Source organism: Homo sapiens, chromosome 16, assembly GCF_000001405.40.
Source record: "Homo sapiens chromosome 16, GRCh38.p14 Primary Assembly".
In the NCBI taxonomy this organism is placed as follows: domain Eukaryota; kingdom Metazoa; phylum Chordata; class Mammalia; order Primates; family Hominidae; genus Homo; species Homo sapiens.
In genome coordinates this window covers 24,371,599-24,424,533 of record NC_000016.10, presented here as the reverse complement: position 1 = coordinate 24,424,533, position 52,935 = coordinate 24,371,599, and the positions used below count along the sequence as shown (strand labels likewise).

Below are 52,935 nucleotides of genomic sequence, written 5' to 3'. Positions count from 1 at the left end.
TTCATCAACTCAGGGAAGTTAACCCACACTTCAACACTCTTCTGTGTTGCTCATGCTGGACCTTTGGTTTTCCCTTCAGTCCCCTTCTCTGCCTGCCAAAATTTGACAACTGTTTCTCAGTCTAAATTTTAGAAATCACCTATTTTTGTAAAGCTTTTCCCTGTTTTCAGAATTCCTTCTCATCTGCATCTCAGTTAGCATCATGTACACATCTTTTATTCTTATTCAATAAATATGTATTCTTCAGTTACTGTGTGCTGGTCTTTTGTCAGGCGATGGAGATACAGTGGTGAGACTATACGTAAGGCTTTGTCAAAGAACAGAATCATGAATTGGGCAGCGTCCCATCAATGAAATAGAAAGATGCTTTGCCAGGCATGACAGGGCGGTTGGCTTTTGTAAAGTAGCTTGAGCAGGAACAGGAAATCAGTATAGTGCAAAAAGTGGATTGGTTAACATCAGGTTACTTGAAGTTACTTCCCTTGTAGGGTTAAAGCAGTGGGGACTTCCTTAGAATGTAGGCTCAGGTTTACTGGGCCCCTTTGGACTGGTTGCAGTGAACGTCCTGTTTTTGCAGAAGACTGGCCCCTTTGTAAGTTCATCTTGATTATGTGGCGCCTAGCATGACTGACTCCATTCTGGTTTGGTCTGGTCTGTTGGAACTCAGTCCAAAACAATGGCCTGCCGTGAATTTTATTTAACAGCTTTAACTTTCATAGGGCTTATTTTTTGTTTTGTAGCACAGACAAAAAGAACTCAGATGGAGTTACTCTATCTGAGATCAATACTCATCACAGTATTTATCTCCATCAAGTAGTCTCCCTTATCTGAGATTTCACTTTCTGTGATCTCAGTTACCTATGGTCAGTCAACTGTGGTCTGAAAATATTAAATGGAAAATTCTAGAAGGAAACAATTTATAAGTTTAAAATTGCATGCTGTTCTAGGTAGCTTGATGAAATCTCTTGTTGTCCTATTCCATCTTACTTGGAACATGAGTCATCCCTTTGTCCAGCGTATCCACACTCTGTATGCTATCCACCCACTAGTCATCGACACGGTCTGCTCCAGACACTCAACCATAGACATCATCATGGCTCAATGATTCAGGATCTCCTGAAGCAGATGACCCTCCTTCTGACATATCTCCAGAAAGCCAATAGAAGCTAAAGCTACTTCACAATACTTAACGTCATTCACATCACTTCATCTCATCAAGTAGGCATTGTATTTATCTTATATTATTACAAGAAGGGTAAGTACAGTACAATAAGTTATTTTGAGGCTGGGAATGGTGGTTTATGCCTGTAATCCCAGCACTTGGGAGGCTGAGGTGGGAGGATCACTTGAGCTCAGGAGTTCGAAACCAGCCTGGGCAACATGGTGACCTTGTCTCTGCTAAAAATAGTAAAACAATTTAGCTAGGCATAGTGACACGTGCCTGTAGTCTCAGCTACTTGAGAGGCTGAGGTGGGAGGATCTCTTGAGCCAGGGAGTTCAAGGCTACAGTGAGCTATGGCTGTGATTGAATCACTGCGCTCCAGCCTGGGCAACAGAGCGAGATCCTGTCTCAAAATATAAACAAACAAACAAAAAGATATTTAGAGAGAGAGAGATGACATATTTACATAACTTTTTTTATAATATATTGTTATAATTGTTCTCTTGTATTATTATCATTATTGAGACAGGGTCTCTCTCTGTCACCCAGGCTGGAGTACAGTGGCGCTATCTCAGTTCACCACAACCTCCACCTCCTGGGTTCAAGAGATTCTCCTGCCTCAGCCTCCCAGGTAGCTGAGATTATAGGCGCCCACCACCATACCTGGCTAATTTTTGTGTTTCACCATGCTGGCCAAGCTGGTCTCCAACTCCTGACCTCAGGTGCTCCACCCGCCTCAGCCTCCCAAAGTGCTGGGATTACAGGCGTGAGCCACTGTGCCCGGCCCATGTTTATTTTAAAGAATTAAAAAAGTGATTTAAAAAGAATGGAAAGGTAATAATTCCTGTCTTCTCCTATCCTGGAGGTAACCAGAGCTAGTAGTGAGGAGTAACACCTTTCTTTTATGCAGGGTTGATTGGTTTGCTTATTTGATCTGGCGTGGATTACAAAAATGGCATTATATACTTATTGCTCTGCAACTTGCCCTTTTCCCTCTAAACGAATTAGATTAACTCTTTTGTTTATTCAACCATTCTCCCATTGGTGGACTTCAGATTGCTTTTTGTTTTTGACAATAATACAATTACTATAGTAAGGCTCCTTGAGAATATTCCTGGGTATATCGAGACTTTCACTAAAACAGATTTAGAAAGGTAGAAACTCTGGGTCAATGGATGTTTGCAGTTCTAGTTTTAATAGGTGTTTTTCAGTTACGTTTCTAACAGATTGTAGCAATTCCTATTTCTCAACACTGTCAGCCAGAGCTGGACATTATTGATCTTTTGTTTGTAAAATTTGGCAAATATAATGGGTGAAAAAAAGGCTGATTTAATTTACCTTTCCTTGACTACTACCTATGTTGAGTATCTTATTCTGTCTAGTGACAATTTGCAGATACCCTTATGTGAATTGCCTGCTATTCAGTTGTCTTTTTCTTTTCAACTAGTAAAAGTTCTTTGAATATTAGTAATTGTTAATATTTATGCATCCATTTTGCAGAAGTTCTCTCGTCTCACCAGATTATCATGTCTTTTATAAAACCCTTTTTATTTAGAAATAATTAGAGGTTAATAGAATAGGAAGTTGTGAAACTGGTACAGAGAGACCCAGGTGCCCTTAACCCAGCTTCCCTCAAGGGTAATGTATTAGTATGTGCTTGCTTTGCTGTAAAGAAATACCTGAGCCTGGGTAATTTATAAAGAAAAGAGGGCCAGTTGTGGTGCTTCACGCCTGTAATCCCAGCACTTTGGGAGGCCGACGTGGGCAGATCATGAGGTCAGGAGTTCGAGACAAGCCTGACCAGCATGGTGAAACCCCATCTCTACTAAAAATACAAAAATTAGCTGGGCGTGCTGGTGTGTGCCTGTAATCCCAGCTACTCAGGAGGCTGAGGCAGGAGAATCACTTGAACCCGGGAGGCGGAGGTTGCAGTGAGCCAAGATTGTACCACTGTACTCCAGCCTAGGTGACAGATGGAGGCTCTGTCTCAAAAAAAAAAAAAAAAAAAAAAAAGAAAAAAAGAAAAGAGGTTTAATTAGCTCATGGCTCTGCAGTCTATACAGGAAGCATGGTGCTGGCATTTACTCAGCTTCTGAGGTGGCCTCAGGAAACTTATAATCATGGTGAAATGCAAAGGGGACACAGGCACATCACATGGCCAGGACAGAAGCAAGAGAGCGAGGCTGGAGTTGCCACACACTTTTAAATGACCAGTCTCATGAGTACTCACTCACTATCACAAGGACAGAACCAAGGCAGATGGTGTTAAACCATTGATGAGACACCTGCACCATAAGCCTGTCACCACCCCAGGCCCCACCTCCAACACTGGGGATTACATTTCAATATGAGATTTGGGTGAGGACACATATCCAAACTATACCAGGTAACATCTTACATAGCTCTAGGTCAGTATCAGAACGTTGTTTGTCTTTTTATTTTTATTTCTTTTTTGAGACAGAGCCTTGCTATGTTCAGGATGGAGAGCAGTGGCGATTCACAGGTGCAATCATAGTGCACTACAGCCACAAACTTTTGAACTCCTGGGTTCAAGCAGATTTTCCTGCCTCAGCCTCCTGTGTAGCTGGGACTATAGGCATGTACCACTGCACTTCACATTCATTTGTCTTTTGATGTAGTTTATGGTATTGTTTTGATTACAATATGTTATTGCAAATTTTTTTTTTTGAGATGGAGTCTCCCTCTGTCACCCAGGCTGGAGTGCAGTGGCGCAATCTCGGCTCACTATAACCTCTGTCTCTTGGGCTAAAGTGATTCTCCTGCCTCAGCCTCCCAAGTAGCTGGGATTACAAGTGTGTACCACCCTGTTTGTCTAATTTTTGTATTTTCAGTAGAGACGGGGTTTCACCATGTTGGCCAGGCTGATCTTGAACTCCTGACCTAAAGTGATCCACCCATCTCGGCCTCCCAAAATGCTGGGATTACAGGTGTGAGCCACCTTGCCCAGCCTGTTATTGTAAATTTTAATATCTGGTAAGGCAAGTCTCACCACTCCATACTTTTTCTTTTTTTTTTTCTTTTCCTTTCTTTTTTTTTTTTTTTTTTTGAGACAGAGTCTTGCTCTGTCATCCAGGCTGGAGTGCAGTCTCATGATCATGGCTCATGGCAGCCTTGACTCCCATGATTCCAGTGATCCTCCCACCTCAGCTTCCCGAGTAGCTGGGACCACCACACCCAGCTAATTTTTGTATACCTTATTTTCTTGACTGTTTTCAGCTACTTACTTTTGTTTTCACTTGAAATTTAAAAGCCATGGACATGTCAGCCTGAGCAGAGTGAGAGAAAATTCACCCTTCTTCTGCCTTTTTTTTCTATTTGGGCCTTCAACAGATTGGATGATGCCCATCCACATGGAAGAGGGTGGATCTTTTTTAGTCTACTGATTCAAATGTTAATTTCTTCCGGAAATACCCTCACAGACACACCCAGAGGGGATTACACAAGGCTGTAAATACCAGAAAACAGGAAGCAGGACTCATCTTAGAGGGTGCCTGTCACACCAGAGAATACTATCTAGCAGCCCAAATTAGGTGGTTCTCTATATACTGACACGGAAAATCTTCAAGACGTATTGTAGAGAAAAAAAAGAGACAAAATCATTTATGGGACCATTTATGTTAAAAAAAATTCATCCAAAAACAATTTCTGTATAGATATGCATAGAAAATATCTGGAACACTCCCAGCTGATTACCATGGTTAACTATTGAATTTTTGATTATCTATATTGTTTGAATGTTTAAAAAATGATAATATATTCATATTTTCTGCAATTAAAAATAATTTTCAAAGAATAAATAAAACAGACTATTGTGACTGCATAAGAGAGATGATGGTAGCCATAAATAAGGTGTCAGCAAAGGAGATGTAGGAAAATGAGATAGAAGGGCAAGGTATTTAGGAGGTAAAAACCAAGAGATTTTCAAGTATCTGATAGACGGGGAGGAGTCTAAGAGGACTTTAGGGCTTTGAGCTTAGGTGACTGGGTGGAATTCTCATTCCATTAGTGTCGGGGCCAAGAGAAAGCTTCCCTCTTATTAGAGCAGCAAGTCTGGGTGGGGTCCATGGTCCTTGGTTCTTGTCTTCTTGGAGGAAAGAATTTTCCAAGAGACAGAAAAAAATTTAAGATAGAAATGAGAGATTATTGAAGCAACGAAAAGTACACTTGGAAGGGAGCAAGTGGGCAACTTGAAAGATTGAGTGCCCCACCTGATCTTTGGTTTAGGGCTTTTATAGACTTACTATTTCCTGTTTTTAGTTTGTTTGTTTGTTTTGTTTGTTTGTTTTTTCCAGTAGCTTCCCCTTGGGCAGGCTGTTGGCTAATCACTGCATGCACAGTGTCTTGTCAGTATCTAGGAGGAATGCATATGCCATTTGGTGGTTGAAATTATGTGCATGCTCTCTTAGGGCAATTCTCCCTTAGCAGTCTAGCACTCCCAGAGGAAGGTCAGATACTGGTCAAACTCCACCGTTTTGTTCTCTGCTGTGCATACCTGGATGTGTCTGCTCATTTCCTAAGATCGTATTGGGAAGTTGTTACCTACAAGCTCAAGATGTTTCCTGTTTGTTAGGAAATTTTCCCCTCCCTGATGCCTCCTGAAGAGGTACACGACAGTCACCTGACTTCACCTGACATTCCTTGGGGCTCTATCCTGCCTTGCTCATGTCTGTCTACCAACTCTAACACTTTCACCCTCTGAAGGTTCACTGAAAAACCAACTCACAAAAGGCAGATTAATTGGAGAAAAGACATATAAAATGTATTAATGTGTACACTGGGGAGAGCCACAGGTGATTACCTATCCCCAAAGGAGTTCAGAATCTTCGATTCCATCTTAAGGTTACAGAAAGAGTGGGGCTTGGATCCTGGAAAATCAGGTTATGAGAGAAAGAAGAGGAATTCTGTTGGGGAGCAATAAAGGATTACTAGGGAGAATGAATGGATCCAGGAACAGAGATTAACTTGTAAATAGTTCTCTTGGACAGACATTATTTTGTGAAAGGTCTGTTCTGGTATGCTTACGTTTTTGATCTTACAGGGAGGGGAAGAAAAAAATAATTATTCTCCTCAGTAAACCCAGATTTTAGGTAGATAAGGGAATTTCAACTTCCTCCTGTGTTTTGGAAGAGACGATGGGGTTGGGGGTCAGGGAAGGTCAGAAAAACCTTGAGACTTATTCAGTTCAGCATGTCAAAGTGCTGTGTTTTGGGGTATTGGTTTCTGGACCCCAACATTAGAGAACACAGAAGGGAAAACAAATTTTGGGGGAGCTAAAAGGGAGAAGGGTAAATGTCCAAACTCTTAGCTCTTGTTTTTTTTGGGGGGTTGGGGGATGGAGTTTCAGTCTGTCCCAGGCTGGAGGGCAGTGGCGCGATCTTGGCTCACTGCATTGTCCACCCTGTGGGTTCAAGTGATTCTCCTGCCTCAGCCTCCTGAGTAGCTGGGATTATAGGCACCCACCCCCACGACCGGCTAATTTTTGTATTTTTAGTGGAGATGGGGGTTTCACCATGTTGGCCAGGGTGGTCTCGAACTCCTGGCTTGAGGTGATCCTCCTGCCTCAGCCTCCCAAAGTGCAGGGATTACAGGCATGAGCCACTACGCACAGCCCAAACTCTTAGCTCTTAACAACTCCGTCTGTTACTGAGTAATGGGCTTGCTGCCGGATGCACATAAAAGCCAATAAGATGGCACTGACTTTTGAGAAAAGTCAGGAAGGAGGCAGGAGGTGTGACTCAAATCTGTCTCCCCAGTTTGGAGTCTGGGCAAGTTTTAAAGGGGTGGGAGAGCAAGGGAAAGGATTGTAACTGAACTTAGTTTTGCGCCACTCACTGCTTGAAAGCTGAAATTGAAGAGACAAGCTTTTGGTGAGAAAGAAAATTAGCTTTATCTGAGAAGCCAGCAATGAGGTTGAGGTTGGGGGGAGGCTAATGAACTCATGTTCAAAGACCACCTCTCCCTAAGTTGTGTCTCTGGATCAAGGATTTTTTTAATTAGATGGAGTCTCACTGTGTCACCCAGGCTGGAGTCCAATGGTGCCATCTCAGCTCACTGCAACCTCCGCCTCCTGGGTTCAAGTGATTCTCGTGCCTCAGCCTCCCAAGTAGCTGGGATTACAGGCACCCATCACCACGCCCAGCTAATTTTTGTATTTTTGGAATAGATGGGATTTCGCCATGTTGGCCAGGCTGGTCTTAAACTCCTGACCTCAAGTCATCTGCCTGCCTCGTCCTCCCAAAGTGCTGGGATTACAGGTGTGAGCCACCAGGCCTGTCCTGGATCAGGGGTTTTTAAGGGAAATTAGGAGAGTGCAAATGGTGATTAAAACATTCTTGTGAAATGTGTACAGTCTCAGGTGTGCAGCTGATCACTGCTTTCTTGGTCAATGTCTTGTGGCCTTCTGCTGGTGTTCTTATCAGGCCGTTCTTATCAGGCCGATCAGCCAGTTCCCAGAGTTGTTGGTCAGCATATTATCTTTTATCTCTGTTTCTTTTTTATCTCAGATCCTGTTTTCCTGAGGCTGTTTTTAATGAACAATCTACAAACTCAGGCAAAATAATAATTATATTCACTTAAACAAGCTTTGCTCTAACATGGAGTCAGTACTGTTATAGTGTCGGGAATGTTGGCTTGGCAGAGTCTGATTGGAGGTCTTCAAATTTGACCATTTACAGTAAGGTATGTTCAAGCAAATTTCAGCACTGGATTTTCCTGGCCAACAGACCCCTTCTGAGAAGGGCTCAGAGGAACCTTTTCTTCTGAAAGGGTTCCAGCATTCAGGTTCTTCTCCTGGGCTCTGGACATGTCTATCTTCTTGGTTCTGCAGGGAGGAAACATTGGTTTTGGGTATTGTTAGAGGTCAATACATTTTCTATTGCATGCCTGGGCTACATGACTTGAATTTTGGTTCTCTTAGACATAAAAGGTAACCTGACAGTGAATGTTCTGTTATCAACAGAGTAGGGCCAGTTTGGGATGCTTCTGTGGTTACATCTCCATGCTAAAGGCATATAAGGCCACTGATACCTGTTGAGATGAAGCAGGGGTCCCTCTTGGATGCCTGCAGACACACCCACCCTGCTCCCTGCCAAGCATGGAAATAAAGGAAAATCTTGAGTTCCATCAGCGGAAATTCTAAGAGCCCAGCTTGCCCTGAGAACGAAATAAACAACTTGATAGGCCAGGTGCGGTGGCTCATGCCTGTAATCCTAGCACTTTGAGAGGCTGAGGTGGGCAGATCACCTGAGGTTGGGAGTTCAAGACCAGCCTGACCAACATGGAGAAACCCCCTCCCTACTAAAAATACAAATTAGCAGGGTGTGGTGGCGCATGCCTGTAATCCCAGCTACTTGGGAGGCTGAGGCAGGAGAATCGCTTGAACCCAGGAGTCAGAGGTTGTGGTGAGCTGAGATCACGCCATTGCACTCCAGCCTGGGCAACAAGAGCAAAACTCTGTCTCAAAACAAAAGCAAAAACAAAAAAAAGCAACCAACTTGAGAAGCAAGAAGGTAATAGTGAAGCCGTTTTTGCCAACATTATAACAGTGAGAAAATTATGACAGTGAAAGAGATATGACCTATTAATTCTATCTTGCCTTTCACCTCCAAACTGCCCTTGATCATTCCTGGGCATGGGTTAAGTTAACTTTGGAGGAAATTTAGTTTATAGTTTAACCTTCAAGCAAGGATGGTAATGGCCCTTCCCCAAACTAAACCACCAAACTAATGAAAGCCCACAAGGTTAGGATTATGAGAGGGGCCTAAATTCTGCTAAGATGTAGGCATAGTTAAATAGTAACCAGCCATTCTGGAGGTCACAAGATTTGTAACTTCCCAGTTACTCTTGTAAATGACATTACTATTGTATTAGGTTGGTGCAAAAGTAATTGCAGTTTTTTGCCATGACTTTTAGTGAAACTTAGAACCTAAGATTGGCCTTTTGAGACATCTTTTCAGAGTTTTGCATTTCTGACTACTGGCTGACTCCATCCAGACCCGCTATTCATGATTCAACCGGTCCTGTGGCCCCAGCCCAGAAGCAGACTCTGCATAAGAGAACTGTTTTCCACAGGCGTATGATTGCATCCCCAACCAATCAGTAGCACCCATTCCCTAGCCCCCACCTGCCAAACTGTCTTTAAAAAACCCTAGCCTCTGAATTTTTGGTGAGACTGGTTTGAGTGATAACTCCAGCTCTCCTGTGTGGGCCAGCTGTGTGTCAATTAAACTCCTTTTTTATTTTTTATTTTTATTTTTGTCTGTAATGTCATGGTCTCAGTGAATTGGTTTTGTCTGTGCAGCAGGCAGGAAGAACTCATCAGGCAATTGCAATAGTAGCTTAAAACAATAGCCAAGGAATTTAGAATCACAGGATGTTTGGTTTCACTAAATATAACATCAAGTCCTGAATTCCTGGATTGTTTTTCAAAAACCCAGACCCCCACTGAATGGATCTGCTGGCACATAGACCTCAGAGAAGGGAGAAGCAAGGACTGAACTCTGATCATCATTCTTTATTCTAAAGTTCTTCCTGAGGGGCCTGGAGGAGGTCATGCCTATGAGCCAGAGCCAACATTCTCTTTCGCTGACTTCAGAATTTAAACCAAGCCTCTCTTCCTTAACCAATTACTAATCAGAAAATCTTTGAATCTGCCTATGACGTGTAAGCCAAGATATCCCACCCTTTTAGGCCAAACCTATGCGTAACCTTCATATGTTAATTTATGATTTGCCTACAATTTCTGCTTTCCTGAAATGTACCCCTGCCTTTAAAAACCCTTACTTGGCTGGGCACAGTGGCTCACACCTATAATCCCAGCACTTTGGGAGGCCAAGGCGGGCAGATCACCTAAGGTCAGGAGTTCGAGATCAGCCTGGCCAACATGGTGAAACTTCATCTCTACTAAAAATACAAAAATTAGCCACGTATGGTGGTGCACACCTGTAATCCCAGCTACTCAGGAGGCTGAGGCAGGAGAATCACTTGAACCCAGGAGGCAGATGCTGCAGTGAGCCGAGGGCACGCCACTGCACTCTAACCTGGGTGACAGAGCAAGACTCTGTCTCAAAAACAAAAACAAAAACAGAAACGAAACCCTTACTTGCAAGCCAGTAGGGAGGTCAGGACTTTGAGAGCTGCTTGATTCTTCTTGCTTGGGGCCCTGCAAATAAACATCCTCCTTTCTCCTGCTGCAAACCTGGGTGTGGATGTGACTGCACCAGGCGAGCGGACCCCAGTTCAATTCCATAACTCTGTTGGTCTTATATATAGGGAGGAGATTAAGAAAAAGCTGAGCAATGAACCTCCACCTAAATTCTTGAATATCCTGCTTGATTAGCCTCACTCAGTCCCTCTAGGTTCAGAGGAAAATGAAAATGCCAGAGGAATTCTTTTTTTTTTTTTTAGACAGATTCTTGCTCTGTCACGCAGGCTGGAGTGCATGGCACAATCTTAGCTGACTGCAACCTCTTCCTCCCGGGTTCAAGCGATTCTCCTGCCTTAGCCTCCTGAGTAGCTGGGATTACAGGTGCATGCCCAGCTAATTATTTTGTATTTTTAGTAGAGATGGAGTTTCACCATGTTGCCCAGGCTGGTCTCAAACTCCTGAGCTCAGATGATCCGCCTGCCTCGGCCTCCCGAAGTGTTGGGATCACAGGCGTGAGCCACTGCACCCGGCCACCAGGGGAATCCTTTATTGCTGACAGCAGACTCCAATGTCACCCCCTTGTTGAGTCAGCTGATGTTCATGTGAATGCAGAGCACGTCACTTGCCTCAAGTTGGTAAAACCTACATAACCCACCTCAGGCCTCCTTCTTGTATATCCTACTCTGGATCCCCCTTGGTCCTCTACTTAGGAGAAGGCTTGGACCCGTTCCTACCCTGCCAGTGGTCTGGGATCAGAGAGAACTAAACCAAGATTGGGCTCCATAAATAAGAATCCTAAGAGAAAAGACAAATACCAAGAGAATGCTGCGGGAACTTCTTGCCTTTTTCTTCTTCATGCAAAAACACCACCCCACAACACGCAAGAGCTGTACTACCCTGATGCACCTTGTGTACTACCTTGGTGCACAAAACTGTTCCTCTTAGGCTGTGTGTGTCTGTGTGCATGTGTATGTCTGTGCCCTGGAGATGGGACTGGGTGAGGGTGTTGGTTGGTGGCACTTACAATACAAACATCCCCTCCATAGTTTGTTCTCCTTTAAACTGAATTTGGTTTCACAAATGTGATGTGGCCAACTAATGACAGTGGTGTTGTAGTCACCATCAGGAAAGAAAATCCTACCTGTGGCTTTAGTCATTACAGTTTAGTCCCACTATTTTCATTGTCTATGGACAATGAAAAGTGATCACTGGTTTTAACGTGGAGCCTTTGATTTTCATTTTCTAAATTAAAAAATATTTTTTGATTCAGCAGATGAACTGTGACACACTCCTTAGCAGATTTCAACTTCTATGGCCATGGCCATCATCCTGAACATGGAGGCTTTAAAAATGTCTTGGCTGGATGCGGTGGCTCATGCTTATAATCCCAGCACTTTGGGAGGCCATGGTTGGAGGATTGCTTGAGCCTAGGAGTTCAAGATCAACCTGGGCAACATGGTGAGATCCCAGCTCTACAAAAAATTTAAAAATTAGCTGGGCATGATGGCAAGCGCCTGTGGTCCCAGCTACTGGAGAGGCTGAGGTGGAAGGATCACTGGAACCCAGGAGTTCAAGGCTGCAGTGAGCTATGATTGTACCACTGCACTCCAGCCTGAGTGACACAGCGAGACTCTGTCTTTTTTTTTTTTTTTTTTTTTTTGAGACAGAGTTTCCCTCTTGTTGCCCAGGCTGGAGTGCAATGGTGCGATCTCAGCTCACCGCAACCTCTGCCTCCTGGGTTCAAGCGATTCTCCTGCCTCAGCCTCCCGAGTAGCTGGGATTATAGGCATGCACCACCATGCCTGGCTAATTTTGTATTTTCAGTAGAGATGGGGTTTCTCCATGTTGGTCAGGCTGGTCTCAAACTCTCGACCTCAGGTGATCCACCTGCCTCGGCCTCCCAAAGTGCTGGGATTACGGGCATGAGCCACGGAGCCCGGGCCGAGACTCTGTCTTTAAAAAAAAAAAAAAGAATGTTTCCTTGACACTAGCCCCAAAAGCTGCTGAAAAAGTCAAAAGGATGTGTATAAATTAACTCCAAGGCCACAGTCTTCCTGGACCCAGGATCCTCCCTGAATTCATAACCATCTCAATGGTGCTCAGTTACAGTGTCCACTTAGGCCCTACAGAGAGGGTTTAATATAATAATGGAGGTTCAAACCACACAACACTTGAGACATAAAATTCCTTAGACATGGCACTACTCACTTTTACACTATGAATTTCTTTTATCAGTTTAATCCTTTGTTCCTCCAGAGCAATTAAAGCTCTCTTTTTACTTTTGTATTTTAAATACAATGGGAGGTGGGGGTGAGGTGGGGCAACCCTCCAGGTGTATTCACTGGCTGGAACTTGGGTTCTTTCTTCCATCCTCAGAGCAGAGATTCTCAGCCCAGACTGCACATTAAAACCACCTAGAAGGCTGGGCGCCGTGGCTCCCGCCTGTAATCCCAGCTCTCTGGGAGGCCGAGGAGGGTGATCACCTAAGCTTGGGAGTTTGAGACCAACCTGACCAACATGGAGAAGCCCCATCTCTACTAAAAACACAAAATTAGCTGGGCGTGGTGGCGCATGCCTGTAATCTCAGCTACTCGGGAGGCTGAGGCAGGAGAATTACTTGAACCCGGGAGGCAGAGGTTGCGGTGAGCCGAGATCGCACCATTGCACTCCAGCCTGGGCAACAAGAGCGAAACTCCATTTCAAAAAACAAACAAACAAAAACAAACAAACAAACAAACAAAAAAACCCAAAAAAGCCACCTGGGGGCTTGGAAAAAAAAAATCACCAGGCTCTATCCCTAAAGATTCAGGTTTCATTGGCCTGGGGTCTCTTGGGTATGGAATAATTTTAGTGAGTGTTCCTTCCACGTCACCTGGAGATTTTACTCTATATCGCTTGTAGAGTAAAATCCCCCTCCTTTGCCTGTTTATTGATGTTAAACACACTCTTGGGGTCCCTAACTTCATGGCCATCACCTAGGCTTTAGAAACATCCCAATCTGGGTGAGAAGTGGCATGTAAGGAGGAGCATGGGTATTGAAGACTAATACCATTTGCCCACCCCCAGACCCGCACCCTGGCTCCTCATCTGCTTCCGGGTGAGCCTGCCTCAGTCCTACAGTTAAGCGAAACTTGAAGCCTCCCAGTGTGTGACTGAGTTCCTTCCCAGTGCTGGGATCTGTCCAGTGGTGTGCTGGGGCTGGCTTATAGGGATGATTGTTAAATTTCCAGGGTTTTTGAAAGCTGGCTATTAAACACAGCCATTATTAAAAATCAAATTTTATAAACTTATAATTAACTAAATTATATTTTGAAAGGTAATAAATAATTGAATTGCTTCCTAATAATTTTGTTGTACTATTATCTATACTTTTTTTTTTTTTGAGATGGAGTTTTGTTCCTATTGCCCAGACTGGAGTGCAGTGGCACTATCTCAGCTCACCTCAACCTCTGCCTCCCGGGTTCAAGCGATTCTCTTGCCTCAGCCTCCTGAGTAGCTGGGATTACAGGCATGCACCATCACTCCCAGCTAACTTTGTGTTTTTAGTAGAGAAAGGGTTTATCCATGTTGGTCAGGCTGGTCTTGAACTCTCAACCTCAGGTGATCCACCTGCTCAGCCTCCCAAAATGCTGGGATTACAGGTGTAAGCCACCACACCCAGCCTATTAACTATACTCTTGAAGTCCATAAATACATACATATAAAGATGTCTATGTATCTCTCTCTATAACATATATGATATATTTAGTATATATCTACATAAATTTTGTGGCAATACTATATAATGGGGTGCTACTGAGCATCTGTTCCCAACTTGCAGGTCACCATTCAGTGACAACATATTGGTGTAGCTTAAAATCAGCCACAGTTGAATATTTACACCATGGTAATCAGATAACACTTTGAGTCTCAATCAAAGCAAGAACTGATTGACCATTTCTCTCTTTTTTTATTAGATGTCTAGACTTTAGAAAGTGATAGAGAAAACTTTAATAATGCAGAAGAAATGTCAATGTGTGTTTTGTCTGTAGTGGTTATGTTGTGAATGGCAGAAAGCATTGTCAAATCATGACTGAATTGTAATCATATTAACTACATATACAAGAGTTCAGCAAAATTCAACAAAAGCATTCTGTAAGAATTCAGCGGCTATGCGTAATTTAAGATGAAGAGCATTTTCATGCTTTATAGTTATTTTTAAAGTGTGTGATACACATTCTTTTCTTTTTTTTTTTTTTTGAGACAGGGTCTTGCTCTGTTGCCCAGGCTGGCATGCGGTGGCACCATTACGGCTCACTGAAGACTCCAACCCCTGGCTCAAGGGATCCTCCCACCTCAGCCTCCCAAGTAGCTGGGAGTACAGGCATGCAACATGACACTTGGCCAATTTTTAAATTTTTGGTGGGGATGGGTTCTCCCTATGTTGCCGAGGCTTGTCTTAAACTCCTGGCCTCAAGTAATCTTCCTGCTTCAGCCTCCCAAAGTTCTGTGATTACAGGCATGAGCCACTGTGCCTGCCTTGCTACACATTCTTGATATCAATACAGTTCGTAATAAACATACATATGTAACTACATGCGTGCCTTTTTCCCCCTCAGAGACACCTGTTAAACATTTTCTAGCACCACTGACTCTGGCTGCCCAAGAAGGCTTTGGCCAAAAGGAGTGCTGCGCAGTAATGCCACCTCAACTTCCTGTCAAGCTGAGATTCCCACTTTGCGAAGGTCCTCTCCTATGGCGGGAACTGTGCTTCTTCCACCTGGGACTTTGCCCCAAAGTGCAGTTATTAATAGTTTGTTATAGAGAGACATCCTCCCAGGAGCTGGCCACCCAGAATTCCTGCCTCCTGTGCACACTCATTTCTCTGTGCCAAATCACCCAATGTGAGATGCATCTTGGTGCAGGAAAGAAACAGGTAATGATGACTGGCATCCTGCGCCCCTGAGTCCTCAGCCTCCTGCTCTCTGCTGGATGTCAAGAGAATTGCATTAGAGAGATGTTCACTCCAAGCAAAGCATTCTCTAAGAAATGTTTCATTACGTCGGGCCTCCAACGATCTCCTTTAGAACCACCCAGGCAACATGTACATTACTGGACCTTACCCAGGGAGAGTCTGCAATTTTAACTGCCCCATTCATTCACTTATTGAGTGCCTGCTGTTTGTCAGGCACTGTTCTAGGCTCTGGATGTGCCAGGGAACAAAACAGACAATGATCCCTGATATGGTTTGGATCTGTGTCCCTGCCCAAATCTCATGTCAAATTGTAATCCCCAATGTTGGAATTGGGGCCTGGTGGAAAGTGATGGATCATCGTTGCCACCCTGCTTTGGCATTGTTGTGGCAAATAGTGAGTGATTAAGTTATCACGAGATCTGGTTGTTTAAAAGTGTGTAGCACCTCCCTCCTCTCTCCTCTTTCTCCTGCTCCAGTCATATGAGACATGCCTGCTTCCCCTTTGCCTTCTGCCATGATTGAAAGTTTCCTGCCAGGCGCGGTGGCTCATGCCTGTAATCTCAGCACTTTGGGAGGCCGAGGCGGGCGGATCACGAGGTCAGGAGATTGAGACCATCCTGGCTAACACGGTGAAACCCCATCTCTACTAAAAATACAAAAAATTAGCCAGGTGTGCTCGTGGGCGCCTGTAGTCCCAGCTACTTGGGAGGCTGAGGCAGAAGAATGGCGTGAACTCAGGAGGCAGGGCTTGCAGTGAGCCGAGATTGTGCCACTGCACTCCAGTCTGGGCGACAGAGCGAGACTCTGTCTCAAAAAAAAAAAAAAAAAGGAAAGTTTCCTGAGGCCTCCCCAGAAGCCGCTATGCTTCCTGTACAGCCTGCAGAACTGTGAGCCACTGAAATCTCTTTCCTTTTTAAGTTACCCACTCTCAGGTAGTTCTTCATAGCAGTGCGAGAATGATCTAATACAATCTCTGTTTGCACGGAGATTATAGTTAATGATGGCCAGGCGCGGTGGCTCATGCCTGTAATCCCAGCACTTTGGGAGGCCGAGGTGGGTGGATCATCTGAGGTCAGGAGTTTGAGACCAGCCTGGCCAACATGGTGAAACTCCATCTCTGCTAAAAATAGCCATGCCTAGGCCAGGCGCGGTGGTTTACGCCTGTAATCCCAGCACTTTGGGAGGCCAAAGCGGGCGGATCATGAGGTCAGGAGATTGAGACCATTCTGGCTAACATGGTGAAACCCTGTCTCTACTACAAAAAAAAATAATAAAATAAAAATTAGCCAGGCTTGGTGGTGGGCGCCTGTAGTCCCAGCTACTTGGGAGGGTGAGGCAGGAGAATGGCGTGAACCTGCGAGGTGGAGCTTGCAGTGAGCCAAGATTGCGCCACTGCACTCCAGCCTGGGTGACACAGCGAGACTCTGTCTCAAAAAAAAAAAAAAAATAGCCATGCCTGGTGGCATGCAGCTGTAATCCTAGCTACTCAGGAGACTGAGGCACAAGAATCTCTTAAACTTGGGAGGCTGAGGTTGCAGGGAGCCAAGATTATAGCCAGTAAGGAAACCCCTAATAGACAAAATATTTAAGTAAAAATATATAGTATATTAGCTAGTAATAAGCACTAGGCAGAAAAATAAAGCCAAAAATGGGGGAAAGAGGTATGAATATGACATTTGAGCATACATGTAAAGACCTAAAGGAAGTCTTTAGAGTGAGGTGACTTAGAGTCAGCCTTGCTGAATATTGTGGGGAAAAGTGCTCCTGGCAGATGGAACAGCAAATACAGCAGCCCTGACCTGGGAAGAGAAGGAAGCCAGTATGGCTGAAGAATCCTCAGAAGATTCTTTTGCACACAAAAATCGAGAACCCAGGCCAGGCACAGTGGCTTACGCCTGTAATCCCAGCAGTTTGGGAGGCCAAGGTGGGCGGATCATGAGGTCAGGAGTTCGAGACCAGCCTGGCCAAGAGACCAACCTGGCCAATATGGTGAAATCTTGTCTCTACTAAAAATACAAAAATTAGCTGGGTATGGTGGTGGGCACCTGTAATCCCAGCTACTCAGGAGGAGGAGGTGGGAGAATTGCTTGAACCTGGGAGGCGGAGGTTGCAGTGAGCTGAAGATCGCACCACTGCACTCCAGCCTGGGCCACAGAGCGAGGTTCTGACTCAAAAAAAAAAAAAAAATTGAGACCTCCAGGTGAGCAAATGCCACTAACTTTTTCATGTAGTCTATTATCCTCTGCACGCTGATGCTTTCAGGCCCTTCTGGATCCTGGAACCAGGTTCATCCATGTCTTTCGGTAAGTGTTTATTGAGCTCTTATGAAGCGTCTGTGATACTGAGACGGGATTGTTCCCTTGACCTTGACCCCCTTGTGGGCAGAAACTGGAGGGGCTCGTTTCACTCAGCCTGCAGTCCATGGATGGCTAAGTGTTAACGGCTCAGTGAAGGGTCAGGGTGACAGCCTCCTGCACCTGCTCTTCTTGGCACCCAAGTTGTTCAGTGTCCAGGAAGAATCAGGTCACATGATCTATTTGAAGGGTAGTGTATGCAGAGGATTTTATTGGGCAATTAAAATGGCTCTCAGTAGGATGGGGAATTAGAAAGGGGATGGTGTGGGAAGAAAATCTTTCCCTGGAACTGCACTGGCTGAAGTTAGCTGAGTCTATCCGTAGCCGCCGACACTCAGCTGCATGTATCCCTGACATTCAGTGGCTTGCATCCCTGACCGCTTGCATTGGTTGCTTCTGTTGCTCTGCCAACTGAAGCCTTTTTATGGGCACAGGATAGGGGCATGGTAGGCCAAAAAGGCAATCATTTGAGCAAAAAAATGGAGTGGGCTGTTTTCACTTAGGGCCAAGTTTCCAGGCTCGAGGGTGGGGTTTAGCCAAGAGCCGTTCTGTGTCAATGTGATGAGGCTGAAAATTTTTGACTTGAGACCATGTTCCTGCTTCTTTGCCTGTCAGCCCAAGATCCTCTGACTCCTACTGGGTTTCATTCTTTGGTTCTTTGAATCTTGAGTTATGAGTCCACCACCACCTCCAAAACTTACTTTAGCTATCCCTTGTTCTCTGCTTATGGCCACAGGATAGCTTTATGTTTCACGGTGAGTAGGTCTGTACAAACCTACCCATAAAAGCTGAGGAAGCTGAAAGGCCAAAGAAAGAGGATGACAAATCTAGTTTTTGAGAAAGAAACATTTAATAGGGACTTTTAATAAACAGGAGCCATGTCTTGGATGGCTGTGAGATGAGTTGGTGGATCCTGTACCATTACACTCAGACCCAGAGCTTATATACCACAGGAAATTTGCCAAAAGGCAGGATTTATGGCAAGCATATGTTTATCATAACATTAAGGTTGTTTTGACCTAAGGGCAGGGTTTGCTGTAAGTACATGCTAACAGTAGATAAAGTAGAGATCTTAGGGGCTGATATGGTTTGGATATGTGTCCCCTCCAAATCTCATGTTGAAATGTGACCTCCAGTGTTGGAGATGGTCCTGGTGGGAGGTGTTTAGGTTATGGAGGTGGATTCCTCATAAATGATTTGGTGTTGGCCTTGGTAATGAGTGAGTTTTTGCTCTATTAGTTCATGTAAGAGCTGTTTGTTTAAAGAAGCCTCTTTAAGAAGGCTCTCCTCTTTCTCTTAATTCCTCTCTCACCACGTTACAAGCCTGCTTCCCCTTTACCTTCCGCCATAATTGTAAGCTTCCTGAGACCCTTGCCAGAAGCAGATGTTAATACCATGCTTCCTACACAGCCTGCAGAAATGTGAGCCAAAATAAATCTCTTTTCTTTATAAGTTACCCAGTCTCAAGTATTCCTTTATAGCAATGCAAAGCAGACTAATACAGAGGCATTCCCAGAAGTGGGGCTAATCACAAGTCAACCTGGCAAATTAGCATCCAAGATGGAGTTGCTTTAGACTGCATACTTTAGTTTCAAAACAGGGGTCCAGCTCCTGGAACCTCTGTCCCATTGGGAGGCCCAAATCCCTCCTTGGCCTGCCAGGGCCTTACGGAGATTGAGTTTAACCTTAGATATATTGAGTTTGAGACCTCTTGGGGGGTCTCCTAACACATAGAAGGATGTGTACAGCAGGTCATTAAGTTGATAGGTCTGTGACTCAGAAGGGAGAGCGGGGATGGAAAGACTGATTGAAATCACCACTAGCATTTGTTGAAATGCCTTCTGTCGGCTAGGCTGGTGATTGTCAACCCTGGCTGCATATTAATACTGCCTAGAGAGCTTTCAAAAATATCAATTTAAGGGCCCCACTGCAGACCAATTGATGCAAATCTCCAGGGGTGAGGCCCAGGCATTAGTATGTTTTAAAATCTCCCCACGATTCTAATAAGCAGGTAAGGTGGAGAACCACTGTGATCAGCAATGGTTTATATTGGTGATTCTCAACCTTGGCTGCAACTTTGGGTTGCCAACTGGGTTTCCAATCCTGTTGGAATCACCTAGGGAACTTTAAGAAGTATTGCCACCTAGTTCCCATCCACAGAGATTTGGACATATTTGTTCTGGGTGGAGCTGGGTCAGGGGATGTAACCAAGGTAGAGAACCTCCAAGCTAGGTGCTGAACACCTAGGAGAAGATTACAAAGCAGTACTAGAAATCATCCTCCCCACTCAAGGATCTCACTACATCATGGAAGGCACCATTAAAAATGTTAGCTATGGCCATCTTCTCTCTTGTGCCTTGTCCTAGCTCTGAAAGCTCAAACTCTAATGGCCTATTTTGATGACATCCTCCGTCCTGCTGACTCTTCTACCAAACTCATCCCAATAGTGCTGTTTGACCTGTTTGCCTTTCCTGTCCATCAGTCTTTCCCAAGTGACTTCCTTCCTAACTGGATTCCATAGCCTATCCCTCCCATGACACCCTCACTAGTCCCCCAAATCTTTTGTCTCCTTGGCTTTCTGTCCCTCTAGCCCACACTCCCCTTATTATCCTTATTCAGTTACCAAATCCTATGGATCCCCCTCGTTCTAAATATTGCTTGGATGAGTCCATTTCTCTCCATTCCTACTGCCACTTTTCTATTTCAGTACACCACCATGAACTTAGATGCCTACTGCAATCTCCCAAATGGCTTCTCTCAGTCTGGCCATGACCCTCTCTAGTCTGTTTGCTGCAACTAGAGTGACCCGCTCAATATGCAATTATTAAAATTTCACTTTTTGAAAATGACATGCAACAGGCCGGGCGCGGTGGCTCATGCCTGTAATCCTAGCACTTTGGGAGGCTGAGGCGGGTGGATCACAAGGTCAGGAGATCGAGACCATCCTGGCTAACACGATGAAACCCCATCTCTCCTAAAAATACAAAAAACTAGCCAGGCGTGGTGGCGGGCGCCTGTGGTCCCAGCTACTCAGGAGGCTGAGGCAGGAGAATGGCGTGAACCTGGGAGGCAGAGCTTGCAGTGAGCCGAGATCACGCCACTGCACTGCAGACTGGGCGACAGAGCAAGACTCCGTCTCAAAAACAAAAAAGAAAAAGGAAAATGACATGCAACAATATTTACTCTTCTGGTTGTACAGGTCTATGAATTTTGACAAATGCATCTAGTCATGAAACCATGACCAAAATCAGGATACAGAGCCATTCATCACCCCCTCACCCCAACCAAATTCAATCATGCCATCAGGTTTTCATCAACTTCTATTCCCACTCATAATTCCTGGCAACCACTGATGTATTTTCTGTCCCTATTGGTTTGCCTTTTCCAGATTGTCCTATAAATGGAATCATATACAGTATGTAGACTCTCTGGCTTCTTGCACTTAGCATATTGCATTTGGTATTCATTCAAGTTATTTTGTGTATCAGTCATTTGGTCCTTCTTGCTGCTGATTAGTATTCCATTGTGTGGATAATCCACAGCTCATTTAGCCATTTTTGCCAGTTGAAGGACATTTGGGTCATTTCTAGTTTTTGGTTATTATAAACAGATCTACTACAAATATTTGTGTACAGGTTTTTGTGTGAACACACATTTTCATTCCCTTTGGTAAATATATAGCAGTGGGATTGCTGGGTCATGTGATAAGTGTATGTTTAACTTTATAAAGAACTGCCAAATTGTTTTGCAAAATGGCGCTGCTATTTTGCATCTCTACCAGCAGCGTATGAGAGAGAGTTCCAGTTGCTCCACATCCTTGCCAAAACTCACTATCGTCTGTGTTTATAATTCTAGGTATTCCAATGGGTGTACAGTAGTATCCCATTTGCATAAATTGCACATTTGGTCATGCTCCTTCCCTGCATACAACTGTCTGCAACTCCCTGTTGCTTTTAGGGTTGACCCCTAATTGTTTAGCATGACTTGAAAGAGCCACTTGCTGGGTGAATTACCACTTGTCTCCCAAGCCCAGGTGTTGCCATCCTGTGCCCCTTTTGCATTCCATGCAATGGCCACATTAAAGTACTTTTAGCTCCTGAGTCCCCTCTGCTTCCCTCAATTTTACATTGCTCTGTATGCTGTTACCTCTGCCTAGAACATTCTCCTCTCTTCTTTCATCTGGTCAATTCCTATTCATTCTCCCATGCACCTTAGAGGTCAGTTACTCCAGATCTCCCTGGTCACCTCTTCCCACTCCCAGTCTCAGCCCTAACTCTCATGGAATACTCTTCTTTGCCCTCCTACGCAGTTTGTCCACCAATAACCTGATGCACACCCTTCTGGCTGTTTCTGACTATGGTAGATTTCAAAATCAGCCATGATACTTTGCAGCTCTTTCTATCAAGAGATGGAGATTTTTCTCTACTCCCTTGAATGATTATGCCCATTTTATAGACAAAGAAACTGAGCCCAAGATCACGTTGCTTGCTGATATAGATGTGTCCAAACCTGGGAGTTCTGGGTCCAGATCCTAAGCTTTTCCCACCAGGCTGCAGAAATTTGGCTCCCATGGATATGACCATCTGCACCCTTGCTTGCCCTGGCCTCCCTTCTGACTGGAAACATCAACTCCCTTCATTAGGGGCACTACTGCTCCCATTCCAATAATATTATTTTAATGGGGATTGCCAACCACAACATGCCCTGTTTCTTTGGCTACAGGGCATATGACCTGAGCTAAGAAAATCAGAGCTTTCCTGGGGACTTTCTGGATTAGAACTATGGGAGGAGATGTGAGCTTGGCCACCATTTGTTGCCATGCTTGCAGCTTCATGGAGAAAACAGGTCTGAGAAAAAGAAAAGTATCACCCAACAGGGAGTGGCATGTGTTGAGGAGAAGGGGGAGGGATGGAGGTGTCTTTTACTAAGCAAGAGCACCTTGGTTCCTCGTTTTATTGTCCCTAAAAGCAGCTGCATCCTAGGCTTCCCAAATTTTAGTTACCTTGGTCAATAAATTCCCCACTTTGCCTCTGTTAGTTGAAACTAGGCCACCTGCAACACTTGAAGGAACTTTCATAATACACAAGACTTGGGGGAATTAATCGAGGGGTAATGATGAAAGCATTAGGTAAAGCTAGCCCCTTTGAACAGCTCAGGGGTTGAGCTGGAGAATGGGTCTGTCGATGACTCAGGTGAAGGTGTGGCCTGGGACCCTGGCTCTACTTATAAAGTGAAGGCTGTCAGCCAAAAATTCAACTTCGATTGCAAAGGCATTTAGGACTTAGGGGAGAAATGAGAATGCATGCTTCTGTAGCAGAGGGAAAAAAAGTGTCTAACAGGTTGTGAATAATTCAGATTTAATTACTAGGAAAAATGCCTTCCTTTTCTTTTTTCTTTTTATTCTTTCCCCTGCCTGACGCTTAGGCAGCAGGTTTAGTAGATATTTTTGTTCCAGAAATTCTACTTGAGAAATAGTGAGCCAAGTCTTCAGTTTTCTTCTGGTTGGGCGTGAAGACCAGGGTGTTTTGGATGTGGGCAGGAAGGAGAAGCAGGTATTCCTCAGCTCTTTCTGTTAAAGACTGCCAGGTATGGTACCCATGATGGGGGGGGTCCTTCTCTAATGCCTGGGATCTCTGAGCTTGTGACCTATAAACTGGAAGGCACAGGTGTGAAATGCTCCCAACCATGCAGATGGGTGCCATTATAATTTTGTGGTACTATATCTCAGACAGGGACTCATCACCACTTAGCAATCCTATTACACACCCACTGCCATCGATTTTAAACCTCATTACTCATTTCAAGCCCTTTAGTACTTAGTTTAGTACCCCACTCTCTCTCCTTTCCAGGAGATGAATTTTTTTTTTTAAATAACAGCTTTATTGAGATAGAATTCATATACCATAAACCTACCCCCTTTAAAGTGTACCATTAAATGATTAAGTGATTTTTACTACATAGGCAAAGCTGTACAACCATCACCATGATCTAATTTTAGAACATTTTTATCACTCCCCAAAGAAGCTCCATACTCGTTAGCAATTACTGCTCATTTCCTCCTCTCCACATCTCCTGGCAACCACAAATCTACTTTTTCTACTTACTGTCTCAAAATGGGATTTGCCTATCCTGGACTTTTCCTATAAATAGAATCATACAACCTGTGGTCTTTGGGTGTGGCTTCCCTCACTTAGCATGGTATTTTCAAGGTTCATTCGTGTTGTAGCAGATACCAGTACTTTATTCCTTTTTATGGCAGAATAATATTCCATTGTATGGATATGTCTTTGATTTTTCCATTCATCAGCTGATGGACAATTGGGTTGTTTTCAATTCTGGGCTATTATGAATAATGGTGCTACGCACATTTTGTACAAGTTTGGGTGTGGACATACTTTCCAATCCTGTTGGGTATATCTGTAAGAGTGCAACTGCTAGGTCATGTGGTAACTCAAAATGATAACTGAGTTACCATTAAATTGCTAGGTCATATGGTAACTTTGGAGAAACACCATTTTATGCTCCTCCTGGCAATGTATAGGGGTTCCAATTTCTTCACATTTTTGCTAATACTTGTAATTGTCTGTCTTTCATATTTTTGTCATTCTCGTGAGTGTGAAGTGGTATCTCATTGTGGTTTTGATTTGCATTTCCCTAATGACTAATGGTGTTGAATATCTTTTCATATGCTTATAAGCCATTTATATGTCTTTGGAGAAATTCTTTTCAAATCTCTTGCTCATTTTAAAATTAGGTTGTCATTTTATTACGGAGTTGCATTAGTGTTACAGCTCTTTTAGAATTTGTCTAGCAGGTTTTCTGATTTTTACCCGGAACCCCTCCCCAGCCAAAAGTAAAAGAAAAAAAAAGCTGCAATAGTTCTTTATATAGTTTAGATACAAGGCCCTTATCAGATATTTGATTTTCAAATATTGTCTCCCATTCTGTGAGTTGTTTTTTCACTCTCTTGATGGTGTCATATGAAGCACAAATTTTTTTTTTTATTTTGATAATGTCCCATTTATCTATGTATTTTTTCTTTTCATTTGTGCTTTTGGTGTCGTACCTAAGAAACTGCTGCTTAACTCAAGGTCATAAAGATTTACTCCTGAATTTCCTTCTAGCTGTTTTATAGTTTTAACTCTTACATTTAGATATGATTCATTTTGATATTATTTTTGTTTATGATGTGAGGTAGGGATCTGACTTTATTCTTTTACATAGGAATATCCAGTTGTCCCAGCACCATTTGTTGAAAGACTATTTTTTCCTAATTGAATTGTCTTGGCATTCTTGTTGAAAATCAGTTCACTATAAATATCTGACCTCTCAATACTATTCCACTGATCTATGTGTTTATCCTTATGCCAGTTCCACACTATCTTCATACTGTTACTCTGTGTTTGAAACTCTAGGTTAGAAATGGGGAATGGTGAACTCTAGGTTAGAAATGGGGAATTATTCAGCTCTGTTCTTTTTCAGTATTGTTTTGGCTGTTCTGGATTTCTTGGATTTCTGTATGAATTTCAGAGCCAGTTTATCAATTTCTGCAAAAAATGCTGTGGGGATTTTGATAGGGATTGTGCTGAATCTATAGACCAGTTTAAGGAATACTGCCATCTTAACAATATGAAGCTTTCTGATCTATGAATACAGGATGCCTTTCCATTTATTTAAGTCTTAAGTCTTTCAATATTTTGCAGTAGTCAGTGAACAAGTCTTGCACTTCTCATTGATTTTATTCCTAAATACTTGATTATTTTTTATCTTATTGTAAGTGTAATTGTTTTCTTAATTTTCGTTTTTGGATTGGTCATTGCTACTGTATAAAATATTTTTGTATATTGCTCTTATATTTTGCAAGCTTGGTGAATTTGTTTATTAGGTCTACTAGTTTTTTGTGTGTGTGTATTCCTTAGAATTTTCTATATACCACTGGGCATGGTGGCTCACACCTGTAATCCCAGCACTTTGGGAGGCTGAGGTGGGTGGACTATTTGAGGTCAGGAATTTGAGACCAGCCTGACCAACATGGTGAAATCTTGCCTCTACTAATTACAAAAAAAATTAGCTGGGTGTGGTGGTGCATCCCTGTAATCCCAGCTACTTGGGAGGCTTAGGCAAGAGAATCACTTGAACCCGAGAGACAGAGGTTGCAGTGAGCTGAGATTGCACCATGGCACTCCAACCTGGGCGACTGAGCAAAACTCCGTCTCAAAAAAAACAACAAAAAAAAAAAAAAAGAAAAAAACAAGAATTTTCTATAAATGAGATTATGTCATCTGCAAATAGAGATCGTTTTACTTCTTCCTTTCCAATCTGAATGCCGTTTTTTTTTCTTGCCTAATTTTCCTAGCAGAGGAACTTTTGAATGTTTTAATATAGTGGTCATAAGATATAGCATGGGCTTTGGAATCAGTCAAAGCTGGTCATAAATTCTGGCTCCACCACTTCACTCACTTTGAACTTTGATATTCACCTGTAAAAATGAAAAACACAACTTGCAGAATTTTTTAAAACATTTTAAAAAATCAATGTATAATTTACATGGAATAAAATGTACAGACCTTAAATGTTCAGTTCGATGAGTTTTGACTATTGTACACATCTGTGTAGTAACCATTCTAAAGTAAGATATGAAGCATCTCCATCATCCCATGCCCCTTTCTGTTCAATCTAATTCTTCTATCGCCATAGATTCAATTAGCCTAGGCTAAGCCTAGACTGTATAAGTGCCGTCATACAGTATGTTCCCTTTTGTGACCAACTTCTTTTGTCAAACATAATGTTTTGGAGGTTCATTCATCGTGTTGTAGGTGTCAGTGGTTTATTACTTTGTATTGTTGAGTAGAACAGGTTGAGCATCTCTAATCCAAATATCCAAAATCTGAAATACTCTAAGATACAAAACTGTTTGAGTGCCGACATGATAATCAAAGGAATTACTCATTGAAACATTTTGGATTGGGGGTTTTTGAATTAGGAATGCTGAGCTGGTAAGTATAATGTGAGTCTGAAAAAATCCAAAATCCAAAATGCTTCTGGCCTGAAGCATTTTGGATAAGGAATATTGAACTTGTATGGACATACTACAATTTGTTTATCCATCTTCCTCTTGATGGACATTTGGATTATTTCCAGTTTGGGACTATTGTGAATAAGGTTGCTATGAACATTTGTGCACAGGTCTTTTTGCAGATGTATATTTTCATTTGATGTAGATAAAATACCTAGGCATGAAATTGCTGAGCCATATAGGAGATATGCACCTGGTGCATATATCAGTGCCCTGGCTTGAATATTTGTTCCACCAAAGCTCATGTTGACATTTGATCCTCAGTGTGGCAGCATTGGGATGTAGGGGGTCCAGTGGGAGGTGTTTGGATCATGAAGGCAGATTCTTCATGAAGAGATTAATGCACTCCCTTGGGAGTGAGTGAGTTCTCACTCTGTTAGCTCCTGTGAGAGCTTGCTTTGTTTTTGTTTCTGTTTTTGTTTAGTTTTGTTTTGTTTTAGACAAGTTCTGGCTCTGTTGCCCAGGCTGGAGCGCAGTGGCACAATCTTGGCTCACTGCAGCCTCGGTCTCATGGCCTCAGATGATTGTCCCACCTCAGTCTCCCAAGTAGCTGGGACTGAAGGTGAGAGCACCACCATGACAGGCTAATTTTGTTTATTTCTTTTATAGAGATAAGAGTATCACTAAGTTGCCCAAAAAGGTCTCAAACTCCTGGGCTCAAGCGATCCTGCCATCTTGGCCTCCCAGAGTGCTGAGATTACAAGCCCTGCACCTGGCCAAGCGCAGTTGTTAAAAATAGCCTGGCACCTCCCCTCTCTCTCTTGCTTCCTCTCTCACCATGTGATCGGCATACACCAGCTCCCTTTCACCTTCCACTAGGAGTAGAAACAGCCTGAAGACCTCATCAGATGCAGATGCCCAATCATGAACTTTTTCCAGACATCAGAATTGTGTGCCAACTAGACCTTTAAAAAAAAAAAAATTACCCAGCCTCAAGTATTCCCATCTAGCAGCACAAAATGAACTAACACAATCAGTAAGGATTAAATTTGTTTTAAATTACAACAAACTATTTCAGATCCAAAACCATTTTCGAGGCATGTGATCTATGTGACTTACACTCTTCCCAGCTGTCCTCCCTTCCCCAGAATCTGTTTCCTCATTCACCTGCACCTTCCTACACTTTGCACTCCCACCAGCACCCCCTCAGCTTCTCTGTTCAAGTCTCTGCCTCCCAAGCAACCCAGCAACTTGCCACACAGTCTTCCCTTTAATGGGCCTTAATAAAAACCCTTAACCAAGCCTGTCATCACTGTCAGTAGGAGGTGAGTAAGCAATTAGCATTCCTTACTTAATGGACCAGTATTTCTCTTGGGACGTCAGTACCAATTAAGAGATGGAAATAAAATTTTAATCTTGTTTCCTCCTGAACATAGTACATGTGTGGTTGAACGCTCTCTTTCCAGGGCACCACACAGGTGAATTTGAAAACATCTTTATCTAGAGGGGCACTGCACAGTGACATAGAGGCAATCCTAAGTCAGGCTTTAGAAATTAAAAAAAAAAAAAAAAAAAAAAAGGCCGGGCGTGGTGGCTCATGCCTGTAATCCCAGCACTTTGGGAGGCCAAAACGGGTGGATCACTTGAGGCCAGGAGTTAGAGACCAGCCTGGCCAACATGGTAAAACCCATCTCTATCAAAAATATAAAAATTAGCCAGGTGAAGTGGCATATGCCTATAATTGCAGCTACTTGAGAGGCTGAGGCAGGAGAATCACTTGAATCTGGGAGGTGGAGGTTGCAGTCAGCCAAGATCATGCCACTGCACTCCATCCTGGGTGACAGAGTGAGATCCTGTCTCAAAGAAAAAAAAAAATAGAGAGACAGAGTCTCACTATTTTGCCTGGGCTGGTCTTGAACTCCTGGCCTCAAGCAACTCTCCCGCCTTGGGCCCCCAGAGCATTGGGATTACAGGCATGAGCTAGTGGCCCTGGCCAGGCTTTAGAAATGTAAATGCATCTTGTGCTCTAAGAAGGGACAAATTGACCTATCCAGCCTATGAAGTTGTGGAGTATGTTTCTATAGAAAGTGTTTGATAAAAAGAAATATAGAGGATGCATTTCTGGCAATTGAGAAAGCATCATGTATGAAGAGATGCCCAGAAATGGAGACAATGTATTTCTGTTTGGATAACAGAAAGCTCTTATTTATTTGGCAGATATGTATTGAGCACCTACTATGTGTTGGTCACTCTTCTATGTGCCAGGTTTACAGCAGGAAATAAAACAGACCTCAGTGTCTTCTCTCATGGAGCTTACATTCTGGATTAAGGGTAGGTGGGGACCAAGAAGCCAAATGAGTTTGGTTGATAGTTGAAGAAGTTTGGAGATGAGCAATGAAAATGATTAGAATTCTTCAAAGTAGAATTACAGGAACAGATGATGGACCTTGGATCTCAGATCTCATCTGGGAAAGGGAGTGAAGAAATGCCTTCACCTCATTCTCATAGAGCTTGGTTGGAGGGGCTGAGAGGCTCTCCCCAGCAGGAGCTGGGGAAGGATGAGGATGGGCAAAGGAGTCATTAGCTGGTTTGTTGACTGGAAGCAGGTTCTTGAGGGAGGAATGCTGAAGGGCTGGTATGAGGGAGTGGGGAAAGCTTGCAAGCTCACTTTTCGGGGTGCTGGTGGCTAGACAGATCCAGGGCTCTGGAGCTGAGGATGACACAGAATAACAGAATGGTTCCAGGCATGTGCTTTGAAATCAAACAGATCTGGGTTTGAGTTGGGGTGTGCCACCTGCTGTGTGTGTGACCTTGAGAAAGTCTTCAACTTTCTCTGCAAATGAAGACTTTTGTTTCTTCTTCTTTAAAATGGGAACAATGCTATGGCTTGTTGTATGGATTTAACATGTTAATATAATTATTACATATCTGAGATTATTGTTATTCTTATGGATTGTTTGCAAAATGTCTTCCTCCTATGTTGCTTCTCCATGGGTGGATTCACAGTCGTGTCTGGAAAATGACTGGGAGGAAACTCACTTCTTCCTCCTGAGACTGTCATGGCCACTGTCCCAGGGGTGAGCCGCCCAGATGTCTAGGGTTGCTAAGGGTCCATTGCAGCTGGGCAGGGGCTCCTGGCTGTCTCTCCATGTCCTTGCACTCAGAGGCCTCTTTTCACTTTGTTTTTTAAATATTTCCCGAAGCTCTAATTGCTACACTTCCTCCAATGTTTTTAATACAGGCAATCAGTGACTACTGCAATTAGGAGGGCCTAATTACCATCGGCATTCTTTCTCTTCTCCCAGAAACCACCATCGGAACAGTCACAAATAAACCTTAATGAAGACCAAAGATCTTTCTCCAGTCTAAAGCCGTTTGTAATCATGATCGCTTATTGTCGAAGACAGCAGGCAGAGGAGTCCTTTGAAGGACTGCTGCATATTCAGCAGCAGCAGGGAAAGATGCTCTGCGGCCAGGAGTCTGTGGTCCAGGCGAGCAACAAATGGGGCTTGCATTCAACCTATTGTTGTTGTTATACTTTAATGTATTTGTCTGATAAAGTCTCTTGAGCTATTCTATTAAAAAAGTTATCGGGTGGGTGCGGTGGCTCACGCCTGTAATCCCAGCACTTTGGGAGGCCGAGGTGGGTGGATCATGAGGTCAGGAGTTCGAGACCACCCTGGCCAACATGGCAAAACCCTGTCTTTACTAAAGATACAAAAATTAGCCAGGCGTGGTGGCAGGCATCTGTAATCCCAGCTACTCAGGCGGCTGAGGCAGGAGAATCCCTTGAACCTGGAGGCAGAGGTTGCAGTGAGCCAAGATCGTGCCATTGCACTCCAGCCTGGGCGACAAGAGCAAGATTCCATCTCAAAAAAAAAAGTTATCGGAAATGTAGCACATGAATGGTAAAGTGCACTAATCTCAAGTGTAAAATGTGATGAATTTTTAAATATGTACAGACCTCATGTAACCATTAGAGAGATGAAGATGTAGAACAATTCCAGCATTCTGGAAGGCTCCCATTCCCTTCTATGGTGTATCCGTCAAGGTCGAATCAGAAAGCAGAACGACAGTGAGTGTTAGGGAATCAGGGATAAGAATTTGACCTTACACAACTGTGGGAGGAACTGTGGAAATATAAGTCCAAAGAAAGGGAGTGAGGGGATCCAAGAAAAGGAGCTTGCCAGCTGTCCTGCAACACTGATATGCAGATGAATGAGTCAGAGTTTGCAGGGCAGCCCAGAAACTGGTCACATTCAGTGGCAGATGTGAGACCCCAAAGGGGCTGGGGGAGAAGCCCATGGAAGGCTCTTGGGTCTTCATTAGCTGCTGCCTCTGTGAAGCCACATTAAGATGGAGCAGGGACCCCTCTTAAGGGACTTCCAGGAAAATTCCAGGCGCCTAGCTAGCCTTATAAAAAGTAAATGAGCATGATGGTGCAGCAAAACAGCATAGCACATGTTTATCTATGTAATGAACCTGCACATGTATCCTGGAACCTAAAATAAAGTAAAATTAAATAAAAAAATAGTAAATGAGGCCGGGCACAGTGGCTCACACCTGTAATCCCAGCACTTTGGGAGGTCAAGGCGGGTGGATCACCTGAGGTCAGGAGTTCGAGGCCAGCCTGGCCAACATGGTGAAACCCCATCTCTACTGAAAATATAAAAATTAGCCCGGCGTAGTGACACACACCTGCAGTCCCAGCTACTCAGGAGGCTGAGGCAGGAGAATCACTTGAACCTGGGAGGCGGAGTTTGCAGTGAGCCAAGATCACGCCGCTGCACTCCAGCCTGAGCGAACGAGAGAGACACTGTCTCAAAAAAAAAAAAAGAAAGAAAGAAAGAACGAGAAAAAAAGTAAATGAGCAGCCTGATACACGAGGAGATAGTAACAAAGTAGTCTCCCAAGCAAGCCGGAGTCACAGGTGTTTTGGTTCTCTATAGAACCTAAAAGATAACATTTTTTTTTTTCTTGTGATGGAGTCTCACTCTCTCGCCCAAGCTGGAGTACAGTGGCAGGATCTCAGCTCACTGCAACCTCTGCCTTCCGGGTTCAAGCAGTTCTCCTACCTCAGCCTCCCGAGAAGCTGGGATTATAGGCACCTACCACCATGCCCGGCTAATTTTTGTATTTTTAGTAGAGACAGGGTTTTACCATGTTGGCCAGGGTGGTCTTGAACTCCTGACCTCGTTATCCGCCCACCTCGGCCTTCCAAAGTGCTGGGATTACAAGTGTGAGCCACTGCGCCCGGGCAAAAATAACATCTTAACACAAGTTCTTGAGTTGCTTTTCAGAAACCCCCACCAGTTAGAAAATGCTACCACCATCACATAGACACCAGGTGGGGGAAACTGAGGACGGAACTCTGACAGCCATTCTTTGTTCTAAAATTTCCTGGGGTTGTGGAGAGAGTCACACACATGGGCCAGACTTTCATGTATTGGTTTATGATTTTGCCTGCAATTGCTGCTTTCCTGAAATGTACCCTTGTCTTTAAAAACCCTTGCTTGTAAGTCACTGGGGAGTTCAGGTCTTGAGTGTTAGCTATTCATTGTCCTTGCTTGGTACCATGCAGTTAATGCCCTTTTCTCCCACTGCAAATCTCAGCATCAGCATCTGGCTTTATTGCACTGGGCAAGCAAGCCCCAGTTTGGTTCAGTCACATCTGGTGATGGATGGGAGTTACTGCTGGTGAGCTGGTCCTGTGTTGTGGAAGAAGAGCTGGACACAGTGTAGGGAGAGCAAAGATAAGCTGGAACCCACCAACACCTCTGGACTGTCCTCACCACCTTGAACCTTCAGAGTGCCCTGGTGCTGCTTCCCTCCTGCCTCCCACATCTCATACACCTTCACTTTTGGCAGCTCTCACCAGGAGCCTGATAGGGAAGGGGATTCCAAGAAGCATGACTCCCATTGGAACCAAACTGACTGTAGAATAATGCAGTGCCTATGCAACGATGTTTTTGTTCACCAAATGTGGCTAATAGCGTCATGTCCTCCTCAAGCTGTGAGATTGTAGGGCCCTCGAGAGAGAGGCTTTATATTTCAACACACGACACAAGTACAGCACCTTTCCCAGAGCTGGCAAGGGGAGGAGGTGGCCACCGCTCCTCTTTCCTGTTCCCATCTCCCTTTAAGAGAATTGGGTCAGATTCCAGAACAAGGGGCCACATTTACCAGTGGCCAAGGTCACAGTGCATTGACATGATATTTGTGGCCATCTTTGGCTGCAGAGGTAAGAGCAGTGGTTCTCAACCTTGGCTCCACAATGGGGTCATCTGGGGAGCTTTACAAAATACTCACGCATTGTCCCTCTACCCCAGGAGATTCTGATACAATTGATCTGGAGTAACAGTCTGGCATCGAGATTTTTAAAAATCTCCCCAAATGATTCTTTTTTTTTTCTTTCCTTTTCTTTTTTTTTAAGACACGGGGTCTTGCTCTGTCCCCCAGGCTGCAGTGCTGTAGCACAATACAGCTTACTGCTGCCTCAAACTCCTGGGCTCAAGTCGTCCTCCCACCTTAGCCTCCTGAGAAGTTGGGACTACAGGTGCCTACCACCATGCCTGGCTAATTTTTGTATTATTATTATTATTATTTTGAGATGGAATCTCGCTCTGTTGTCCAGGCTGGAGTGCAGTAGCACGATCTTGGCTCACTGCAAGCTCTGCCTCCCAGGTTCATACCATTCTGCCTCAGCCTCCCTAGTACCTGGGACTACAGGCACCCACGACCACGCCTGGATAATTTTTTGTATTTTTAGTAGAGACGGGGTTTCACCGTGTTAGCCAGGATGGTCTCAATCTCCTGACCTCGTGATCTGCCTGCCTTGGCCTCCCAAAGTGCTGAGATTACAGGCGTGAGCCACCACGCCCAGCCATGTATTATTATTATTTTTATATGTAGAGATGGGGGTCTCACTATGTTGCATACGCTGGTCTCAAACTCTAAGGCTCAAGCAATCCTCCCGCCTCAGCCTCCCAAAGTGCTGAGATTACCCAACCTAGGACTGAGGAGAATGGGTAGCCACTATGTCCAGCCTACCCCAGGTGATTCTAATGGGCAGCCAAAGTTGGGGATAACTGGAGGGTCAAGACCTGAAGCTTGGTAGGCTCCTCCTCTTCCAGGCTTTCTTCTTTCCCATGCAGCTAAAAAGTTAAATGAAACTGAAGCTAGCTGGCCTTCTTGGGGTAGGTCTGGGTGTTACAGAACAGAATGGGGGTCTACTCACTGGTGAAGCAAAGCCAAATCCTGACATTAGGATTGCAATAAGAGAAAGTGTGGCCTTTACTAAGGGTGCCAAGCAAGGAGAATCGGGCAGCTAATGCCTCAGACCTGAACTCCCTGATGGCTTACAAGTAAGGGATTTTTTTTTTTTTTTTTAGATGGGGTCTTGCTCTGTCACCAGGATGGAGGGCAGGGGTGCGATCTCAGCTTACTGCAACCTCCACCTTCCAGGTTCAAGCAATTCTCCTGCCTCAGCCTCCCAAGTAGCTGGGACTACAGACACGCACCACCACACCCAGCTAATTTTTGTATTTTTAGTAGAGATGGGGTTTCACCATGTTGGCCAGGATGGTCTCGATCTCCTGACCTCGTGATCCACCCACCTCGGCCTCCCAAAGTGCTGGGATTACAGGTATGAGCCACTGCACCCAGCGCAAGTAAGGGATTTTAAAGTCACAGGGGGAGAGGTTACAGACAAAGTCATAAATCAATACGTGAAGGCTGTACTTTGGTTTGACCAAAAAAGGTGGGACTTCTTGAAGTAGGGGCCCACAGGTCACAGGTGGGTTCAAAGATTTTCTGATTTGTGATTGGTTAAGGAGATGAAGATTTGTTTGAAGATTTGTTTAAAGATTTGGGATCAGCTGAAAAGACTGTTAGCTCTGGCTTGTGGATGTGACCCCTTTCAGGTCCCTCAGGAAGAAATTTAGGATGAAAAATGGGGCCGGGTGTGAAACCCTGTCTCTACTAAAAATACAAAAATTAGTTGGGCGTGGTGGCACCTGCCTGTAATCCCAGCTACTTGGGAGGCTGAGGCAGGAGAATCACATGACCCCAGGAGGTGGAGGTTAGAGTGAGCTGAGATTGTGTCACTGCATTCCATCCTGGGCAACAGAGGGAGACTCCATCACAAAAAAAAAAAAAAAGAAAAATGGCAGTCAGAGTTCCATCCTCAGTTCTCCCTTTTCTGAGGGCTGCCTCCCAGTGGATCCATTTGGTGGGGGTCCAGATTTCTGAAAAATAAGTCAGGCACATTTGTTAAGATTTTTGTCTTTAGTTTTTATGGGGAACCAAACATTCTCATGACTCTAACATCCTTGGCTTTTGTTTTAAGCACCATTACCATCTTGCTTATCAAATTGCTCATTTACTTCTCAGTCCTAGCTAGGTGCCTGGAATTTCCCTGGAAATGTAACTGCCCAGTGGGTTCACCTTGCCTGCTGCCTAGACAGAGCCAATTTCTCAAGACAGGAGAATTGCAACAGAGAAAGAGTAATTCACGGAAAGCCAGCTGTGCGGGAGACCGGAGTTTTATTATTGCTCAAATCAGTCTCCCCAAGCATTCGGGGTCACAGTTTTTAAGGACTACTTGGTGCGTGGTAGGGAAGCCAGTGAGCCAGGACTGCTGAGTGGTTAAGTAGGAGATGAAATCATAGGGAATTGAAGCTGTCCTCTTGCGTGGGGTCAGTTCCTGGATGGAGGTCACAAGATCAGATAAGCCAGTTAGTGGGTCTGGGTGACGATCCATCAAGTGCAAGGTCTGCAAAATATCTCAAGCACTGATCTTAGGAGCAGTATAGGGAGGGTCAGAATCCTGTAGCCTCTAGCTGCATGACTCCTAAACCATAATTTCTAATCTTGTGGCTAATTTGTTAGTCCTGCAAAAGCAGTCTAGTCCCCAGGCAATGAGGTTTGTTTTGGGAAAGGGCTGTTATTGTCTTTGCTTTACACTATAAACTAAGTTCCTCCCAAAGTTAGTTCAGCCTAGGCCCAGGGCAGCCTGGAGGTTAGAAGCAAGATGGAGTTGGTCAGGTCAGATCTCAGTTACAATTTTGCAGTGGTGGTTTCAGAAGGAACTCAAGCTTTTCCTTTATTTCCTTGCTTTCATGGTCGAGGGTTGCCCAGAAGGCCCCAAGAGGAGTCCCTGCTTTGTCTCATGATCACTTTTTCTTTCCTCAACACTCTTTGCTTTTGTCTCAATGACCCACTGATGATAAGATGTGGACCAATGGGGAACAAGAGGTTCCCCTTAGGTCCGAAGGTCAAGTCATCAGCTTCAGCCCAGTTGACCAGAGATTCCTGCATGTACTGACACTCGCTCCTCTTCTCCACACAGCTGTGAGGGGTGATCCACGGGGTCAGAGAGAGGCTATCTCAAAATCCTCTGAGATTCTTTAATTTTTCCTTCTTTTTTTTTTTGACAGTCTTGCTCAGTCACCCAGGCTGGAGCGCAGCTTACTGCAAACTTCTGGATTCAAGCAATTCTAGTGCCTCACTAAATGTGACTAATAGGGTCATGTCCTCAAGCTGTGAGTAGCTGAGGTTAGAGGTGTGCACCACCACGCTAATGTTTGTATTTTTAGTAGAGGTGGGGTTTCACCACTTTGGTCAGGCTGTGATCTGCCTGCCTCAGTCTCCCAAAGTGCTGGGATTACAGACATGAGCCACCGCTCCCAGCCTGAGAGTCTTAAAAAATCCTCTTGTCTGGGCCCCACTGAGGACCAATTAAATCAGACTCTCAGGGAGAGGTGTTTTGTATTTTATATAATTTTGCTTATTTTACAAAAATTTTTATTGAGTTACATATTACACTAGGATACATTAATCTTGAATCTTGACTGTACAGCTCAACAAAATTTTTTTTTTAGTTAATTTGTTTTGAAAGAAGGTCACCGAGGCTGAAGTGCAGTGGCATGATCACCACTCATTGCAGCCTCACCCTCCTAGGCTCAGGTGATCCTCCCACCTCAGCCTCTGGAGTAGCTAAGACTACAGGTGCAAGCCATCACGCCCAGCTAATTTTTAAATTTTTTATAGAGATGGGGTCTTGCTATGTTGTTTAGGCTGGGATTCCTGGCCTCAAGCAATCCTGCCATCTTGGCCTCCCAAAGTGCTGGGATTACAGGTGTGAGTCACCATGCACAGCCAGCTCAATGAATTTTTACATAAGTTTATGCCTATGTACCACCACCCAGATGAAGCTTTAGAACTTTTCTAGCACCCTCTAGGAAGTTCCTTAAGTCTCTCCTGATTCAGAATGGCTGGGATCCTGGCTAAACCCCCCCCAAGCCTGGAACGGTGGCCCTAAGCGAAAACAGCTGACCCCATTTTTCCTCCCAAATGTTGCCTTTTTGGCCTGCCATGCCCCTATCCTGTGTCCATAAAAAGACTACAGCTGGAAGAGCAACACAAGTGGCTGAGTGGTACACAGAGAAGCAACTGAGCATCAGAGACTATGGATAGACACAGCTGACTTCAGACTGTGCAGCTTTAGAGAGAGGCCCAGCCGGAGATGTCCCGGTTTCAGGGAATGATCGCTTTCTTCTCACACCATCCCCTTTCCAACTCCCCATCCCACTGAGAGCCACTTCCATTGCCCAGTAAAATCCTCCACATTCATTACCTTTTCAATCCGTTCCTGTGACCTGATTGTTCCTGGACTCTCGACAAGATCCCGGGTGCCAAGAGGGCAGGGGCTACCACCCTGACCCTCCAGTGAGCTAGTTGGCACTTTGCTGTCCCTGGGTGGCAGAGCTGAAAGAACACTGGTTGTAATATACTTGGATGCTGCTGTGGGGCCGCACAGAGCCTGCTCCTGCCATAGAGGAGCAACTGGCCAGTTCCAATATTCATTCGCTCCAGTTCCCACCCTCACTTGCTTGCATGCTCCCTCTTGTGAGGAGTGGCCAGTAGTGGGCTGAGATAAATGAGCCACTCCAGTTCCCTCCCACAAAGTGGGTGAAGGGAATTATCCTGTCTCACTCATAGGCAGTAACTCCTGCCACCCCACCAGAACAGGGCACCACTATTCTGACCTCTGTACCTCTAGATTGGTTTTGCCTGTTCTTGACATCATATAAATGAAGCTGTATAGTATGTGAGATTCATCCACTTTGTGGGGACAGCAGTCATTCATTCCACTGACGAATATATCACAAATTATTGATCCATCCTATTGATGATGAAAATGTGGTTGTTTTCAATTATTTGGCTATCGTAACAAAAGCTCCTATGAACATGTTGTACACTTTTTTTTTTTTTGACATGGAGTCTCACTCTGTTGCTCAGGCTGGAGTGTAGTGGCAAGATCGCAGCTTACTGCAACCTCCACCTCAAGTGATTCTCCTGCCTCAGCCTCCTGAGTAGCTGGGATTACAGGCTCTCACCAAAACACCCAGCTAATTTTTGTATTTTTAGTAGAGACAGGGTTTCTCCATGTTGGCCAGGCTGGTCTAGAACGCCTCACCTCACGTGATCTGCCTGCCTTGGCCTCCCAAAGTGCTGGGATTACAGGTGTGAGCCACTGTGCCCTGCCTGTACACTTATCTTTTTTTTTTTTTTTTTTTTGAAACAGAGTCTCACTCTATCACCCAGGCTGGAGTGTAATGGCACAGTCTCGGCTCACTGCAACCTCTGCCTCCCAGGTTCAAGCGATTCTCCTGCCTCAGCCTCCCGAGTAGCTGGGTTTATGGGCGTGTGCCACCATGCCCAGCTAATTTTTGTATTTTTAGTAGAGACGAGGTTTCACTATGTTGGCCAGGCTGGTCTCAAACTCCTAACTTCAAGTGATCCTCCTGCCTCAGCCTCCCAAAGTGCTGGGATTACAGGCGTAAGCCACTGCGCGCAGCCTCACTTTTATTTTTTGATGAACTTGTTTTTGTTAGGCATACACTTGAGGACGGGATTGTTGGGACATAGGGCAGGAGTATGTTTACCGTTTATAGCGTTGTCCAAAAGGCCACCAATATGGCCAAAGAGTAGAAAGGAGAGCTTTATTGGTGATATCAGTTTGTAAACTGGGAAGAGACAGTCTCCAGCCTGGACCAAAGGTGCTCTCTTTTCAAAGAGGGAAAGAGCAGGTTGGGTTTTTTGCCTCACAGGACTGGTATTGTACATATTCAGCAAGTCTGGGGGAACGGCTGTACATATTTATGAGAGGCGCTGAGTGCATGTGAATTGGGTAAACATATATGTAACATACATCTCATGCTCACTTTGGGGTAGTGTTCTAGCATTAAAATGATGTGGAATTTTGATCTTTACATAAAAAGTGAACTATAGGACACAGAAACAGTTTGTGCACAGCCTCTATAAACTGCCAAAACTGGCTTAAGGTCTGCAGTTGCTTATCAGAAAAAAAAAGACCGGTCCTCTGTCCGACAGAGTTGTAGTGGTCTGAGTTGTAAATCAGAGTTAGGAGAGGCCTGGTACTTTGCCTGGTACCTCCTATTGTGTTAGGCAGTTTAGAAAGGGTGTGGCTTTTCTTGTAGCAATTTACGGAGTTCGCATGCCAATCACTCTGAACCCTCAACCTGTGGGTAACTTCTGTTTCCCTAACCATAGGGCCCATCTTAGTTGATAAAGGGGAGTCTATTTTGGTCTCTCAGATCACAGTGGATAGGGCATAGGGTTTTGTTTGTCTGTTTCTAAGTTCCCAAGGTGGTTCTAATGTTTAGCCATAGTTGAAAACATCTGACGTGGCCGGGTGCGGTGGTTGGGCACAGGTGGGTGGCCCGCAGTGGCGGGCCTCCCAGCACTTTGGGAGGCTGAGGCAGCGGATCGCCTGAGGTCAAGAGTTCAAGACAAGGATGGCCAACATGGTGAAACCTTGTCTCTACTAAAAATACAAAAAATTAGCCAGACATGATAGCACATGCCTGTAATCTCAGCTACTTGGGAGGCTGAAGTGGGAGAATTGCTTGAACCCAGGAGGCAGAGGTTGCAGTGAGCTGAGATTGTGCCACTGCACTCCAGTCTGGGTGACAGAGCAAGACCCAGTCTCAAAAAAAAAAAAAAAAAAAAAAAAATCTGACCTGCAAGTTAAGTAGAGGAGGTAATTTGGGGCTGCATTGTAATAAAACCCAAGTTAAGGCTGGGTGCAGTGGTTCACGCCTGTAATCCCAGCACTTTGGGAGACCAAGGTGTATGGATCACTTGAGGCCAGGAGTTCGAGACTAGCTTGGCCAACATGGCAAAACCCTGTCTCTTCTAAAAATACAAAAATTAGCTGAGCACAGTGGCATGCGCCTGTAGTCTCAGCTACTCAGGAGGCTGAGGCAGGAGAATTGCTTGAACCCGGGAGGCGGAGGTTGCAGTGAACCAAGACTGCACCACTGCACTCCAGCCTGGGCAACAGAGTGAGAACTTGTCCCCCAAACAAACAAAAAACAACAAAACCCAAGTCAAAAAAAGGAGTAGCTGTGTCTTTAGCATAATAAAGCCAGATTAATTACTTGTCGATGAATAGGTCAAAGTCAAGTCATGAGAGACAAAAACATTTATTTGTGGTGGGGGTTTTTAAAGGGACGTTAGCATTGTGTTTGATTTCAGTTGCCTTGAGAGAAAACAAGCCATAGCCTAGAGTGGGTATGTCTACTTCCCTATCTTACCCTGCACCTTCATTCATGGGACAAGGATTCTTCCTCACTATCTGGAGAAACCAGAAGAATGTATCAAAGCTTACCCTCCCCACCAGCAAAAAGAGCAGAGGAGAAGTCTCTTCATATTCAAGAGACGCCTGAGATGGCAGATTCTGCAACACATGAGGCCAGCCTGGGGAATTGGGGTCTTACTTTTCTGGGGGTGGCAGGTAGAGCTCAGCTTGAGGACAGGGCATGTGGAGCACTGAACAGACTTTAGAGGGAGAGGAAAATAATAACATACAATATTGCAATTAATAAATAACTATATAATGAATATAAATGTAGTTAATATATAATAATACATAATAAAATAAATGGACTAAGGAAAGAAACACTTTCTTAAGACTTAAGTGTTCTGTAATCCCAGCACTTTTGGGGGCAGAGACAGGAGAATCGCTTGAGGCCAGGAGTTTGAGACCAATCTGGGAGACATAGTGAAACCACATATCTACAAAAAAATTTTGAAAAATAGCAGGGCATGGTGGTGTGTGCCTGCAGTTCCAGCAACTTGGGAAGCTGAGAGATGAGAAGATCACTTGAGCCCAGGAGCTCAAGGCTGCAGTGAGCTATGATTGCACCACTGCACTCCAGCAAGACCCTGTCTCTAAAAATTAAAAAGACTTAAGCGTTTGTTCTTGGACTGAAGGAAACATACACCTGTATTCCCTGCCCCAGTCCAGTTTCAACACTAGCTGTTTATTTCCCACTGGCGAATGAAAGATTTAGTTTCTATCCTATGATTAGGGGATGGCAGAGGTGGACTCTGTGGAGCAAAGTCCCCGCCAGGCAGCTGAAATCCTAACACACCAAAGACTGTCTCTAAAGATAACCCAGCTTTGGTTTACATAGCAGACGCCATGTCAGAATTAGAGTTATTTCCTCTGTCCTAGCGGGAGAGGTAATGGAAGGTCATGTTATCATTCTTGGGAAGATGAATTTCCTCAGAGCAACAAAAGGCCTTTTTATTGTGATGCTCTGGGCCCCTCTGGAGGAAATCAGGCTCTATTCTCTAGGAAAGGGGAAGTAATAATAGTCAGTCTTTAAGGAACAAATAAGAGAAGCTCTCAGGTAACTGTGGGCCTCCTGGGAACAATCCATGAACTACTTTTAAAGGGTGAGTAGCCCCATTGTCTTGGAAGAATGAAATAGAGCTTTTTAAGAGCTTAAAGGAGATGAATAGCTCTTGCACGTGTCCCTGGGAAAGATAAAAAGGCAGAACTTCCTGGGTGGCTAATTGGGGGTAATGGTGACAGCTCTAAGTGGAAACGCTAAGCAAATGCTCAACTCTGTGGAGTGAGATTCTCCCTTAGAACTGCCATGCATTGCAACAGCTGCGGTCAGTTGAAGGATAGTGTGAGCACTGGCACATGAAACAGAAACCATGTGTGACATCAAGGAGGGTGTTAACAATGGGTGAGTGGACCCTCAAGGCATGGAAGCTGGCCTATAATATTTTCCTCCCCACTCTGAAGCCTGCAAATGTCCCCAAATGTCCCTTCCTCAAAATCTGCTATCCCTCTTCAACAGACAATAAAGCTCCAACCATCTAAGCTGCCTTTTTTTTTTTTTTTTGAGACAGTCTTGCTCTGTCACCCAGGCTGCAGTGCAGTGGGACTATCTCAGCTCACTGCAGCCTCCACCTCCCGGGTCCATGTGATTCTCTTGCCTCAGCCTCCCAAGTAGCTGGGACTACAGGTGCCCACCACCACACCTGGCTAATTTTTGTATTTTCAGTAGAGACAGGGTTTCACCATGTTGGCCAGGCTGGTCTCGAGCTCCTGACTTCAAGTGATCTGCCCACCTCAGCCTCCCAAAATGCTGGGATTACAGGCATGAGCCACCACGCCCGGTCTGTTGCCAAAAATTTACCATCTCAGGTGTCTACTGTCTTCTGCCCTCTTCTGCTGGTGGAGAGGAATATGCTCTGATCTCTGTTTCTCCTGGTGGAGAAGGAGGAGGGGGAGGGAAGAAAGAAAGAGTCCTGGTCCCATGGATGGGGGGTACAAGGAAAGGGGTTGCAACCATAATAGATTTGTTGCCTGATGCACACAGCAAGTTGATATGCCAAGACATCAGGTTGCAGCAGAGGGCCACCAAATGAGGAGATGGGAGGGAAATCCCATCTCCAACTTCTTGAGGAATGTTAGATACAGTTAGGTCCCCTCTTCAAACAACTTATCCAGTTTCCCCGTTCTCTATCCTATAATTCCAAATACCCCCTTGCCTTTGCTGTGCCCCATCTTGTCTGAATATGCCTAGGCATGCCTGAACTTGCCACAACCCCAGTCCACATTCCTTTCCTTATTAGGGAATAGGTTACCTTCCTAGTCCCTCCATAAATAACCCCCCTTCTCTCTCTTGTCACCTCCCTTACATGCCTACCTTATCTAAGAAAGTTAAAATGTTTAGTCAGTTGGGACTAGTTTAGACTGTGCAGTCCAACCCTAGCCAATTGGGGAAAGACACAGAAGCAGAAGCTGCAGTAGAGTTAATAAAAACCCCTGCTTTCCTCTGTTCTGTGTTCTCTTGCCATTGCTCCATATGCAAGATGCACCCTTCTGCAGAAGTAAATTTGCCTTGCTGAGATGTTCTCTAAGTGCTTGTTTTCTTTGTGACTCCGAGCTCTTTTTCCCAACAAGGAATTTGGGGATAGGGTTTTTAAGGGTTTTGGAGTAAGCTGGAGTGTGGAGATTGTTGATTGGTTGAAGAGTGCAGAGTAAAGTTATGGGACAGGGGGATGAAGAAGCTGTGTTCTCATGCTGATCCTGTTCCTCTGGGGATCTTCAAACTGATTGGCATCAGCTGTTTCACTGGAATTTGAGATCTGAAAAACATCTTAAGTAATTCTTAAACAAAAGCCTTATGATTCTAATGTCAGGAACAATGGGGATGATACTCAATTTTTTTTTTTTTTTTTTTTTGAGAGATGGAGTCTTACTTTGTTGCCAGGCTGGAGTGCAGTGGCGGGATCTCAACTCACTGCAACCTCTGCCTCCTGAGTTCAAACGATTATTGTGCCTCAGCCTCCCGGGTAGCTGGGATTACAGGCGTGTGCCACCATACCCAGCTAATTTTTGTATTTTTAGTAGAGATGGGGTTTCACCATGTTGCCCAGGATGGTCTCGGTCTCCTGATCTCATGATCCACCCGCCTCAACCTCCCAAAGTGCTGGGATTACAGACGTGAGCCACTGCGCCCAGCCAAAAGTCAATTTTTTTTTTTTTTTTTGGGACAGAGTCTCACTCTGTCACCCAGGCTGGAGTGCAGTGGCACAATCTTGGCTCACCGCAACTTCTGCCTCCCAGGGTCAAGTGATTCCCCTGCCTCAGCCTCCTGAGTAGCTGAGACTACAGGCGTGTGCCACCATGCCTGGCTAATTTTTGTATTTTTTAGTACAGACGGGGTTTCACTGTGTTGGCCAGGCTGGTCTTGAACTCCTGACCTCGTGATCTGCCCACCATGGCCTCCCAAATTGCTGGGATTACAGGCGTGAGCCACCATGCCTAGCTAAAAGTCAATTCTTAAACAGTCTTAGGACCCTACTGTCCAAAATCTTATCTATAGGAATCATGAGGATGCAATGGTCAGTGTCCAGTGCTATGTGACTTTAGCAACAAGGAAGTGGGGCAGAGTGCAGCCTGATTAGGGCTTAATTATAACTATATTTCTGTCCAGAAACCGGCATGTAGTTCTTGTCAACACTGTGCGAATAGTTTTAGGGGGATCTTTCCCATTCAATTGTGGCTCACTGTCTCCTAATGTAACTGAAGTCAGACTCTACTCACTTCCTGAGATTAACTTCTTATCAAAGACCATCTCCCCATTAAGGGGACATTTAAAAAGCTATACAGGAGAAACCTGCAAGAAAAGAGATAGGTATAGGCTCCAATCAGGTTTAAGTTATTTTGGAGAAATGTAAGATTTATTGCTGTACTCACTCCTGTTCAGTGTTGTGAATTATTTAAAATCTAATACAGTGAATATTACCAACATAATTATGGAGGAATAGGAAAGTGTTAATGTTTCAGAGGCCTGATGCTACCCCGGCCTAATATTACTCATGAGGAAGCTTAATATTTAAACAGAATTGGAATGAACTGGGCTGATTTAAACCGCTTCCTTTATGTTCAAAGCAGACATTATCTTCTCAAGGTGGAATGGCCTTCCATTTGCATAATGTCTTTCCTTTTGTTCCCTCTGTTGTCCCAACTAATTGCTTTAGAATACTGACCTCTGCTGTTTCTCCTGTCTTTCTTGCCAATAATGATTTATGGTCCTCTTCCCTCTTGATACATAAAATGTGAAATGAAAATTCAAGCACTTCAAAGGCACAAGACTTTGTGTAACTCCCCCACATCCAGAATGGCAATATTGATCCTGGGTGCCAGAGAGTGGATCAGGGTAGAGGAGAGAGAAGCCAGCTCCCCTTGGCTTCCTTCTTAACCAAAGTGTTTTATTATGGAATGAGAGGGGCTGGGTTTGGAGAAAAGGTTGTAGGAGTTGGGTTCCTAAAATGTTCATAGAAGTTCCCCTTCCTAAGGTAGGCTTGGAGTGGGGATTGCCTGCTTCTTTGAGGTTATTATAACCAGATAAGTTTCTGTGACTGAATTGTTCTGCCTTCTCTAAATTGTCCTGGAACCTTAAAGGATAAAGATACTGAGGCTGGGGGTGGATAGGGCTTGTATTTCTAATGATTGAACAAGTTATAATTTATTAAGTATTGACTATAAGCCAGTCATGTGTTAAGTGCCATGTAGGCATCATCTTGTTAAACTTTCACTGCACTCAGTGAGTAGGATTCTATTGTTATCCCCATTTTGCAGTGTAGAGAGACATTTTTTTCCCTCTACCCTCTTAGATTTCGTAACTAGGACCCTATAAATTGAACTGACAAAAGGATAAAGGCATACAGATTGTATTTGTTGCTAATATTTAATTTTGTACGTGTATACATGGATCTCACAGAAAAGGAAATGAAAACTCAAAGAAGTGGTTAGGCCTGAGAGGTTATATACCATTTTAACAAAGAGCAATAAATGTGTGGATAAGTGACAAGACAAAGTGACAAGACAAAGGAAAAGGTTTTATGCTTCTGGGGGTGGTAAATTGTGGGAAGATAAATACCTAGAAAAGGGGGAAATAAAGAGAAGATAATGGTTATTTCAGTAAGGTTTGTTTATGCAGATTCAAGCTGGTGCAATCTCCAGTGATAAGAGTCATCTCCTTTTCCTGGTATGACAGAAGGGAGCCCGGACACCTTTTTATGCTCTGCCTTTATATAGAAAGTAGAGGGTAGAGAACTTTTCTGCATCTGCTGTTTTTTTCTCAATTGCCTTCAGCTCAAAATAATTCTTATGCCAAAGTGTCATATTTTGGGGTGGCATGCTCTGATGCCCTTCAGCAGCTGAGTAAACTGAAGCACAGAAAGCACCTTGCCTAAAGCCACAGAGCAGGGACTAGAACTGGGCCTATTTTAAAGATAGGGAGGATAAGCCTGGGGTAGTAGGGGAGCTTTGTGTGGCAAGTCAGTCATGGTCACATAGCTCAAAGTTTCTGCTCTCTGAGGTCCTTTAGCCCTTGGGACACCTGGCACAGGAAAAGAAGCTGCTTGATCTCTAAGCAGGTGAGCACTAGTAGGAGTGAGTGTAACAGGTTCATCTTGCCTGCTGCACAGATAAAACCAATTAACAGAGACAGCCATATTGCTGTAGACAAAGACTTTAGGCAGGCACAGTGGCTCACACCTGTAATCCCAGCACTTTGGGAGGCCGAGGAGGATGGATCACAAGGTCAAGAGATTGAGACCAGCCTGGCCAATATGGTAAAACCCTGTCTCTACTAAAAACACAAAAATTAGCTGGGCGTGGTAGCTCATGCCTATAGTCCCAGCTACTTAGGAGGCTGAGGCAGGAGAATCGCTTGAACCTGGGAGGCAGAGGTTGCAGTGAGCTGAGATCATGCTGCTGCAGTCCAGCCTGGTGACAGAGTGAGACTCCATCTCAAAGAAGAATAAAAAAAAAGAGAGAGAAAGAGTCTGATAATCACAGGGCTAGCTGAATGGAAGGATGGGAGTAAGTACTCAAATCAGCCTCCCGAAGAACTCAGAGGCTAGAGTTTTGTTTTTTATTTTTTTGAGATGGAGTTTCACTCTTGTCTCCCAGGCTGGAGTGCAATGGCGCAATCTCCACTCATTGCAACCTCCACCTCCTGGATTCAGGTAATTCTCCTGCCTCAGCCTCCCAAATAGTTGGGATTACAGGCACCCACCATCACACCTGGCTAATTTTTGTATTTTTAGCAGAGATGGGGTTTCACCATGTTGGCAAGGCTGGTCTTGAACTCCTGACCTCAGGTGATCTACCCGGCCAAAGTGCTGGGATTACAGGTGTGAGCCACCACGTCTGGCTGAGGCTAGGGTTTTTATAAGTAATTTGGTGGGCAGGAGGCTAAGGAGTGGGTGCTACTGATTGGTTGGGGATGAAATCATCGGGGTATGGGAAACAGTCCTTGTATGCTCAGTCAGCCTCTGGGGGCTGAGTCAGGAATCATGAGGTCCAGGTGGAGGCAGTTGGCTGCCAGAATGCAAAAGTCTGAAAAACATCTCAAAAGACCAATTTCGGGTTCTACAATAGTGATGCTATCAACAGGAGCAATTAAAGAAGTCATAAATCTTGTGACCTCTGGACATATAACTGTCAAGCAAACAGATTATAGAAAAGCAAGCTAGGGGACATTGGCTGATTATCCTTTTTCTATGCCTACATCTTGGCAGAATTTAGGCCCCTCCCATAATCCTAATCTTGTGACCTTTCGTTATTCTTACAAAATCGGTTTCAGTCCCCAAACAAGGAAGGGATCAGTTTTAGGGAGCAGCTATTATTATCCTTGCTTCAAAGTTAAACTATAAATGAAATTCTTCCTTTGGTTAGCTTGGCCTATGCCCAAGAATGAGTGAGGACAGACAGTCTGTGAAGCTAGTAGCAAGATGGAGTCAGCCATTCTAGACTTCTCTTATGAGAGTCAGGACCAGAGGGTCAGAGGTCAGAGAGGAGTCAAGACTGGAAGTGGGGAATAAGATTCAGGTTTCATGTCTTTAAAAATGGTGGTGGGAGCTAGGCATGGTGGCTCACACCTATAATCCCAGCACTTTGGGAGGCTGAGGCGGGCAGATCATGAGGTCAGGAGTTCAAGAGCAGTCTGGCCAACATGGTGAAACCTCGTCTCTACTAAAAATACAAAAATCGGCTGGGTGTGGGGTGGAGTCTGTAATCTTAGCTACTCGGGAGGCTGAGGCAGGAGAATTGCTTGAACCTGGGAGGCGGATGTTGCAGTGAGCTGAAATCGTGCCACTGCTCTCCAGCCTGGGCAACAGAGCAAGACTCCGTCTCAAAAAAAAAAAAAAAAAAAAAAAATTAGCTGGGTGTGGTGGTGCATGCCCACAATCCCAGCTACTCAGGAGGCTGAGGCAGGAGAATAGCTTGAACCCAGGAGGTAGAGGTTGCAGTAAGCCTAGATAGTGCCACCGCACTCCAGCCTGGACGAAAGAGCAAGACTCCATCTCAAAAAAAAAAAAAAAAAAGTCATGGTGGGGAGAGGGAAGAAGGCAGGGAAGGAAGAGGATATTGAGAGTTAAGGCTGTGAAAGGATTTATTGCAAGGAATGGGCTTATGTGATTGTGGAGGCTGGCTGGGTAAATCCAAAATCCATAGAGCAGGCTGTTAGGAAGGGCAGGCTGAAAACTCTTGGGTAAGAGCTGGTGTTGCTGTCCACAGGTGGGATTTCTTCTTCTGTAGGGAAGCCTCAGTTTTACTCTTAAGGCCCTTTAACTGACTGTATCGGGCCCACCCAGAAGATTGAGAGTAATCCCCTTTACTTAAAGTTAACTGACTGTACATGTTAATCATGCCTACAAAATTTCTTCATAGCAACATCTGGATTAGGATTAGGTTTGATTGAATAATTCCATACTATAGGTTAGCCAAATTGACACATAAAAGTGATTATCACAGTGCCCAATAAACAGTTGCTGAATTAATAAATAATAAACTAGGCCAGGCATGGTGGCTTATGCTTGTAATCCCAGCACTTTAGGAGACCAAGGTGGGAGGATTGCTTGAGTCCAGGAGTTCAAGACCAGCCTGGGCAACATAGTGAGACTCCATCTTTACAAAAATAAAAAATAAAAATAAATACCCAGGCATGATGCCCAGCTACTGAGGAGACTCAAGTAAGGGGATCGCTTGAGTCCAGGAAGCTGAGATTGCAGTGAGCCGTGAATACACCATTACACTCCAGCCTTGGAGACAGAGTGAAGCCCTGTCTCAGTAATAGTAATAATAATAATAATAATAAGCTAGTGTGCTTTGTTTTGAGACAGAGTCTCACTCACTCTGTTGCCCAGGCTAGAGTGCGGTGGTACATTCTCAACTCACTGCAAACTCTGCCTTCCAGGTTTAAGCGATTCTCCTGCCTCAGCCTCCAGAGTAGCTGGGATTACAGGCATGCACCACCACACCTGGCTAATTTTTGTATTTTTATTGGAAACGGGGTTTCTCCATTTTGCCCAGGCTGGTCTCGAACTCCTGGCCTCAAGTGATCCACCTGCCTCGGCCTCCCAAAGTGCTGGGATTATAGGCATGAGTTACTGCGCCCGGCCCTGCTAATGTTTATTTGGGAGTTAATATACGCCACACACTGTTCTAAGAACTTTGTATATATTAATTTGTTTGCCCTTCCCAACAAATATATGAAGCCAGCATTATTACTTTTGTTAGACATTAGTGCTGTTTATCAATCATTATTTCCTCTTCTCCCTTTTTGCAGTATTATGGGCGGCAAGCCACCCAGGCGCCGAGGCAAGAGACAGAGGACACGAGCTGTTCCAGTATAATAAAATATAAAACAAGAATAGTTATACCAGATATAGATCTTAGAGATGATTATATATGAATATCATTAATCATTAGTTGGTAGTAATTACTCTTTATCCCAATATTATAATAATCTTCGCTCTATAATCATAACCTAAGAAAAACCAGGCCATACAGAGATAGGAGCTGAGGGGACATAGTGAGGTGTGACCAGAAGACAAGAGTGCGAGCCTTCTGTTATGCCCAGACAGGGCCACCAGAACGGCTCCTTGGTCTAGCGGTAACGCCAGCGTCTGGGAAGACGCCCGTTGCTGAGCGGACGGTGGTCTAGCGGTAGCGTCGGTGTCAAGGAAAAACACCTGCTACTTAGCGGACCGGGAAAGGGAGTCTCCCTTTCCCTGGGGTGAGTTTAGAGACGACTCTACTCCTCTACCTCTTATGGAGGGCCTGACATTGTCAGGCTTGCCCGCAGTTATCCAGGGGCCTAACCGTCTCCCTGTGATGCTGTGCTTCAGTGGTCATGCTCCTAGTCCGCCTTCATGTTCCATCCTGTACACCTGGCTCTGCCTTCTAGATAGCAGTAGTAAATTAGTGAAAATACTAAAAGTCTCTGATATGCAAAAATAATGGTGTAAGCTGTCTTTCTCTTTGTCTCCTCTCTCTCTCTGCCTCGGCTGCCAGGCAGGAAAGGGCCCCCGTCCAGTGGACACGTGACCCACGTGACCTTACCTATCATTGGAGATGACTCACACTCTTTACCCTGCCCCTTTTGCTTTGTATCCAATAAATAACAGCGCAGCCAGACATTAGGGGCCACTACCGGTCTCCACACATTGGTGGTAGTGGTCCCCCAGGCCCAGGTGTCTTTTCTTTTATCTCTTTGTCTTGTGTCTTTATTTCTACACTCTCTCGTCGCTGCACACGGGGAGAGACCCACTGACCTTGTGGGGCTGGTCCCTGCACAGCATGTGGTAGGTTTTCACTTTGCAGTATTCTTCACATTTGGTATAGCCATGGGACTTGTTTTGATCAATAATTATGTGAGTGATGTGTATCACTTGCAGGTGGAAACATTTAAGAGCCAGTTTATTTTTCTTTTCTCCTTTTCATTTTGACCAACGATGTTCATATGGTAGAGCCTCTTCTCAGCTTTTGTCTTCTGGAGTGGGCAACATGTGCAGAACCCCAGCTGATCACGTTGGATACATAGCATGTGTTTCTCTCTTTTTTTTTTTTTTTTTAAGATGGAGTCCCGCTTTGTCCCCCAGGCTGGAATCTTGCTCTGTCCCCCAGGCTGGAGTGCAGTGACATGATCTTGCCTCTCTGCAACCTCCGCCTCTGAGGTTCAAGCGATTCTCCTGCCTCAGCCTCCTGAGTACCTGGGATTACAGGCACGTGCCACCATGTCTGGCTAATTTTTGTATTTTCAGTAGAGACGGTGTTTCGCCATGCTGACCAGGCTGGTCTTGAACTCTGACCTCACGTGATCCACCCACCTGGGCCTCCCAAAATGCTGGGATTACAGGCGTGAGCCACCGCACCTGGCTGCATGTGTTTCAAGCTACTGATTTTGGAGGGTCGTTTGTTCCCACTGTGTAGCCCAACCTATCCTGATAATCCCATTTTATGGGTGAGGAAACTGAGGCACAGAGAGGTTAAGTCACTTGTCAAGTCGCACAACTAGTAGATGGTGAAGCCAGGATTTACTCATTCATGTATTAATCCATGCTCTCTAGAACCTTAAAACAACTCAGGTTTCCAATTTTCTAAGGCCTGGGCTTCAACTTCCCCACCCCTGTACCAGTGGTTCTCAGTTGGAAGTGACTTTAGCCTCTCCCACTTCAAGGAGACATTTGGCAATGTCTGGGAGACATTTTTGGTTGTCATAACTTGGAGGGGAGGGGAGTCGTCCTGCTGCTATCTCATGGATAGAAGCCAGAGAGGCTGATACACATCCCACCATGAATGGAACAGACCACCCTCCACCAAAACAAAGAATTATCCAGCTTCAAATGCCAATAATGCTGCTGTTGAGAGGCCCCGACTTACAATAAATTCCTCTGTTGCTTAAGTTAGCTGCAGTTGATTTCTTTTGCTTGCTACCAGACAGTCTGTTGGGTTATTATGAGTTAGTTAATTGATTAATTGAGAGTGGTGGGGTGTCAGTGCTGGGACTGGTCTTATTTGACATTTGCCTAACTGATCTGGAGGTGTAAGTGGTGAGAGCTCCACATTTGCTGATGACACTTCACTGTGCCAGGTAGTGAAATGCCAAGCCGCTGGTGATAAGCTGCAGGAAGATCTCACCAGGCTGTGTGAGTGGGCAGAGGAGTTGCCAAGGATGAGCTTCAGTGTGGGCAAGTGTAAGGTGCCGCGCTTGGCAAAAATAATCCAAGCTATACATAGAGGTTCGAAGAGGATGGAACAGGATAGAAGAAAATGAATAAAAATTAAAAGAACTCCAGAGTGATCCCCAAGACTACCTGATTATAAGACTCACCTGAGCTCCAGCTAACGGTACAGGTGCACAAGCTCTTGCCCTGGAGATACTTGGTCAGGAGTCTGTGCATTACTTCTCAGGCCTGCTTTTAATTTCCTGTGGGAATGCAGAGCCAGCTTTTACAGATTTCCTGATTTTTGAAGAGAAGCCACAAATCCTGGCTTTTATGTGTATGTTCCCATTTTCCCTCATTTTTGGTCTCTTTTAATTTTGATATAATTTGAATCTATAGAAAAAACTGCAAGGAAGTTATAAACAGCTTCCATATACCATTTACCCAGATTCACCAATTGTTAACATTTTGCCCCATTTTCTGCATCATTGTAAGTTCCTAAATTTTAAAATCACACTACAGATCAAGCTAAAAATGAAAAAGAAGGATTTTTTTTTCCCTTAAGACAAGGTCTCACTCTGTCATCCAGGCTGAAGTACAGTGGTGCAATCATAGCTCACTGCAGCCTTGACTTCCTGGGCTCAAGCAATCCTCCCACCTCAGCCTCCCCAGTAACTGGGCCTATAGGTGCGTGCCTCAAAGCCGGGCTAATGTTTTGTAGAGACAGAGTTTTGCCATGTTGCCTAGGCTGGTCTTGAACTCCTCGGCTCAAGTGATCTGTCCACCCCAGGCTCCCAAAGTGCTGAGATTACAGGCATGGGCCACTGGGCCATTGAGCCTGGCCAAAATATATATATATTTTTTTAAAGAGGTGAGGTCTCGCTGTGTTACTCAGGCTGGTCTCAAACTCTTGAGTTCAAGCAATCCTCCCACCCCAGCCTACCGAGTAGCTGGGACTACAGGTGCACACAGCCATGCGTTGGTTGTGAATGAAATTTAGTCCTCACGCTATCAATTGGTGACTTCTGAAGCCCAGTCTTACATCAGACTAATTAACAATCTCTGGGTTGGAGACTGGACATTTGTATTTTTAAAGAATTCCCTCTTGGTGATGCTAATGTACAGCTAGGGCTGAGAACCACTGGTGCCGGTCCCCGATGGTAATTTTATTCCCCTTATTGGTGACTGGTTTAGGAATGAGCACATGACCCAACACTGTCCTGTGAAAGCTTTTTCCACTCTTTTTTTTTGAGACGGAGTCTCAATCTGTCGCCTGGGCTGGAGTGCAGTGGTACGATCTTGGCTCACTGCAAGATCTGCCTCCCGGGTTCATGCCATTCTCCTGCCTCAGCCTCCCAAGTAGCTGGGACTACAGGCGCCTGCCACCATGCTTGGCTAATTTTTTGTATTTTTAGTAGAGCCGGG

General features: G+C 44.6%; 1 pseudogene, besides 3 other annotated features; it reads left to right on the top strand.

Moving 5' to 3' along the window:
- On the top strand, positions 24,418–24,472 carry RNU7-24P (RNA, U7 small nuclear 24 pseudogene; annotated as a pseudogene).
- Positions 27,529–27,608: an enhancer, noted in NCBI's record as "active region_10599". NCBI's record gives its function as "activates an Ori minimal core promoter by ATAC-STARR-seq in GM12878 lymphoblastoid cells {active_cell/tissue: GM12878}" and the evidence as "EXISTENCE:reporter gene assay evidence [ECO:0000049][PMID:35858748]".
- Positions 41,064–41,753: an enhancer, noted in NCBI's record as "OCT4-NANOG hESC enhancer chr16:24394102-24394791 (GRCh37/hg19 assembly coordinates)". NCBI's record gives its function as "activates a minimal SCP1, AML or CMV promoter by ChIP-STARR-seq in primed H9 embryonic stem cells {active_cell/tissue: H9 hESC(primed)}" and the evidence as "EXISTENCE:reporter gene assay evidence [ECO:0000049][PMID:30033119]".
- Positions 41,727–42,926: an enhancer, noted in NCBI's record as "MED14-independent group 3 enhancer chr16:24392929-24394128 (GRCh37/hg19 assembly coordinates)". NCBI's record gives its function as "activates an origin of replication core promoter dependent on BRD2, BRD4, P300/CBP and CDK7 cofactors, and independent of MED14, by STARR-seq in HCT116 cells {active_cell/tissue: HCT116}" and the evidence as "EXISTENCE:reporter gene assay evidence [ECO:0000049][PMID:35650434]".